Genomic DNA, 72,089 nt, shown 5'->3' on the forward strand with positions numbered 1-72,089 from the left:
AGCTGGTTCCACAGAAGAGGGGCCTGAAAACTGAAGGCTCTGCCTCCCATTCTACTTTTAAATACTCTAGGAACAACAAGTAGGCCTGCAGAGCGCGAGGCGAAGTGCTCTAATAGGGTGATATGGTACTACAAGGTCATTAAGATAAGATGGGGCCTGATTATTTAAGACCTTGTATGTGAGGAACAGGATTTTGAATTCTGGATTTTACAGGAAGCCAATGAAGGGAAGCCAAATGCTCTCTCTTTCTAGTCCCTGTCAGTACTCTTGCTGCAGCATTTTGGATTAGCTGAAGGCTTTTCAGCGAGTTTTTAGGACATCCTGATAATAATGAATTACAGTAGTCCAGCCTGGAAGTAATGAATGCATGAACTAGTTTTTCAGCATCACTCTGAGACAGGATATTTCTAACTTTAGAGATGTTGCACAAATGGAAGAAACCAGTCTTACATATTTGTTTAATATGTGCGTTGAAGGACATGTCCTGGTCAAAAATAACTCCAAGGTTCCTCACAGCGTTACTGGAGGCCAAGGTAATGCCATCCAGAGTAAGAATCTGGTTAGATACCATATTTCTAAGATTTTCAGGGCCGAGTACAATAACCTTAGTTTGATCTGAATTAAGAAGCAGAAAGTTAGCGGCCATCCAGGTCTTTATGTCTTTAAGACATTCCTGTAGTTTAACTAATTGGTGTGTGTTACCTGGCTTCATGGACAGATAGAGCTGAGTGTCATCTGCATAGCAGTGAAAATTTATGCTATGTCTTCTAATGATGCTGCCTAAGGGAAGCATGTATAATGTAAACAGAATTGGTCCTAGCACTGAACCCTGTGGAACACCATAATTGACCTTAGTGTGTGAAGAGGACTCTCCATTTACATGTACAAATTGGAGTCTATTAGATCGATATGATACAAACCACTGCAGCGCAGTACCTGTAATACCTACAGCATGTTGTAATCGCTCTAATAGGATATTATGGTCAACAGTATCGAACGCTGCACTGAGGTCTAGCAGGACAAGCACAGAGATGAGTCCACTGTCAGAGGCCATAAGAAAATCATTTGTAACCTTCACTAAAGCTGTTTCTGTGCTGTGATGAGCTCTGAAACCTGACTGAAACTCTTCAAATAAGCCATTCCTCTGCAGATGATCTGTTAGCTGTTTGACAACTACTCTTTCAAGGATGTTTGATATGAAAGAAAGGTTGGAGATTGGACTATAATTAGCTAAGACAGCTGGGTCTAGGGATGGCTTTTTAAGTAAAGGTTTAACTACAGCCAGCTTGAAGGCCTGTGGTACATAGCCGATTATTAGAGATAGGTTGATCATATTTAAGATTGAAGAATTAATTAATGGCAGGACTTCTTTGAGCCGTTTTGTAGGAATGGGGTCTAAAAGACACGTTGATGGTTTGGAGGAATTAATTATTGAAGTTAACTCAGAAAGATCAATTGGAGAAAAAGAGTCTAACTTAACATTGATGGTACTAAAAGTAGCTGTAGATAATATTACATCTGTGGGATGATTATTGGTAATTTTTCTCTAATGATAAAAATTTTATTTGTGAAGAAGTTCATGAAGTCATTACTAGTTAACGTTAAAGGGATGGTTGGCTCAACAGAGCTCTGACTTTTTGTCAGCCTGGCTACAGTGCTGAAGAGAAACCTGGGGTTGTTCTTATTTTCTTCAATCAGTGATGAATAGTAAGATGTTCTGGCTTTGCGCAGGGCTTTCTTATAAAGCAGCAAACTATTTCTCCAGGCTAAATGATGATCCTCTAAATTTGTGACACGCCATTTCCTCTCCAGCTTACGAGTTATCTGCTTTAGGCTACGTGTTTGAGAATTATACCACGGAGTCAGGTACTTCTGATTTGAGGCCTTAGTTTTCACAGGAGCTACAGTATCCAGAGTCGTACGTAGTGAGGAGGCAAAATATTAACAAGATGATCGACCTCTGTTGGAGTAGCGTTCAGGTAGCTGCTCTATGTTGGTACAGGGCATTGAAGATGATAACAGTGGGTGGATTATATTCTTAAACTTAGTTACAGCACTTTCAGAAAGACATCTACTTTGATAAAGTCTACTCTCCACTGCTGTGTAATCAATTATTGTAAATGTAAATGTTATCAGGAAATGATCAGACAGCAGAAGGTTTTCAGGAAACACTGTTAAATGTTCAGTTTCTATGCCATATGTTAAAACAAGATCTAGAGTGTGATTAAAGTGGTGGGTGGGTTCTTTTACATTTTGAGAGAAGCCAATTGAGTCTAACAACAGATTAAATGCCATGTTGAGGCTGTCATTTTTAGCATCTACATGGATGTTAAAATCACCCACAATAATTATTTTATCTGAGCTGAGCACTAAATCAGATAAAAAGTCTGAGAAATCAGAGAGAAACTCTGTGTAAGGCCCAGGTGGACGATAGATGATAACAAGTAAGACTGGTTTCTGAGTTTCACAGCTGGGGTGGACGAGGCTAAGCATCAGGCTTTCAAATGAATTAAAAGTCTGTCTGGGTCTTTCATTAATTAATAGGCTGGTGTGAAAAATTGCTGCCACACCGCCCCCTCGGCCTGTGCTTCGAGGTTTCTGACATCATCTTGGGATATTAATGCCGTTTTCAAATCGTTTTATGAGGATTTCTATACTTCTGAGATCACGGCTAGTATAGAAGAATTGGAATCCTTTTTTGATAGATTAACAATGCTAAAAGTTCTTCCAGAAGAAAAGGGCCGATTGGAGGCACCTATAAGAGAGGCAGAAGTTAAAAAAGCCATCAATGCAATGAAAACTGGGAGGTCACCGGGTGTAGATGGCTTAACAGCCGAATATTATCAAAATTTTACAGATATACTTGCCTCATTTTTAACTAAAGTATTTCAGGAAGCTTTCCAATATGGCACGCTTCCTGAAAGTTTCAATCAAGCTATTATTACTCTCTTGTCAAAAGATGATAAAGTGACTGACTCTAACTGACCCAACCAATTTTAGACCTATTAGTTTAATAAATGTGGATTGTAAAATACTGTCAAAGATCTTGGCAGCAAGACTGGAGACGGTGTTGCCACAGATTGTTCACAAAGACCAAGTGGGGTTTATTAAGCATCGATCATCAGCTGATAACATGAGGAGATTATTACATCTTATGTGGGCCAATAAAATAACCCAAAACCGGTAGTAATAATTTCGCTTGACGCACAGAAAGCTTTCGACAGGGTTGAATGGAGTTTTTTATTCACCGCACTGTCAAAATTTGGAATTGGTGATAATTTTTGTAGATGGGTTAAGACACTCTATTCAGGGCCGAAAGCCTCTGTTCTCACCAATGGACTGATGTCCCCTTTTTTTAATATTTCCAGATCTACCCGTCAGGGTTGTAGTCTTAGCCCACTCTTGTTCACTATCTTTTTGGAACCCCTGGCTATTAAAATTAGGTAAGATTCAAGTATTGTGGGTGTGAATGGAGGGGGGACAGAACATAAATTATTTCTATATGCAGACGATATTTTGGTGGTGTGTCAGGACCCTACTCATTCTATAACAAAATTGCTAAATGTTATTGGTGAATTCTCTAAGATATCAGTCTACAAAATTAACTGGCATAAGTCGGAGGCAATGCCAATATCTCAAACATGTATTGCTAATTCATTATCAGCTTTCAATTTCAATGAGTTAGAAAAAGGGATAAAATACTTAGGAATAACACTTAATCCGAATGTCGATGAGATTATGAATGATAATGTAGGAAAACGACTTACTAGGATTAAAACTAATTTGGAGAAATGGGGTAAGCTGCACTTGACATTATGGGGCAAAGTAAATACGATAAAGATGGCAGCAGCTCCTCTGATCAATTATTTCATTGGAATGATACCAATCTGTATTTCACCTCAAATTTTCTCAAAATATGATAATATGATAAAACACTTTCTTCGGGATGGTGGTAGACCGTGGATTAATCTTGGTAGACTGTACCAACTGAGAAAAGAACGGGTTTATCCTTACCCAACATAAAACAGTACAGCATCTCATTTGAGATGTTCAAGCTGTGTAAACACTGGGCAGCAATAAATTCGGACCTAGACTGGGTTCTAATGGAACGTGGACTGGTCTTTCCATTCACTCCCATTGAGGTGTTGGCTCAAAAACCGGATAATAAAGGGAATAGAGTAGATAACCCTATTTTAAAGTTTTCAAAAATGGTGTGGCAAGAGGTTCACAAGAGCTGTAATCTCTCCCCATACTTTCAAAAAATATGCACCCCTGTGGCACAACCCAAAAATAAAAATAGGTAAACAAACAATTTATTGGCCACAGTGGCACAAAAAAGGCATAAGATTAATAAGTGATTTATATGAAGATAACATGTTTATGTCCTTCAATGATTTGACAGTAAAGTTTAATTTGGAAGGACCCGGCCATTTTTGGCGATATTTACAAATGAGAGACTGTCTGAAAGATAAAATAAAATTGTCTCAGGAGAGAAATGTCATAGAGAATTTCTTTGTACTTCCACCCTTAACTGCAAAGGCATCAAAATGGTATCATTTATGTCATTGGGTTTAAAACAACATATGTAAAAGTCTTAAAAGGGCTTGGGAAAAAGATCTGGATTGTTCCTTCGATGAGGAACATGGGATTCAATTATTTCTGAAAATGGGTTCTACATTAGAGAAGCTAGAGGCAAATGTATTCAATATAAAATTCTCAATAGGTACTATTATACACCAACGAGACTTCAGTAAAATGGGAATCCGTAAAGATAGCCTGTGCTGGAAGTGCCAAGAAGGAAAAGGTACGTTAGTACATGCTTTATGGGAATGTCCACTGGTCTCCCAATATGGGAAAATGTTTTAAAATATATGGAGGGTTGGGTGAAACTTAAATTACCTAGATCACCAAGACCTATTGGGGACAGAGGCGAGGTGCCAAAATTAGACAAAGCAGGCTTTAGAGTGTTAAACACTGGGATTGTGACGTGTGTTGGTCTCATTTTAGCACTTTGGAAAGACCCTCGGACTCCAACCCTAAAAAGTGGAAGGAGAAAATGACTGAAAATGCCGCATGTGAGAAAATGCTGGGAAGATTGAGCAGTAAGACAGAGACTCTAACAGAACAATGGGACAGTTTTTTTGTTTATATGGGCCAACAACATGAAGACAATGTGAGATACAGTATGAATTAAGAATTAACTGTGTGTGCAACAGTTTATCTATTTATTTATTCATTTATTTATTTATTTTATTTTATTTATATATTTATTTTTCTTCACTGAGTGTGTTTTTTTTTTGTTTTGGGATGTTATGTTATGGTTTTCTTAATTGTTCAAAATAATAAAAACTTTAATTATAAAAACAAATAATGTTTCAGATGATTAACATACAGGATAATTCTGCTTCTATAAATGTTATGAAGTTTGATTTCTCTGAGGTTTCATAAATACTTATCTCTGACTGTAATTTCTGGTAACTGAGGCACTTACTAGTCGTTATTGTTAGTTAGTGCTTTTGTCTGATCTCAACGAAGGTGACGATTATTCAGACTTTCAGGAGGTTTTAGATGAAACTGAAAGGCCCACAGAACCAAACACGTCTCAGCTGTGATCACACCAGAAACAGACAAACACAAAGTGATCAAACACACACCAAAGCCTACACTGCCATCTAGTGACACAAACTAGTACTGCTAGACAACCAGGCTGCTTTAAAGCAGCTGATATTTAGGTTGGAAAATAAAAAATAAGTTGATAATAAACATTTGACAAAATCTTTTGGCAGCTAACATATGGAAGTGAGCTGTTCTTTGGTGGTAATTAACAGTTTATTCTTGTTGGTAATTATGTAATAAAAGGTAGCAGTAAAAGTCTCACACACACACACACACACACACACACACACTGACAACAACAACTACAGACACGTTTGTGACTGCGATGAACACCTGAGTGTAAGACGAGGACTGAATATGATACAGTAACAGTCAAATATGAATGTGTGTAACAGCATGATTATGTATTATACACAGTGTTGGGTAAGTTACTTTAAATTAGTAACTTAGTTACATTACTAGTTACTTCTCTAAAAAAGTAACTCAGTTACTTCAAGTTACTCGTTACTTTCAAAGTAACTAGTTACTAGGGAAAGTAACTTTGGTTTTACTCAGAATTCTCTTGTTAATGTGTTGCTTCTGTAACTGGATACCCAGCAAGATTGCCAGTCTTCTAGCTTGCTTACTTGCCACAGTGCACTGTGCCACCTACCAACAGAAAGGAAAAAATAATGTGCCCATTTCCACGAGAGAAATCCCACGCCTGGACCGTCGCTGACCGCCGCCATGATTCTAGCCTGCTTTTTACATCCAACACAAAAACTGCAGTCGTGGTGCTTTTGATTGTACTCAGAACTCGGAAATTCTGCCTTCTGAATAGGAAGATGTAGGTAACACCAGACTGCAGATGAGCTGCATACAGAGCTGGACTGGGACAAGAAAATCGTCCCGGGCATTTTGACTAGAGACCGGCCCACCATTATAGGAAAAATCATAAAGCCTTTGAATGAAAACAAACACTGTTGTGACAGTGATGTACACTGTTCTGATGGTATATATGCATCAATTGTTTGTTGTAAGACTCAGATAATTATTTTTTTTAAAAGCGAGACATTTTAAATGAGAATAAGAAAGAAAAGTATTTCCTTGTCCCCCCCTTTCCCTGTTAATGCCCTACCTGGCCCCCTGGCAAAACTTTGCTAGACCCGCCCCTGCACAGTTACCAGCTGTCAGCTATGTAGAAAAGGATCCTGGTGTTATTTGTCTCTCAGAAACAGTTCATAACTTCCCTTCAACTCATTCATGTCACCTAAAAGGTAAACCTGTTTCTCCATCACCTGTTCAGCTCTGATGATTCAGTAAGGACATCTCCTGGTTTCATCTGCATGTTTCCCTCTCACCAGATAACCAAACCGATATCATGACCAGCAGCTTTACAGCTGTGGCTCCAGCAAATATCAGCTGATACTAGAAATTAATATTAAATAAATTCTAACAACAGCTGATCAAGCTTAAACGTGCTGCTGTTGTTTAGCGCGACATCCGCTGGATTCCTCTTTCTGGCGCAAAGTGGGCGATAAATAAACAAGAGAGAAAAGCAGATCAGCTGATCATTGATCAGTTTCGTGATTGAAGTAGAAACAGGAGAGGGAGGGGGAGAGAATGAGAGAAGAAGAGGCAGCTGTGCAGCGTAAACACAGAATAACTCCAGCTTTGTCTTTTTCATTTATAGCTGAAGTCCGGGACAAACTGTGTTCCTTTTCACCTCAGTACGAAACGCGTAATATTTTCTCTGAATACCAGACGATTCTGTTTTTTAGGGGACGGTTGGCAACTCTAATAATTAACCGTATGAACAAAATAAAGTTCAACATCAGTAACATAGCACCCACCCAGCTGTATAGAAACTCCGTCATGCTAGCTAGCACGCAGTACGAAAATGTCAGCATACCGAAAATAAACTCCACCTAAACTTGGTTTATATCTGACTCCGATAGACTGCAGGTCATAACTTCTTACCTGAAGTTCAGTTCACCTGACACGCGGACCGGCGGCCGCCGGTCTCTCCTCTTGCCTCCCTTTGCTTCATCCACCTGCTGGCTTCCACCACTTGCTAATGTTATTGAATCTGTGGAAGCTCCGCGATATCCACCACACGAAGTAACGAGTAACGAGCCTATCTAAATCCCAGTAACGAGTAACGCGTTCCTGGTTTTGGCATAATAACTAGTTACCGTGCTCGTTACCACAATAATAACGTAGTTACTGTAACGCGTTACTTAATAACGCGTTAGTCCTAACACTGATTATACATATATCAGAAATATGTGACATTTAACAGCAGGTCAAATCTATCTGAACATGGAAACCAGTGTTAAACCATTTCAGTCTCAGTCAGTGTTACTGAAACATCTCCAACAGCATCACTGACACAGACAGTTGGAGCAGTTACAGTCAAATCATTGATCAGTGTTTTTATAACATGAGCTGCTGTTGCTGCACTAGTGCTGCTGCTCTCTTTCTCTTATTGTAGGTCTTTAGCTAACAACATCAAGTGTCTTCATGTGACTGTTGTCTAATGTTCAAATGTAGATAACACCACCTGCACCACCCTGTTCCACAGCACAGCCCTCTCATGTAGGCTTGGCTGCAGCACATATTAGCAGCTGCAGTGACATCAGCTTTCTGTGCAGAACTAGACAGGAGATCCGCTCCATAGTGTCATCACATCTACAGACTGTTACATATTCTCACCTGGTAATAAGAAGCTGCTCACAGCTCCAAGATTAACAGAATGAAGGAAATACAAATGAAAGTTACAGTAAACTGAAATCTTGGAAACACAACATGAAACAGCTGGAAATATGTTCATGTTGCATAAAACATATGTTGCATTACAGATATTTATATGATCCATATTTAAGGTGGATGGGCTCATCCAGCCACTCTCACACCATCATATCACCATCCTGGGTTAGTGTCTTGGTCTCAGGTCACAACATCAGCACAGTCTTGGCTTGGCTGAGGTAGCTGAGTGGTTCTTGTTGTCCCTGACAGCTGCAGGGACAGTGCCATCAGCCATGCAGCAGCACAATGACTGCTCACAGTCAGTGTGGCTCAGTCTACTGTAAACATTGTCCTAAAGTGGTGGCAAAGTGGCTGCAAGCTGGCTGTACATGCACTGTGTCCAGTACTCCCAGTACGTGCACCTGCAGATGATATCCACAAAGCTCTGAGTGTCACAGAGTGGGCCTGTGCTCAGGTCACTCTGCCCCATTGAATTCTACTTACAGAGTTTTACAAGTGTGAGTAAAGTTATATATACAAGTTGGTGGCTGATAAGTTCTTGTAGTGACCCCTGACCCCGTGGTTCTTATTGGTTAATAGTAGCTTAGAACATCTGCACCAATCATAAAGCAGCAAGTTTGGAGCTCGTGGGTCTCTGCAAGTAAGTCCCTGTAATGTTGGCCCAGCCTGATATACTAGAAACATCTGTCATTACCAGCAGATGAAGCTGCCCTTAAAGCAGGATCTCACTTTAAACCTGACAAAAGAATTTGCTATTAGCATACTATGGTTATATGTCTCTCTCTCCTGTCTCTCACCTGTCTGCCTGGGCGGAGCTCAGCTGGGCTCCACCCTTGGCCCACGCACCTGCCGTGAATCTACCTGATGACCTGGACTCCTGGGCTATTTAAGCTGAGGCTCAGAAGGCTTCTTCGCTGGGTGGTGGACTTACTCTCATCAGTACAGCCCCGATAAACCCCGTTTGTCGTGTGATGACTCTGTTTATGCTCACCGCAGTTCTCTTGTGCTCAGGTTCTCGGACTCGTCCGTGACCCCGATCTGTTTCCCTGGTGGCGTGGAGTGGAGTGAGAGTGAGTGTGCTGGAAACAAATACGAGAGGAGCGAGTGAGCGGAGCGAGTGTTGGACTTTGTCCCTTTTCCCCTGGACCATTGCACATCCTGCACTGTACACGTGGGGTTTGTAAATAAATGTACGACTGCTGTTCTAGTTCAGCTGCTCTGCTGACAGCTGCAGTTATTATATGACATTTTATTATTGTATTATCCATCCATTCACCTCTACTGTTCTTGCATTACATCACATAGTCAGCATAAATATGTTTTTAATGAATGATGAAAGTGGGATGAAAAATCCACTCTGGGCAGAGGTCACAGAAAGAAAACTAAAAAAGTCCGTACATGGAACAGTAGCTTAGCAACATAACAGAGTCATGACTGTGATCACAGGAATGAGCTGTGCTGATGAAACTCCTTCCTGTACAGCAGGAAGATCAGTAAGAACAGATTTCCTATCTGCACACAGTGAAATAACAGGACAGAAAAAGGAAGGAAAGAAGGAAAAAGAAAAAGGTCCATCTCTGTCCTTTCAAACAAACAAGCATCAACTGTGTGCTCCAGCCAATCACAGGACAGACTGTGCTCTGAATAAAGCTGTCTCAGTTTGTACATATGTACACATTATGAATCCAGCACACAAACAATCCTGGATCTTCAAACAGAAAAAAGGCATTAGCACTTAGAAAAAGCCAAACAAATGGAAGCTGAGAGCTTTCAAATCTTCTGGGATCCTCAGGCTGGGAATTCCAGTCATGATGTGGAGCGCAAAGGCCGGATCAGCTTTAGTGACTAAACGAGTCTTTGGGAGCACTAACAAGGCCACGCCAGAAGGTCTGAGGCAGCGAGTGGCTCATGGAGTCAGCGTCTCTGATACAGGCAGGAGCCTGACCATGGAGGGCTTTAAAGATGCGTCTTTATTTGGATATCAATGAAAAGTCCTCATCAATACAGAGCAGCAGACATCAGCAGCATCAAATGAATGCTGCAGTGTTTGATGTCAAAGATAAGATAAGATGACCTTTATTAGTCCCACAGATAGGAAATTTGTTTCGTTACAGCAAAAGTGCAAAGTTATGTACCAGAAATTAGAAAACACTGCAATGGAATAAAATAAAATACAAATGCTATATACAACTGAGTAAGAAAATACAAAAGTACAATGTTAAGTCTAATTGTTCAATGTTGCCATTGTGTTTCTTAAATTTGTAAAGTCTTGGTTCAAACTATAGGATCAAGCAAGCAAGCAATTTATTTATATAGCACTTTCAGATCAGCCCCCAGCTGAACACAAAGTGCTGTACACTTGACATGCCAGAAATGATACATTGAACATGTTAAAAAAAATATATATAAGAAATAAAAAAAATTATATAAAATAAATTAAAAAAAATATAAAAAATAAAAAAATAAGATAATTATTAAAATAACATTTAAAATAATAAAATTAGCACAAATAGCAAAAACAATAATAAAATAGTATAAAAATGATGATGAGAATTACATTTAAAACAATAAAATCAGCACATTAGATTAAAACAATAAAATCAGGGTCAGACCGTGTCATAAGCCAAGGAGTAAAAATCAAGACATTCCTTTGTCTCTGACCATCTCTCCAGCCACTCTGTGCTGGGGGAGGTTTTATTGTAGATACATCCTATCTGACAGATCTGTTTCTTGTGTTGTAAGCTTCCTGCTTTTATGACCCTTTTGGTGAGCAGAAGGTACCACACATGACACACACACACACACACACACACATGTTCTTGCACATGCATACAGGTGCTTACACATACACACACATAGTGCCTTGTCTTTGTAACCAAGGGGGGTTTTACGGAGGGAGGTACTTGTGTTGCAACAAAGCTTCCCTCATTAGCGAGTTAAGAAACCGGTTGAAGATGTTCTGTTATGTCTTGCGTTCTTCATGAGGAATAAGTCTCTAAACTAGTGGGGCATGTGGAAACACAGACACAACATACAACTTTGTCAGAAAAAGAATTACACTTATAGCAGTCTTATTGCACATGTGTGGGTTTGTGTGGGTTTGATCAGCTGCAAAAGTCTTTGTTGTGTAGAGTCTGACAGGAGTGGGGAGGAAAGACCTGCGAAATCTCTCCGTCCCAAAACTTGCGAGATAAATAAAGCATTTCTTATGTTTATGGTTATCATGTTAAGTAATGTTTAATTATGATGTCGTTTGTTTGTTTGTGATGAAGGCTAAAGAACAGAGATATGAACTATTGCCAATATGAATCCTGATGCATGACGTGGGCACAGACCCACCAAAGCAACACTCAGCTCACCTCATTCCAGGCGCTTGTCTGCTGGAGACCATGAGCCTTGTTAGTCACACATTAGCACCGTGGTAGGAAACAGCCTCCATCATTTCATTAGATCTGAATTTGGACTGTTTCCCTCTGGATGAGAACCAAGTCTGTCAAATCTATTGATCCAACACAAACTATCAAACACATTGGCTCACAGTCAGATTGGCTTTGTATGGATGGTGTAACAGGGGCTGGGAAAGGATGCTGAAAGCTGAATATAATACAGAACAATAACAGGACATATAATCATGTAGAAACATGATCTTCAACAGGCACACTTCTATTATTCATGATCACAAAGAACTTGTGCAGCCCTGATATCAGCCCTAATATATGAGTGTGTTTGCCCAAAGAGTGAAACAGCATCAACATGACAGCTGTAAGAAATCTTCTCTCAGCCTTGTTTGGCAGAAGATCCCTGCAACAAAGATTGTAGCTGAAAGATGACGTGTGTAAAGTTTGTCTTTGGGAGGGTTGAGGCTGTTTTTAGACCTTTGATAGTTTCAATCCAGTTCTGAAAGACAGAAATAAAACAACATCATTAAGATCAGATCATGGAGCTGTTTCCTGCCTTGTTTCTAGCTTCACATTACAAGACTTTACTACAATAAAGATGCTAACATGTATCTGTAGCAACAACATCATTGAATCTATAACAACTGGAGCCAAACCAGTGGCTCTGCTGGGATCACTGGTGAGCCAACACTTCCTTGTTGATGCAGATTTCAGGGCTTCCTGTTGCTCCTCCGTTATAACTGTTTCTCTTCTCAACACATGATGACACAAAGGAATCAGCAGTGATGAAGATGATGCTGAAGCACACATTTCACACATATAACAGAGCAGTGCAGTTACACACACCTCTGCTTGACATTAGGCCTCAAACAAAGACACAAAACACTAACTTGACTCTAAATAGAAGAAACTGGCAGCTTTTTCTGTTCTGTGCTTATTTATATTTGACACACATGCTTCTCTTTGTGCAAACACACATTGCACTATAAGGGTAACCTAGCACACAATGATTGGACAGCACAGTGATGATGCTGGGAGATCCTATACGCAGCAACACAGAAACACTGAGAACTTTAAACATTGATTATATTGAGATAAGCAGCCGACCCAGTCTAGATAAAGGCCAGCAGCTGGGACCGCTGCTGCACCAAAAACAGGTTTCAGTGTTTCCATGTGTGTGTGTGTGATGTCTTTACTTATACTGGTCAATAGACTTTAGTCAACACATGATTGAAAGGTGTTACACATGAAATAAAAACAGTGTTTCATCTTTATTCCTCTGAAGCAGCTGCATTATAACCAATCTGCTCCTTTGTGGCCTTTAAAACAGCTTAAATAACTGTTGTTATATTTGTTTCTGCTCCTCTTGGACAGACGACTCTTGAAAAGACAGTTTTGAATTTCAATGTGACTTTAACTGGATAAATATGGGATATATAAACGTCTGCAACAAACTGATTCCAGCTTCTACCTCATGATAGGAATGTTTTTGTGGCTCAAGATGACCTGATATCTTTCATGATGGAGACATTTGACACATGTTTCACATATTATAGACCAACAAGTTATTCATAGCAGTTTAAATACGGGAGTCACTTTTGGGCCCAGCAGATAAAACAGAGCCAATATTTCCTTCTTTATTTAAGTGACGTGTGTCACAGATGTGACCTAGTAAAGTGTAGCTGAACATTAGTAACGTTATTAACACTCTCAGCTCGTCCTTGTTCCAGACCTGAAGATCCTCTTCTTTCATTCAGCAGCAGCTTCAGGTCTCTGATGGTCCAGGCTTGTTGTTGGGAAACAGCCCTGCTGGGATGATGGTGTCCTCACAGAAACAGTCAGTGATGCTGTTGATCTCCATCACAGAGCACGTCCCAGTCTGCAGGCTCAGTCCTGCAGGGCCTCGCTGGCTTCCTGACTCCACCCAGTCAACAACAGGAAGTGTTTGCAGGAACAAAGTGAGGCTGTGGTCAAACAGGAGTTTTTATCTCCTGGCTCTGACTCTCACTGCGGCCCCGCTGCTGTGTCAACATGTGTTTGTGCTAAACAATGATGGAAAGTGTTATAAATGACTTGTTGGCCTCTGATCTGTCACAAACAGCTGAAACGTGTCTCTCATGAGTCACATGAAGGTTTCTGACAGAAAGGACAAAAAGTAGCTGCAGTCAGTTTGTGTCATTTTTATATTTATTCATCTGGGAGAAAAATCTGAGGGACATTAAAATGTGTTTTTCAACAGAGACAAGAACATAAATATAACGTCACAGGTAAATGAACATATTTCAAGTAAACAGCTGGACTGATCAGGTCCAAACACAGAGTGATCAACAAACAGCTGTCATATCTTTATATATAAGCTCTTTATAAATCCTGTTCACTGCAGTCTGTTTACTAATAATGTCAAACTGTTAGAAACACAGAAACATCAGAATCGTCTTTGTTGACATAAACCTGTCTGGGATCCTTTGTTGTTCTTTTGATGCAGAGTTACATTATAAATATAAAGAGTTATTTCAGAGTCTCATCAGTTTTCCTGCATGTCTTTATTGAACACATCAGCAGGGCTGAAGCTCTCATGTTAAACACACACTGATCTATGGACACGTTCATGTGTTTCTAACAGCATCATAACCAGGCTGTTATCAGCTGCACTAACATGATGTCACACACACTGAATGTAACAGTGACATCATCACACAATCAGCTGTGATTGTTTCACTGTCATCAAACTAGTCAACAGGAAGTAGAATCAATAGAAACCAATCATTTACTGACAGCATGTCTGATGGAAATAAGTGCAGATTATGTATGAAGTATAACTGCACACAGTAACTGTGTTACAATAAGGACTTAACAGCGCCCTCTGCTGGAGTGTTTCAGTACTGCGTTAACTAGAATACACCACCTCCTCCTCCTCCTCACACCACCTGCTACAGCTCTACTCTTCTATGACTACAGTCATCCACAGCACTGATGTGAGGTCACATGGTTCATATGTAAGGAGCACAGAGACGTCCTAGCAGCTGACCTCAGGTCAGTTTAATGACTGTGAGCAGCAGCTGTGTTCTTGTCACTGTGACAGGGAGACACTCTCAGACACAGCGCTCATGTCAGCTTGTTCTCATGCAGGAGGATCAGGAGCTCCATGTTTGTCTTTCTGTTTGAATCATGATGTGTTTGTGCCATCAGAGTCTGTCATGAGTACTCAGGGTTTCACAGCAGCTCTTCTGAATGCTGACGAGGACTCCAACCTCATGTTTCACCTCTCTGAGCTTCTGATGTCTGTGAACACTCGTGTTTCTTCTCTGGGCTCATCTGGACAAAAACACCTTTCTGTGTTTGGCTCCAGCCTCATTCTGACTGACAGGAAGTGTGTTATCCATGAGCTTCTTTGTTTCCTGCTGTGTTTCCTGTCTGTGGACAAACACGAGTGTTTCAGCTGAGGACTTGGTTCCTTCCACCTGTCCATACAGGACATCACGCTGTCTTTTCTCTTTAAATGCAGCTCCAGGTCCTTCCACGTGCTGCTCTGTATTTGTGCAGTTTGTAGTGTGTCCTGGGAAACGTAGCACACATGGTGTTCTTCTGCTGTTTCCTCCTTTCACTGAGTGTGAAACACTGACGCTGTGCTGTTGTTCACAGAGCTGATTCTAGCTGCAGCTGGACTCTGTCATCTAACTGAATGTGTGTGGTGCTGATCACGGGGCTCTGAGGGGAGCAGCAGGAGGACTCTGGATGCTGACGTCAGTGTATCTGTGGAAGCTCACACAGCGTGTCTCTGTCATTCAATATTGTGCTATATATTGTATCTATGCAAAGATGAACAGACTGTGTGTTCACTGGTCTCTGTGCTGCTGACTGCTTTGCTGCAGCTCTGATGTCATCATCACTCCCTCCTCCACCCTCAGCAGTCCCAGCATGCTGCTGTGGTGCACCCCACCCTCACTCTACACCTGAGCCATAGACCACACCCTCCACCTCAATATACACCACAGTTTTCTCTGCTATGGAAATGAGATCAGGAGGAAATCATTATTATTATTATTTAATAAATGCTCACATTAATGTGGGCTTATTTGTTTCATATTAGAAACATTAGTTGAGTGTTTTAGTATAAAATGGTGAAAGTCCTCTTTTGCTCCTCCCTCACCTGTGGATGGGCGGTGCTGTTACCGTGGTGACAGCTTGGATGTGTTTCACTCCTGCCTCGTTATCACTGCAGGAATCTTTCACATTTATTACAGGTAATAACTCTGATTTTTCTGTGTATTATGAACTAAATGTATCCTGATACACACAGAGATGGATGAGCAGAGGTCACATGATGAAAGAACAAACATGGAGTCTTTGATTTATTTAGATATTTATTGATGAATGCAAACAAACCCTGACACTGAACCATCGTCCAGCTTTCACAGAACAAACCTGATCACATGACCTGCTGACCCAAACAGTGAAAAGCTCCATGGCAACAACAACAAACAGCCTCACATATGTTAACAGAGGCTGTTAGAAGCACAGAGTCTTTACAGTCTTTCTCCTGTTTGTACACAGATCTCTGCACATCTTCATCACAGTTACTCACAGACGTGCAGAGTGTGTGGATATCAAAGCTAAGTTTCCACCATGTTTGTAGTCTGTACTGGGACTCATGGAGCATCTCTCTATGAGCACTCAGTGCTTTAAACAGTGAGTCCCAGTTTAACCAGCAGCCTTCACACCACACATCACACAGACATGGAAACTTCAAACCCTCAGACTGAAGTCACTGGCAGTCTCTGGCACCAGCGACTGCGCTAACAAACATACAGCAAACAGTGAAGGTTTGGTAGAGAAAGCTGGTTGGGTAATACCAAGTATGCGGCGGAGGAGGCGGAGTTACATTACTAGATGATTAAACATGAAACTATTTTGCTGATAACAATAGAAACGATTAAAGAAAATCAAGATAATTCATAATTTTATAAACTGGAATGATGAAATTATATTGGCTGGATCTGATTATTGGGGGGTCATGACCCCCGTAACCCCCCTGGAAATTACGCGCCTGGTCCTGAGGTCAAATCCACCATCTTTGTTTGGATGCGTTCAGCATGGAGCCCCTGAGCTGTGTTACAGACAAACATGAAACTGACAGGTCTGTGTCATTCACAGTCTGTAACACTTCTAAACAACAGAGGCTGACCCAAGTGCCTCAGAGCCAGGCACGCTCACATCACAGCTCTCTAAAGAAGTTTCAAAATAAGAGCTGAAAGCTGTGTTTGCTTGTGTTAGCTTATTATTGTGGAGACTAACATTCAGTGATCATGTGTTCAGACTCATAATGATCACTCTCAGAAATCCTGATCTTTGTATTTACTGTGTGTTGGATCAATAACTGAGATTCATCGTATCACACAGCTGTGCTGCTGCTGCTGCTGGTGATGTCAGCACATCTGGAACAATACGAGGTATCTGCTACCAGACTGAGCAGGACGTGAGACCTGTGGACTGTTTAAAGCTGTCCCTCCACAGGTCACTCAGACCTGATCCACACCTCAGTGAGATTCTCTGACTTCCTCAGTAGAGACAGAAACCATTCAGATCTGGGACGATCAGCTGACTGATGATGTCACACAGACTGTGTTTTTCAGGAACAGTGATTCTGATGTGAGCCTGCTAGCTGACAGCAGACCTGATGAAACCACATGTTGACATCTGTGAGGACAGACTGGACTCTTTGACTGCACCTTGGTTCTCCTCAGAGGTCTGTACAGGAGCATGTCCACCCCACTGAAGATCTCAGTCACTGTGAAACATAGAAAGCTGCTTGTGTGGCCTCTGCCTCACATGTAGATGCAGCTACAGGTTTCTCTGTCAGTCAGACTGAAACAGTGTCCTGATGCTGCATCATTCAGCTCTGTGCCCCAGTCAGCATCACTGTGTCTACCAGTGTCAGTGTTTCTTTTCCTGTAACACTCAGCACAGGCTCAGCTGGTATCCAGTGTTGGACTTTCAGCTGCTGTGATAGATCCTCTAACATAGATCAGCTCTGCTACATGTTGTTAGATCAGTGCAGCTGCCTGTCATGTCCTGATGTTTCTCTGGGTCAGCAGCTTCTCCATCAGAGGTTCACATGGAGCTGATCCAGTATCTCCAGTAACTGTGTTCTGTGCCTCACTGGTTCATCCTTCTGTCTGTGTGACGTCAGTCAGATGTTAAACTCTGTAATCTTCACTGTGTCACAGAGTTCAGTGAGTCCCGTTATTCACAGGATCAATCAGATCATCAGAGAACAGCTGATCAGCAATCAGTGGTGCCAACAGCGCCTCCTGTGGTGAGAGGATGCAATAATGCAATGTAGCATTTTACACTGAACACTTCCAGTCATGGAAACTGTCTGTTGGATCTGTGTGACGTTGCTTTCTTGTGTTGCTTTCTTGGTTAGAGTTCCTCACAAATGTCCAGATGATTCTTCTAATGAGGCGTCGACCATGTTTTCAGTTCCCTGGAAGAAAACATCGCCTTTGCCATCCTTACTTTTCTTTGACTTCTTCAAATGCAGCTGAACTCCAGCTGGTATTTTATTGGACTCTGCAGCTGTTTCTGGTCATCAGTTCATTCCTGCAAACCTCTGAACCTGAACAACAATGATGCTGCATTGCTGGCTGATCCCAAAAGGTTGATTCTGTTCATCTGGACGTTTTCACGTTTGCTCACTGATCAGGTGACTTCTTCAGTCTCAGCTGACTGCAGCTTTACAACCTTACAAACAGCACATTTGCACAATGACTGAAACCAGCAGCACCTGATATATATGATACTAATATAATACATATACATATATAATCCATACTAATGTATGGATTGTACAGACTGAACTATCTGTTCAACAGTCAGAGTGTTTCTCTAACAGGAGACACTCTTTACACTCAGCACAGGGACACTGAGGAACCAGGAGACCAGAGTCTAAACCCAGGATAAAGAGTTTGAGTGAATGTGGTGTTGAAGGTGTGGAGGTGGATCAGAGTGTCAGAGGAGACTCTGTAGAAGGACAGAGTGCCAGCAGGACAGTCCACATACACTGCTGCTCTGTTAGAGACAGAGGAGGAGGAGGAGGAGGAGGAGGAGATGGGTGTTCCTCTGTTATTGTGACTGACATAGTAACCAATCCCACAGCAGTACAGACTCCAGGACTGATCATTGCATCCAAACACACAGTCTTCACTGCGTCCTTTCCTTCTGATTCTTCTGTAACTCACTGATATACGAACCTCTCCTCTCCACTCGACCTCCCAGTAACAGCGACCAGTCAGACCATTTCTACACAGCAGCTGATAAACATCAAATCTGTCTGGATGATCAGGATATGACTGAACCTCCTCCACACGTGTCACCTTCCTGTTGTTGTCAGACAGTTGGAGCTTTGTGTTCACTGTGTTTGTGTCGATTGTGAGTTGACAGGAATCTGATGGAGAGAACAAACACAATCCAGCTGCAGTTATTGATCCATCATCTGTTCATTGATTGACACTTTGATGATGACTCCTGACATGATGAAGATGGTTGAATGTGTGCTGCTTTGTTTTCATGAATCCCATTAAAACACACTTACACTTCCTCAGACCTGGTCTCAACCATCGGACTCCAGCAGGCTCCACCCTGAAAGGAGGAGGGGTCAGAGCAGCACAGTCAGCATGCACACATGGACATTACATGGCTCTCATACACACACTGTTACACACTGAGCTCAAAGCTCGGCTCCACTGTTTTATTCAAAGAAATCTACATTTATTTATCAGCACATTTAAAAACAGGTTGAGCCAAAGTGCTGCACAGAGTAGAGATAAAATAGGAAACATACACAGTAATTACTATAAAGACTCGTCAGGATTGAAAGCTACAGAGTACAAATGTGTTTCCAACCGGGTTTTAAAAATGTCGAGTGTTGGTGACGACCTGATGTGAAGGGCGACTGTTCCAGAGTTTGGCTGCAGCCATCAATAAAGCTCACCTCTGTTTTTACGACTAGTTCTGGTCAGAAGCTGCTTATCTGCAGACCTGAGGGCTCGACTTGAGAACAAATTTATTGTGAATTCAGCTGTGAATGTAAGGTTTGTCATTATTTAAGCTTCCATTTCCAAATGTTAGCTGACACTTTATTAGGTACACAGTGGCATCTATCTCAGGTACACCTGTGACCTAGATGTTCCTGCAAACAGACTCCTTGGAGACCCCTACATAAATATCCATGTACTATCCAGCTAGACTAGTGTGTCTGTCCCTGAAAATATTCCTGCATGTGTGATTGTTCATATCTCATCTGCAGGAAACAAACAGGAAGTGAGTGTAAGACACAGGAAATGTTTCCAGCTCTTCCTCCTCTATCAGACATTCTCTCCATACCTGAGAGTGTTCAGTCTCCAGCCTGGATCCTTCAGTCCAGCCGACAGCAGCTTCATTCCTGAGTCTCCTGGATGATTGTAGCTCAGGTCCAGCTCTCTCAGATGGGAGGGGTTGGAGCTCAGAGCTGAGGCCAGAGAAGTACAGCCTTCCTCTGTGATCAGACAGCCTGACAGACTGCAGACACACAAAACAACACAAGTTGTTTAACAGTGTATGGTAACAGCCTCCAATATTAGAGAGAAAGCCCCAACCATCAGACAATCGACTGTGAGCAGCACTTGGTGATGGTGGGAAGGACACAAAGATCCTCCCAGTGAAAACAGGCTCCAGGAGGAGCATCTACCATGACTGGTTGCAGGGTGAGGGGAAAGAGAAGAGATGAGCTCAGAGAGACAAGAACAAAACACAAACTAAGGAGAGAGAAGACAAAAGTTAAGGACATGCAGTAGTGACATATAAAAGCATCAGGAGTGAAAAGAGGGGAGTGGAGAAGAAAGCAGAGCATCATGGGAAGTCCACCAACAGCCTGAGCCTATAGCAGCATAACTAAGGGATGGTTCAGGGTCACCTGATCCAGCTCGAACTATAAGCTTTATCAAAAAAGAAAGTTTGAAGCTGATCCTCAAAGTAGAGAGGGTGTCTGTCTCCTGAACTCAAACTGGGAGCTGCTTCCACACCCAGTCCAACATAGCCAGGCTTTCTTTGCTGCTTTGACAAAACCTCAAATCCCAGTCAGAGATGATGAGCATCATCACAGTGATGATCATTTCTCTGTTAACCCAGGCTTTCTGCTTCAGGATCTGTGCACGCTCACAGAACAAGGAGACCTTTAAACATCATTTCACTAAATGGATGGACTGAGCACGGCCTACAGATTAACTGGTGCCAGAGATCATATAGAACATCAAACAGTCAAATTCAACACGTTAGATGGAAATATGAGATTAATGCTGCAGACAATCATGAACCTGCTGAATTCATGAACATCAAGAATGCAGCGAGTGGTAAAATAAAGATTTGACCTCAGTGTTGCTGTCTATTCCTAACATATTCCTAACATGATAGCTGCACTTTAGAGCTCTAAAACTGGAACTGACACATATTTAAACTCTACATGTTACTCAGTACATTCAGTACTGACTAGTGATGTGATTTCCGGCTCTTTTTAGAGAACCAGCTCTTTCGGTTCGGCTCACTGAAAAGAGCCGGCTCTTTCGGCTCCGAACCGGCTCCTCAGGTTTTTTTGTTGCTTTAATTAATTTATTATTAACAATAATATAAAATTTTGCACAAAAGGAATTACTAACATAAAAAAAGTGGTTTTATTTATATATAAATATATGCGGTGGCCCCTAGAGAGAAAACACGTACAAACTCTAAAACACATTTCTAGCATTAACTGAACTTCCAAAACAGAGCTACCTAGATCACTTAAATTACACAATTGAAAGCATATGTGTATTGTTTGTGTATTTATACACAAGCTCTCATATATATTCAAATAATTAAAAAAAAAAAAAAGTTCATTTACCTGTTACTACCACACACCAAATCCAGTTGTTGGTACTTGCTGGCTTGTGTAGCCTCTAGGTAACAAAAGCTCAACACTGCCCCCTAGCATCCTGGAGCACTTCTGTTGTGTTTTGTATGTGTTTTGTAGTTTTTACGTGTTTTGGAGTTTGTACGTGCTTTGTCTCTAGGGGCCACCATAAATATACTTTTATTTATTCACTCCACATAAAATGTAATAAATAAATCATATAATACAAAAACCAACTATTCACAGTTCAACTTTTAACTATTTAAATTTTCAGCTTTTTCCTTTTAAACAAATTTAAAGTGAAACAGCACAAAACACTGCAAACCACAACACAATTAAATATAAATTAAAACATGAAAAAGAAGATGCACATTCTCTGTCATATGAGCCTGCATGAATAAACTTTCTGAATCCTTTATCATCTGCAACTGAAAATAGTTGTGGATGATTACTATACCTTTCTAATGTGACGTTGTTGTCCCTGGCTCTCTTTCTCTCTCTCTCCCTCCCGCTCTGTTCCTGTGCTACTGAGTGGAACTACCGCCCCTCCCCCCTCTGCCCAGTGCAAAGCACAAGGCTCGCGTGCGGATTGAAGCGGAAAAAAAGTGCGAGAGAGAGAGAGGGTGAGAGAAAGAAAAAAAACCCCACGGCTCCCAATAAGGAGCCGGCTCGCGTCGTTCACGTCAAAGATACGGTATGGGCTCAAAATGTGGTCATAAATATTTTGTACTTGTAAATCAGGATTTGTATGTGTAAAAAGAATTTGTGCGTGCGTAAAAAGATTTGTATGTGTAAAAAGATTTGTGTGTGGACTTAGCCAAAACCCCCTGCAAGTTACAAGTACGAATTTTGACCCTATTTTTCTTCCTGTCATCTGATTGGTCAATGTCATGTCAATCACAAATGTAACAATCCAATCAGAGAACAGATGGGTTTGGCTGTCGGAGGGGCACTTTTTTGAATTGCCGAGAACGCACGGGAGTACGTACCCGCCGAGAATGCGAGCACGGACTCGTGATTTGTACAATTGGAACACCTGCGTACGTGATGATGTCACAGGTCCGGAGTTTTTACTGCTGTCCCCTCTTAATTTAACTGTGAGTAACATGTTATGAAGCTTAACTTTAATCACAGCCAAACCGATTTACTCAGGAACAAATAAAACACTGAAATAAACCAAACATTAACATTTAGAAGTGATCCAAGTGACTTATATATCATGTTTAACCTCAGTAGTGAAACCTCTATTAATAAAAATAGTGTACATGTACATACGTGTACATACCTTAATAAAAACAAGCAGGTGAGATGTTAGAACGCTTTTATTGCTATTCTAGTGGACACTCAATACTATAGACAGCTGCTGGAGTTTCTGTAACCTGAGTAGTAAAAAGACCACGGGCGGGGGTGAAACGATGTGCCGGGAGTCCGCTGTTGAGTTTTGGACGAAATGCATTCTGGGATGTTTAGCTGTCCCAAGTCACCACCGATGCATGCTCGATAAAACGGGCGGAGCGAGAACACATCCGGGACTTTTTCGCGTTCTCGGCTTGATGTGTACTTCGAATTGGAACAGTACTTGGTCTCCGACTGATGACGTATCACGAGTACACGAGAACGCAAGTACGCACAAGTACGCATATTGAGAAACGCCCAGGTACAGATCTTTGACACGGACAGGTTCATTTTAAACTGTTCCAGAGGGCAGTGTTGATCCAACTAAAGTAATTTGGAAGCAAAGTTGAGTTTTCTTATCGTCGGAGTTGGTCTGTTGGTCTCTCTGGAGACTACTGGACGTAGCTGGGTAACCATGGTTACCTGGGAGTTACAGAAACGTGCAGAACATGTGATTCATGTTGCACAGCAGTGGGACACTCAGTACAGATAGTTCATCAAATATGATGCTGCTGCCAGACGTCTGCCTTTGAACACTTCCCTGCATGTTTGTGTATATAAGTACATGAATGCTCTACGTCATTTGAATCTTTGATTCTTGTTTCTGTTGCAGGTCTGTGACTGAACTTCTGGGAGGAGAAAAGTTGGTTTCATGCTCTGTGATTCTGTGTTTTGTCATCTCTCTCAGGTGATGGAGAGCTCAGACGATGACCCCGCCTACGTGGTCAAATTCAAGTCTACATTCAGAACAGACCTGGAGACACGCAAGCAAAATGCCAACATTGTATATGTGAAAGCTGCTGCTGCACTGGAGCCAGATTCAAGGAGCTCAAGTGTTTACCCAGATCTCTCTGAACTTACTGAAGGAACAGAGGGTTGTTGGAGGGAAACCTGTGGAAGCAACAACATCCGAGCCACCAGAGAAAAAGTTGCCCTATTGGTGCTTCATCAGAGTGTGAACAGGAGGAAGACTCAGCTGAGAACAGTGTGGTGGATACAGAGCAGAGCCCACCATCAGTACAGAGGCCTGTCCATTAGAGTGCTGCTCCAAACATGCAGCACATGTACTTGGCCACAGCTGCAACATCTGTACCTGTGAGAGCTTGTTCTCTGCTGCTGCTCATATTGTACAGAAGAAGAGAGTTTCTTTATCATCAGAAAATGTCAGAGAGCTTGTGTCTTAGCAGCTGGCTCGGTGCAGAGGAGGAAGAACATGTCAGTCAGAGGAAGATAAATGCAGTTCATGTTGTCAACTCAACCTGGACTATTGAAAGAGTTTTTCTTTGTCTTGTTTCTGACTGAGATTCTCCAAAGGAAATCCAGCACAAACACACACTTCACACACTCAAAGTCCTGCACAGTAAATGAGCTGATGAGCGTTTGTGCTGCTAACTGATAACAGAACAATAGTTCTGCTGGTTCCTGTTCTGAAAACACACATTTATAAATGTTCACTTGCTGTTGATCAAAGGTGCCTGTTATAATGTTATGATGGTGGCTCTGGACTCTGAGGGGAACTTTGTTTGGAACAAACTAGATCAAATGTTAACGTTCTGGCAGAGACAAAGAACTTTGATTTGATATTTGATTAGATTCATGTTTCAGCTCAGACTGACAGAAATATTTGAACTGCTACTGTGTAAAAGGGAACACTGCTGTTAGAAAGCACCTGATTTGTTTCTGCACACTGAATGTTGCACTTCTCATACTGCAGTACTATTAACATAAGGACACAATACACTACTTTTGAATTAATTATTGAATGTTGCTGTAACAAAGCCATTAATGCTGATTCAAAGTGTTCATGGTTGCCTAGCACTACAAATGATTGTACAAGTGTGACTGATACACTTTCTAATGTGTGTGTAGCCACACTGTGTGTCCCTGTGTCACAGGTGAGTCTGTGTATCCAGGTTCTATGAGGAGAACAGGATATAGTGACTGAGTCCAGCAGCTTAAAGTCTGACTCCATCGTCCATTTAAATAACTCACAGCAACAACTGAACACCTTTGCCTTTGTGTAGCTGACACTTCATTTTAATGTCCTTCTATTCTGCTTCATCTGGTTTCAGTTTCTATAAGCACACAGGTTTCATCAGTGACTCTGTGACCTCAGTAATCTTTGCTGGGCCTTAATGCTCTGAACAAAGCTGCACATCACAAGACTAAATAGAAACAGTCTTTCATTTCTCACTGCTGTTTGACTTCAGCTCTCAATGTCCCACCATAACCCATGGAAAGAATTACTGTCCATCCAGGCTCCTGAACATGAAGCTGATGAAGGTGGAGTATTGTGAGGGCTGATGGAGATGATGATGAGGAATCCAGGAGCAGTGGGTGGATGGCAGCATCAGCATGAAGGATCAGTGTGAGAACACATCATCATCCACAAAGAAAACCAGTCTGAGTGTCTGACGCTCTGGTTAGGAAGACGCAGTCCCAGCAGTTAGCTTGTCTGCTAGTTAGCTGGTTTGATAGTTAGCTGAGAGCTAACTCACTAGAACATTCGATGCTAAACTGTGTAAACCAGAGGTGTCAAACATATGGCCCGTGGGCCAAATCCAGCCCTTGATATAATTTTATATGTCAAATATTGATGAATTTTCAGGCTTGCTGATAATCAATGTGAGCACGGCTGAGGTGTTATTCTGATGAGCAAACCATGTGGCCAAACACTTTAAGAGACAGACTGGGATCGTACCATTATGTGAAAGAAAACGGAAATGTCCCACAGACAGCAAGGGTAGTGGTATAGATCAGGTACACAGAGAAACAGGGAGCTGTGCTTAAATGCAAACAAAGGGTTTCAAACTGGTCCAGGTCTTAAACCTCACGTGTTCTTCCTAATAGCAGTAAATGGATAAAAATAAGGCTTTTATGAAAACAATGAATAAAAATGGCTGCCTTTAAAAAGACTAAATGTACAGTTCAGTATTGAATACTACATAAAATAAAGCATATATAAAGTGTGTCTGAATGGCAGAGGTGCAGAAATATGTGCATATAGCACAGAGCCACGGCTCAGTGTCTGAATGAGTCTCACAGACCTGAATGTGCTGTTGAAGCCATTTATAATTATAACCTAATTCTTTACTCGCTTGATCTGCTCCTTACCACAAGCCACCAGGCAAAGAACGTTTTGGACTTTTAACTATATTTTCTTAAGTTTTACAACTTTTCTTACATACCCAAAATATTAACTCTAGAAACAAAAACAGAAAGAAAAAAAACCCCAATCACAGGACATTTTGCAGAGTTCAAACCTGCAGCTGGAGCGCAAACAGCAACAACACTATTTGTAAACGTGTCCTGGAGTTTATGCAGGTGCAGACAGAGCTACTGCTGTAAGTAAGCCTAACAGCTTCCAGATCATTTATTCTGGCAATATGGCAAGAAGGTCATCACTGCTTCAAGCACTGCCTATATGATCTGGTCAGAGAGCAAGGACAGCAAGCAGTCCTCTGCCCTTGAAGAAAATACATCTGCCCAAGATGAAGAAACTTTCTCTCCAGAAGATGAGGGGACAATCTTCAAAGAAGCTGACTGCATCGCCACTGATGTTGAGTACTAGCCAGTGCCCGAATCCTTTTCTTTGGGGGGGTTGGGGGGCCTGGAGGTGGAGGCCGAGCAGCTGATGGAAAAGAACATAGGAGCATTTTCTGAGAGTGAGGAGCCGGCGACTGAGTGGATCCCTCATGAAAGGAAAACCATGTGGGTCCCACCACTGAAGAGAGACTGCTCTACAATCCAGTACCCACTGGTATCAAACCAGGGGTCAACCTGTATGCAGTTCCCTGCATTAGCAGCCTGAGATCTACTTTTGACTTTTTTATAACAAAGGAGATCTTTTAGCTGCTGTGCACCCTTACAAACCTGCACGGGAGGCCGAGGTGTGAGGATTGGAGGATTATAGAAGAAGTGGAGATAAAACCTACACCAGAATAAAGCAATACATAGCATGTTGGATGACAACACTGGAAGTTCTCAGGAAGTAAAAAAAAGGCATGGGGTTCAGACTCCACCTGACGGAGGAGCTCAGAGGACAACGTCTTTCCTTCGGTCACATTGGCTGAGGAACTCCTCAGATGAAAACTGGCACAGGGGAAACAACCCAGAGCTTCCTCCTCAGCTCCTCCAGTTGCAACAGAGGAAGATTTTGTTGTCTGTCTTTGGCTTCACCAAAACTACCACGGCGATATCCCACATGCCAAAGCAACGGAGGAATATGCTTCTTTTCACAGCAACACACAGGGAACCAGCAGTCAGTGATGGGGAATAAAGGATGCGTGAAAGCAAGAAGCAATCCTGGACTACAATAGGCACAAATACAGATTGGATAACTTAGAGAGGATGTTGGCACCTCGAGTTGTTGAAGGAAAACTAACTGATGGCTGCTGGCTCTTTTCTCCAATCTCCTGGATGTCTTGGGATACGATGTCTTTGTCCCGCCGGAAACAACTTCACTGAAGTGGGGGAGTCCTCTACAACCTACAAATGAAGAGTGATCCTGATCCTGGGAGAGCTGGGGCACATGCTGGTGACCTCAACAACTGCAAGACACCCTTGTCCCTGATTCTCAGCCAATTCTGCTATTGATCTCAAGATACAGCAGTCTGAACCAGAGTATGACCCACACCCCACCAACAAAATGAGAAGAAGGTGAAAAGGCGCACCTCCAGGATTGGAACAGCAGCCCTGTGCACCAGGTGTAGAAAGTGTGCCTACAAAAACCACTCTACTGTGGTTAGTACATCTTGCTGCTAATGAGGATGCACACAGAAGCACACAGATGCTGGAATATAAATTTTGATCATTTTATTGGTCATTTCGGTGGTTATTTGGTCATTAAATGGCCTTTCTGGCCACTAACACACCATTTGTGATTTTTTTTTTGGCCATTCATTCAAACCCCCCAAAAAAAAAAGTAAAAGTAAATAATTGTTGCTGTTACTGTTACTGACCTGCAATGAAGATAAAAAGAAATATTAGGTTTCATCATTCATATGCTAAAAAAAGTGAACTTTATTACTATTTTCCCCCAAAAGCTTAGTAAGAATACATAATCTGACTGGTATTCAAAGGGTATAATATCTGAATTTGAATTATATTTTGGTTTTTATGACTAGGACCGGTGCTAATTTAAAAAATCAAGTCAATGAAAGTAGAAAAATGTTTTAATATATATGAATTTTGTAGCATTTTGTAAACATAAACAGGGGGTGGCCATTTTTGGCCACGAACAAGTTTAGAGGGAGTTTTTTTTTGTTTTTCTGTCACTGCACAAAAAAACAAAGATGCATAAAACTCATTGATACTTTTAATTATTGCTACGCATCTAACCTCCATCATGGTTAGAAAATAAATCAGTTTGCATGTATTATTTAGAAAAAAAATGGGGATTTTATGCTCTTATCCCTATGTAAATCATTAAAATTATGTGATTTAACTGGTATTTAAAGGGTTAACATTCTGAATTTGAATCAAATTTTGATTTTCATGAACAGCACTAATGCTAATCTAAAAAATCAAGTCAAAAAAAGTGGAATTTGTTCTTAATATATATGAATTTTATAGCAATTTGTAAATGTAAACGGGGGTGGCCATTGTTGGCCACGAACAGTCTGAGAGGGAGTTTTTATGTTTTTGCTCTCCCTGCACAAAAATAACAATACATTATAATCAGTGTTGATGTGAATCAATTATATGCCCCAGACTCTACTATTAATAATACAAGAAATTTCAGTAGCAATGCAATTATACAAAATTGCGAGATTTGAGGTTGTCTTCCCTCTAGTGCAGTGGATAAACAAACTGGTGTTTAAAGGGTTAAAAATTTAAAAAGTAATAACTATTTTATATTTATGAAAAGAACTGAAGTTAGTTAAAAGCTTTATGCAGAAAAAATGGCAAAAAAAATATAAAATTTATAAAAATTACAGACCTAATCTGTTGGTGGCCACTTTTGGCCACGAACAAGCTGAAAGGGTAGTGATTTTGAACAAGCCGTTCATTTACTGCTGGTTCAGTGAATTTTGGTTGGACAGTGATGAAACCTACAGTCTCAGAATCTGTAAGAAGTCTGCTCTCATCACTGTTTTACCATCATGTTTCTACTTACACCATAACAAAACAGGAAGCAGTTCCCAGGAACTGCTTCCTGTTTTAGAACTTTTCAACATAAGAGTATGTTGCACTTCAGAAGACCTCCACATCTCCTCTTATTAGAGGGCTGCCTTATTATTAATTTGCTAAATCTGTCAGTTGAAGAAAAAAAACAATGCTTGATCTCACCTGAGAGTTTCCAGTGTACAGTGTGGACTCTTCAGTCCTTCAGACAGAAGCTTCACGCCTGAATCCTTCAGGTCGTTGTTACTCAGGTCCAGCTCTCTCAGATTAGAGGTCTGAGAGCTGAGAGCTGAGGCCAGAGCTTCACAGCTTCTCTCTGACAGGTCACAGTGACTCAGTCTGAAAAATAACAGATAAACAATTACAGAAATAAAACACTTATGTTGAAGTGTAACAAGATATTATTATATTTTTGCAATATTTAATCTTAGTTTTTTGTCAGGAAACTGAGCACTGATGCAGAGCAACATGTGGAGAGAATCAGAGGAGAAGAAGTGAAGAGAGAACAGCAGTAAAAAACACAAAAAACCTTGAATTGTTCAGTGTGCTTTTGGTATCAACAAAATGTGTCGAATTTCTTTATTTTGTATTCATTTTGTTAGAATTGATAATTATCACTTAGATAACAACCACAGGCCAGGTCTACATGGCACTTTGGTAACAGTTACACTCAGAAATATTTCAGAAACGTGGACAATTTCTGCTGCAATGTATTTAGTATAGAACAAAGTGAGTGCTGATGATTACTTAGACTTTTCAGATGTTAGCAGTCATTACTTCTTTGGTTTAGTTTTTTTTTTTCTATATTTTATTTGAGTTGTTCCCACCTGATCTGTGTAAACTAGAATAAACATTTAAAAACTAAAGCTATGGTCACATATTTACTTACAGAGCTTTGTTGGAGGCTTTGACCACTGGCAGCAGCCTCAGATGAACCCTTTTTAAAGGCTCATGTTCTCACTTAGATCATTTATTTCTACTTACATTTCTTCCTGGGAAAAATGGGGATTACTTTGAAAACAGGAAATATTTTCCCCAATAAGCAGCCCTGGATTAGTAAATCACTCAAACATGTTCTTAGTTAGAAGAAGCTGTGTTGTTATGAGGGAGAGAAGAAAAAAAAGGACACTCAAGGCTGGCTTGGAAATGAATGAAGTCCATGGTGGGGATGCAGAACAAGGAGCAAAGATGAATGTGATGATGAATCAGCAGAAGACTTGGACTCATTGGATTCCAGCTTTGATATCATTGATTTCAATAAAAAGCTTTGTGATTTTAGCAAAGGGCTGGTAGCTCTGAGAGTCCCACTGATGAGGTGTCTGTGAAGGTTCGCAGTCATCTAAAGAGCTTAGAAAAAAAGGCATCTGGACTTCTTTACGTTTCTTGAAGACGCTTCACCTCTCATCCAAGAAGCTTCTTTATTTCTGGGGTCAAATGGTGGAGAATCCCAGATTTGAGCCCTGTGGGAGAGTCCGCCAAGGGGTCATGAACCCCCTGTTGATCTCTTCTACACTAATCACACGAGCCAAGGTGTGATTAGTGTAGAGATGAGAATATTTTTTTGCTGTTACTATTCATGTTGCATTAGTAGCCTCTGTACAAACAGACTTCAGCCATATGAGAGTGAGTGTGAGTGAATGAGAGCACACACAGGACACGGTGATCTCCGAATGTGTGTGACTCAGTGAAAAAGAGGATTGTACTGGATATACTGTGACTGACAAACAGAGTTTAAAGAGAAAGGTGTTTGGTTTAAAATGGATTATGCTGCCATGGCAACTACAGCTGAAATGGACAACTATATATGTGAAAACTGATGCTGCACTGGAGCCAGATTCAAGGAGGTCAAGTGTTTACCCGGATCTAGTAAGTGGCCCAGCCCCTCCTATATTTTTATGTATGTGGCCCTCAGTGAAAAAAGTTTGGACACCCCTGTGCTAATGAAACCTGAACTGACTGAAATGTGAAGTGAAGATTATTCAGATGTGAAAAGAAAAAGAGAGAGAGACTGATAATAAAGTGGGGCTGAAGATCAGTGAATATGATGTAAACACCTGATTGGTTGACCAGATATCAGACTGACAGTTTCCCCTGTGGATTATAACTTTAAGAAGATGTGGCATTAATCAATCCTGCTCTCCGGATTATTTCAATCAACACTGAGCTGGAACACATCTACAGTGCTGGAAGTGCTCGTCTCACCACCAACCTCTCTGTGTTCAGAATGTAGAAGTTTAGAAAATGGAAACTCCAAACAGCTGAAGCCAACAGGAAGCAGCTTCAAACAAACACAACAAGAGAAAAAACTCTGAATGTTTCACATTAAAGTCGTACATTTCTCATAAAAACAGGACAAAGACTTGAAAAAGTCGTGTTTTTCCTTCCAGGGACCACATGGCTTCACTTTTAAAGGTAAAGTGTGAAAGAAACGGACATATTTGAAGTCCAACACCTTTTTCCAGTCACATGATTAAAGCAGACAAACTACAAGCTCATTTTCATTCCAACAAGTCATCTTCTGACCTGGACTAACAACACTGGTCTCTATGTGCAGCTGGCTGTGAGACCAGTGCTCAGGGAGCGTCTACAAAGTGCAACACTGAAAGAACATCACACACAAATTTGCTTCCAGCACTTTCACACAAACATCTACTGTCATTATTGTGACCAAACTCTGTGGATCCTTTATTGCAAATTCAAATGGGATCAAATAGTCAGACAAAAGAGGGTTATGAGGAAATATGATGAAATGTTGTGTATTAGCAGCAAGTTATTGAATCATTTTCCTCAGAAACCAAATAAAATGATTCACAAACATGTTTTTACAAACTCAGTGTTGGACTTCGATCAGCAGGATAACCTGATGTTTGTGGTACCGATACATATCTGATGTTTTAGAAAGCGTCTGCTGTGTGAATGGTCATGTCGCATTAAATTCGTCTTTTAGGGGGTGATCGTGGCTCAAGAGTTGGCAGTTCGTCTTGTAATCTGAAGGTTGCCGGTGTCCAGCAGCCTCGCCTCTGTCAGTGCGCCCCAGGGTGGCTGTGGCTACAATGTAGCTGCCATCACCAGTGTGTGAATGGGTGGATGACTGGATGTAGTGTGAAGCGCTTTGGGGTCCTTAGGGACTAAGTGCTACACAAGTACAGGCCATTTACCATTTACGTCACTGACACAAGACAGATGCCAATTATCAGCGCCGGAAAAGACAAACAAGAAAGCATGGAGGCGGAAACCACAGACGGAGTGAGTTAATGGACAGAAACTGAGGTATTGGGCTTGATTAGCATATGGGGAGACAATTCTGAAGAAATTGATAGACTGCTGCAACAACACCTACCAACTCTGTAGTCCCATTTTTACTTCATTAAACAAATTGCGTTGTGTGTGACGTCTTCTTTTGCACATGCGGGCCACGAACCGTTCACACTAGAGCGTGTTCGCTGTCACATTTTATTTGTAGTGTGAAAAACCAGACAAGAAAAAATGGATTTGATGAAAAAATCAGAATTGAGCATTAATACCTGCAGTGTGAACGTAGCCTTTGTCTCGCTGTATGAGAGTCAAGTTATTACTCAATATTTATGGAGGATGTTTTTAAATTAGGCTCAAATATGTGACAGACATTTAATCCCATTTCAGTTTGGCCTCATCCTGGGCCGGATTATCCAACACACTCTTTCTTACGTTTAAGCTCTTCAAGCCAAACATAGTAAAACAAGCATATATCTGTTTCCTGATAAAATGATGTGACAGGTAGAATAAAGTGGTGGTGTTACAGCCTTTCTCCCCTCTGCTGCTGAGGCTGTTAGTCTCTCCCAAACTCAGCTACAGGACTTCCACATGAATGAAAGCAGCAGAAGTGGCTTTACAAATGAAAGAGGAAGAGGAGAAGAAGAGGAGAGGGAGGCCACCCTGACCATCACTCCAGCTGAAAACATCACACTTCCATTAAAGTTGGTGAGAAAATGTTGAGCAGGATGAGCTGCTGGCTAATCTGGAGGCTGTAGCAGCAGCTCACAGTCACAGTGGATTTCCACTCATGAAAAAGCTCTGGCTGCTTCATTTCTCATCTCATATCAGAGACTCTAAGGCTACGTTCACACTGCAGGTCTTAATGCTCAATTCGATTTTTGATCAAATCCGATTTTTTTGTCTGCTTGTTCACACTACACATAAATGCGACATCAAACGCGCCCCAGTGTGAACGCTCAAAGCGGCCCGCATGCGCAAAAGAAGATGTCACACACAACTCGCTCTGTTTAGACCCAGAGCAAACAATATTGTTTGACTGATGGCCCTTAATATAAAGACTTCGGACTTTATGTTTCCAGATTTTTGCTTTAAGTTATTTTGTTATTTACATAATAATGTAGATGACCTAATAATGATCCTTTTTGCTGTTTTAGAGGAGCGGTGCTTCAAAGGATAGTTGCAGATTTCTGTCAAAATCTGCAGAAAATACAGTAAAAATAAAATGTTCACATTTCTCCAACGTTGTCTTCCCAACAGTTTCACCGGATGGTAGGAAATCGTTCGCGATGTCCTATCGGGCGCTTCTCCGGCGCTGATAATTGGCGTCTGTCTTGTGTCAGTGACGTAAAAGACGGATTTAATGCGACTTGACCGTTCACACAGCAGTCGCTTTCTAAAACATCGGATACGTATCGGATTCAGTACCACATACGAAAGTGACCCAGATCGGATTTGAAAATATCGGATTTGTGCCGTTCACACTGTCATACCAAGATCGGATATGGATCGCATAGGGGCGAAAAAATCGGATTTGATGCGCTTTCGCCTGCAGTGTGAACGTAGCCTAAGGCTTCAGTGAAGCTGGACTGTGATGATTTCTTTCAGCCTGATGTGCTCTGTATTGTTTTATGCAGGTCATGTAAACAGGCATGAGCAGCTCATTGCAATATAAAAGTTTGGAACTGTAAAGAAAACAAACAGAGCTCATAAACTGAAACAGAACTGATTTCATTTTTTTAGCTGGATCATTTTAGTTGTTCCTTTTTATACTTATAATTATAATTACCATAAGTCTTAACATTCCTCTTTTCCCTGCCAGGCACCACCACAGTTCACTTTAATAAAACTTTACTTCAGATTTGTTTTCATGTTTTGACCCAGAGCCGTTTCCCCCGTTGGTTAAGTCCAGTGTTTCATGACAATCCTGTTATTGAGGACCAGTGGGTGGGCTCACCTCTGAACACTTAGTCTGAGGACACAGTGAAGAGTTTTAGGATAGAGACAAAGTTTTGGCACTGCGATAACAACTTTGATGTTCCAGCTACACTCGTTCTGATAAAATCCTGAAAATAAACTCTCCTAGTGGCAGCTATCACAGCCACAACAAGCCAATGATACCATTTTTATTTCAGTGTTACACTTCAGTAGAGATCATTCAAATAGCTGAAGCTGTTGTAGCACCGACCAATGTAGCTAGTATTCAAACAAGGTCATATTAGAAATCCCGCCCACAGTACTGTGGGCGGGATTTCTAATTTAGTGACTTGCCATGGAAAAACAGTTCAGACATCACAAAATGTTAGTTATTTAAATTAATACCAGTCTCTGCACTTAGTAGAATGGCACCTTTCAGCATCTAATGATACTAAGAATATGTTTCCTGGATCAGCATTAGTGATGAAACAATGAGGGGAAACTGCAACAGCAGCAACAGAAACCAGGAGACAAAGCTGAGGTCTGGGTTCCTCTATGCTACACACAGCCTCCTGCTCCTGGACTTTAGTAAACACACAAATATCTCCAAGTACACTTACTTCAGAAACTCTATTAAACTCATTGCAGCAAAGGCAGGGTTCGTACGCTTTTTTCAGGGTCAAATTCAAGCACTTTTTAAGCACTTTCAAGATCCGTTTTAAGCTTTTCCAGCACCCCCCCTCCCCGCCCCCAAAAAGAATGCATGTTTCAATTCGCATCACCTCAGTAAGACCATGTGAAAAGACACCTTAGCTCCCCTTTTGTTCAGACATAGAAAAACGCACCACACAAAAATACTCCAAAAGGATTTCACTTAAAAATTAAGATGTGCAAATGTTAACAAATCAACTTGTTAGAGATATTCTTCTCCTGTTGAAAAAAAAAACGAAAAATAAAGAAGTTAGATAAGATATTGATGCTTCTTTCCTGTGTGCCAAAAAATAGGAGACAGATGTTTGTTTGTTTTTAAGTTATTTCCCAATAAAACTGTTTTATTGCTAACTACATTGCTGTGTGTATTATTGCTGAAGTCCTAAATGATCACCTTTAAAGTGTTTGTGCTAATAACATCAAGTCAGACAGGCATGGAGAACAGCACTGACTGTTTAAGTAGTTTAATGTGTCGGTGGCGATAAACACATTTTGAATGAAAGCCGGGGAACTTCTTCTATTCTTTGTGACCATATGGATCACTCATATTACCATTATTTTCGTTTAAACGTCATTGATTGCGTTTACACTGCAATCTGCCTTTGGTGGCTTTTTTGCAGCAACTGTAACGTTCACTAGTAGAACTGACACACAAAACACAAAACCACTACACTACACACACTAACTACACAAGACAACACACTAACTTGAGACTCCAAACACGATAAACGTCACAAATCTCTCACGTATCAAAACTCTCTCTCTCTTTATCGCTCTCTCTTCCTCTCTTCCCAACAACCAAATGCCACATGTTGCCGTATCATTTTTTGACTGGTCTACATGGTACATTTTCCCACCAATAGGGAAGGAGTGTTTTTTTTTCACTCACAAGCAAAGCGTGTTTGCTAGCGCTCTCCTTAGAAAACGCCGTTTTTACCGTTTCTTCCCGGAGTAAACGCCACTGTTTTATTCAGACCCCCCAAAAACAAAAACATCGGTTTTACGTGGCCTATCAACACAATTTAAAAACTGGTATACAGTTTGAAGTCCGCACGTTCAACCCAAGTTGAAATGGAGACTCTGGGTCCGTCGACCCCAGAGGGTTAATCAGAAAGCCTTAAGTTAGCTAGTTATGTATCGGGCTAATGTTTAAAGCTTTCACTTGAGTAAATTACTCATATTACTGCTAAGTAATGTTGGCTAAGTTCACAGCATATTCCGTAATAGCGCTGCCATACTGCATCACACTCAGTGCATTTCAATCATTTCTCCAGCGAGTTTGATAGCTAGCAAAATAATAATCTTTTTTTTTTTTTAAAAAATAGCATGTGTAACGTACACGTACTGGAAAATTATTTACTAGGACTCACCTATCATGCGACCAGAGAGCGCAAACTCCACCATTGTTGTTTTCCATCATTAAAAACATTAAAAGCATTAAAACAGCAACCTACAGGTATGTTAGCGCACTCATCCCCAACGTCCGAGGGAGGGGCGGGGTCACATATTGAAACAGACGCAAGGCAGCCCAGGCGGGGAAATTTTGCTTTTGCTTTTTGTGACTCATTTTATTTCTCTATCTGATAAGAAAACAATTCAATCAGATAGCTATTTATTGTGAATGAAATACAGTTACATTTTCAAGCACTTTTAAGCACCACATCTGAAATTCAAGCACTTTCCCAACCTTGAAAAGAGGACATTAGAATTCAAGCACTTTCCAGGATTTCAAGCACCCGTACGAACCCTGCAAAGGGTTCTTGCTGATCTGAGCTGGCTTGGCCCTGGCTTACTGAAGACTAAAGAAAGCAGAATCAGCTGTTCAAAACCCCACAAGGCTGCCCGCTGTGACTGAAACAATGGGATGGGTCGTGACTTCTCAAAATGGGCTCATTGAGCACAGCACGGATAAGATGTTGGAGAAGCTCATGGCGGTCGTGAGTTCTCAGACTTGATAACCTCTCGGGGAAGCTCGCGGCTCTCCAACGGGAGATTGAGAGACGAGTGACAGACTGTTAGATCAGCTGTGAAACTGACATGCAGTTGTTCGCACCAAAGAAAACCACCATCATTTCATGCGGCTAACATACCGGCGCCAGCTGTGGTCTCAAGGCTGGAGCTGAACATAACAAATCTCACCCTGATAACAGACGGTGTTTAGACTGTTCCTTCCCATCCTAACCAAGGACACCTGGGTCAGCTGGAAGACTGTTTACTTCACCTGGCAGAGCGAGGGACACCATCTCAGCTGCTGACCGACCAGCTACCTAGCCTGACCTGTCCCCCCAATGTGATGTTTGTGTATTGTATGTACGGTTGGCAAGGTCAGTATCCTAATTGCCCCTTGAAAATAAATACAGTGTTCTGAATCTGAAAAGATTACAGAAGACGACTCTGTTCAGTAAATATTACGCTCATGCTGTCAAGAAAAACCAAAGGTAGGTAAAACTCTGGTTGTTGCAGCCATCCAGTATGACATGCTTTGTACTGCTCTGCTGCAGTTTGTGACACCTGGTTCATGAGTTGTGAAGGATGATGAAACAAACACTTCACTCAATGTTTTTCTTCTGAACTGGATGTAATTTTGAGAGTTTTTCACACTCTGTCCCAGCAACAAATTGGGGGGAACACAGCAAATACATAAACTTTACCCACTTGGATCATTATCATTCAAGATTATGAAAAGATTCTCTACTCAGAGAATACTGGTGACTTTAGACGAGAGATGATTTGGAAGATGATGAAGGGGAAGAGTTTTCACAACTTGAGGCCTTTTGTCTTCACTGTATAGGACAGAGAAGACAGGAAGGGAGGGAGAAGTGGGGATATAGACACACAGGAAATGGTTTTGGGGAGACTCAAACCAGGCCCTGGAGTCACGACTCTAACCTTCAGTACATGCTGCTCAGGATAATTTTGTTACTTTGAAAGACGAAATCAGAATGCCTTGAAATTGATATGGTATCACTGTAGGGTTGGATACTATTGATCTAACATCCTGTGGAAACATGAAATTTCAATTTAAGAGCATTTTGAAATTGTTAAATGAGTAAGTCATTGTGGAAAGCAAAATCAGCCTGACTTGATATTGATATAGTATCACCGTGGGGTTGTATACTGTTGATCTAAAGTGGAATTACCCTGTGGAACCACAAATTTTTCTTTTTAGAGCATTTCGAAATCGTTCCAAAAGAAAGTCAAATGTGGTAAATTTGAAAGTGCTATTAATTTGAAAGGCAAAATCAGAGTGACTCGAAATTGATATGGTATCACTGTGGGGTTGTATACTCTTGATCTACAGGGTGGGCCATTTATATGGATACACCGTAATAACATGGGAATGGTTGGTGATATTAAAGTCCTGTTTGTGGCACATTAGTATATGTGAGGGGGCAAACTCCTCAAGATGGGTGGTGACCATGGTGGACATTTAGAAGTCGGCCATCTTGGATACAACTTTTGTTTTTCCAATAGGAAGAGGGCCATGTGACACATCAAACTTATTGGTAATGTCTGCAGAAGACACATGGTTCTTTTTATTACAGTTCCCAAACATTTTTAGAAGATAAACAAGGAATTGTTTGCATTGTGCGTGTTGCTAAATTTATTTTTTCTTGGCATCTTCTTGTGACCTTTGTCATTTTGTGTGATTGCTCTTGCTGAGCCTACATACTAGGAGAGAGAGTGGGACTAGTTTTCTTTCTCTAGAGCAGGGGTCTCAAACTCAAATGAGCCGCAGGCCACTTCTGGCACCGTCATCTCATTGGAGGGCACTTTAGTGTTCAAGTAGTACAAACACGAAAACCCCCACTAATATTTCCTAAAATGTGGTGTTTTGTTTGTTTACTTTAATTCCAAATATTGTGTAAGAAGACTGCTTCTCTCTCTGCTCAACCAATTGCTGTTGCTGTGCAACTATTCACTCCACCATCAGGCACCTGCAGCTCAGTTAGCCGCTCAGGCACCTGCTCAACTTCCTCAACAAATATCACTACAGTCAGTAGCTCTGTCTCTAGCACCGTCACCTGATCTATCGCTAACATGGCCAGCTGCCCAGCCTTTAGCCGTGGTTTAGCCAGCTGCCCTGCTAGTTACTCAGCCTACAGCCCAGCCCCCTCGATCCTCTGCTGGATGTTCAGAGGAGCTCAGTCTGTTAAGTGAGGACTGTTTACCTGGGCTGGAACAGACTGACTGCCCCCCACAGCCCCAGGCGCAGCATCACAAGCCGGCTATGAGCCCTGTGCTGTCTCAACCAGCTTCACCTTTGCCAGAGGTCTCGATACCTGCTGGTCAGCTTCTGATACCATCAACAGCTTTGACATTCATGTCTTTCTTTTCTCTCTCTCTGTTTCCACAGAAGCTCAAAGTCTCTGCAGCCTGTTTTTATCTGCTATCATCAGATCTTCAACAGCCTCATTCACATCCCTCTAGGGATGGGTACCGGTGTCCGGTGCCATGATGGCACCGGTTCTGACATAAACGGTAGTAACCAGATCGAAAAGCAGCGCACATTTCGGTGCTTTATTTCGGTTTTTTTTTTTTTTTTTTTCCTGATCCAATTCTAGCCAATCATTTTACCTTTCCGAGGATAGTAGGCGGGCCCAGGTACGCATACATTCTTTTTAGAGCAGAGCTACAGATTAAAAATGCCCAAGGCGAAGCGGTCAAAAGTCTGGCTGTCCTTCACAGCAAAAGATGCAAACTCAGCAGCCTGCAACAAGTGCTTTAAGCTGATACTGTGATACTGTCAAAGGAGGTAACACCTCAAATCTGAAACACCTGGCGACGCATAGCGTTTTTTTAGAAGCCGAGAAATGCGCCGTGTTTGATAGCTTGCTGCGAGACCTCACACCGAGCACATCTACTGCGGGTGTGGTGCCTGTTATCGGACCCGGAGTTAGCAACATCCCCCAAAAACCCGAAGAGGAGAGTCCTGGCCCCTAGCCCTGACTGTGTAGCAGAAATGATGACGATGATGATGGCAGCAGCAGCCGTTCTTCTCTGCGTGAGTAGCTTAATGTTGTTCGTGTGTAATTCACGTTGAGTAGGCTAACCACGTTATTACATTAATGCACGTAAGGTGAACTAGCAAACATCATCATAGCTACATGCGGCTTCTGTCTTCTTGTTTGACGGCAGATACTCCCTTCACTCTGGCCAAAAAGGCTAAAATGACCAAAGAAAAAGTGGAAAACAGCTAAACATGAGAGGTTTTTGGACAAAGTTTGTGTTTTTTTCCATTGTTTAAGAACTGCTTCCAGCCAAGAGTGATACCATATATGCCCTATAGCTGAAGAAAAGGCTAACATTGTTATCTTTTTACAAAAAAACAGCTGAACATGAGAGGTTTTTGGACCAATTTTGTGTTCTCCATTCTTTAAGCACCGGTTTGAGCACTGTTTAAGCACCGGCACCGTTTCAAAAGTACCGGTTTGGCACCGGTATCGGATAAAACCTAAAAGATACCCATCCCTACATCCCTCACACACTCTACAGCCTCATCAGTACTGACTTCATCTTCACTGACTGATGGAGCACAACATGAACCTGTGGAGGCTGAAACACTGTCCTGTCAAACATCTCCCCGTCACCACTCCACTTCTGTCAGCCTTTAAATGAACCCTGCTCAAGTCTGTCACTTCTGTTTGGAGCCAAAAGGAAAAACTGTTGTTCAGTCGTTTGGAAAGACACAACATTTCTGAAAGCACTCAAACTTCTTCACATTTGTCTTCAGACACATCCTGAACATTTAGGAACTAAAGAAAGTACAGTGTCTGTTTACTCTCTCAGTGTGTTACTCTTGATGGGTGTACTACAAAGCAAGATAGCACCGCCTTTTTGAAGAGACCAGGGACATTATTCTTGTGGAATACTGGTCCAGTTTCTGTTGCAACATTTTCAGGCTGTGGTCAGGCTGTGGTCAGAGGAAAGTTCTCACTTTCCTCTGTTGATCATTGGGGTTGTGGCACGAAGGCCTAATCAAACATGTGGAGCTCCACACTGGCTGCCCCTTGGAAATAAGTACACAGAGTACCTTTAGCAGCACAGAGTCCAGCTGGCAACTCCTGTGTGAGAGCAGGACCAGGACCTGTGTGAGAGCAGGACCACCAGCCAGAGAGGCTAGCTGCAAGGCCAGGCCGGGCTCCAACACCAGCCAGAGAGATTAGCTGCCAGGCCAGGCCGGACTCCACCACCAGCCAGTGAGGCTAGCTCCCAGGCCAGGCCGGGCTCCACCACCAGCCAGAGAGGCTAGCTGCAAGGCCAGGCCGGGCTCCAACACCAGCCAGAGAGACTAGCTGCCAGGCCAGGCCGGGCTCCACCACCAGCCGGAGAGGCTAGCTCCCAGGCCAGGCCGGGCTCCATCACCAGCCGGAGAGGCTAGCTCCCAGGCCAGGCCGGGCTCCACCACCAGCCGGAGAGGCTAGGCCAGGCCGGGCTCCACCACCAGCCGGAGAGGCTAGCTCCCAGGCCAGGCCGGGCTCCATCACCAGCCAGAGAGGCTAGCTGTCAGGCCAAGCCCGGCTTCACCACCAGCAGGAGAGGCTAGCTGCCAGGACACGTCAGCCACCAGCACCAGCCAGTGAGGATAATCGCCTAACCCTACCAAGCTCAACCACCAAACAAAGCTCAGAGGCAGGCTGAGCCACGCACCACCAACAGCCAGAGAGGCAAACTACCAGGACAGGCCGGGCTTAGGCAAGCCACAAGGGTGCTTCTCAACTAATAGGCCTTAACACCGACAAGATGCCACCTAAGAGGAGCAACGTCAACGAGGAGGAACTGGAGGACATAAAGAAATCCCTAAACTTTATGTCAGAAGAAATAACAACTATTTCAAAACAACAAAAACTGATACTCAATTTAATGGAGGACATTAAAGAACTAAGAAGGCAGAGCGAGGAAAAAGACAAGAAGATTGCTATGCTGGAAGGAAAGGTGTCAGATCTGGAACAATATTCAAGAATAAATGATGTGATACTGACTGGACTGGAAACTAAGCATCAGACATATGCACGGGTAGCAGCATCAGAGAGAGGGGAGCCACCCGAGCAAGAGCTACGCTCCTTGGAAGAGCAGGTAATGGCCTTTTTCAAAAGCAAGGGTATAGAAATGGACAGTAAAGATATTGAGGGATGCCATCCTCTTCCAAGGAAAAACAAAAATCAAATACCTGCCGTTATCATACGTTTTGTTAACAGAAAACAGAAAAAAGAACTGCTCAAGCAAGGATGAAAGCTGAAAGGAACAAATGTTTATTTAAACGAACATCTAATCAAGAAAAATGCAGACATTGCAAGACAAGCAAGAATACTAAGAAAACAGAAGAAAATACAGTCAACTTGGACATCAGATTGTAAAATATTCATTAAGTTAAATGGAACACCAGAACAGGCAAAAGTTCTAGTCATAAGAGAGATGACGGAACTAGAAAAATATAACGGATAAATCAGAATGCAAAGTAGTGCTAGATATGATGGTACTTGTCTAAGTTGCACAACCAACTAGGATGCCTGACAGTTTTCAAGTAACAACTTGTATAGATATTGACAATAGGACATTGGTGTATGACAGCAATATAGATCCTGATTGTAATTTCTTTAAAAATAAGATAAATGAATGCAATTATTATACAAATGGCCAATTTAAAAGAAAATAAAGGTAGAAAATGCTATAACAATTGTTCACTTTAATAGTCGAAGCTTATATGCAAACTTTCAATCCATCAAAGAATACATAACACACTTTAAACAGCCATTCAATGTGATAGCCATATCGGAGACCTGGATAACTCCTGGAAAAGAAGAAGACTTTAAAATAAATGGATATGAATTCCTTCATGTAGACAGAATCAACAAGAAAGGAGGTGGGGTGGCACTTTACATTGATAAAAACCTAAAGTACGAAGAATGGGAAGAATGACGACTGTTATTGATGGCGTGATGGAATGTTTAACAGTGGAAATAAGTATGGAAAAAAGGAAAAACCTAATTGTCAGTTGTATATATAGAACACCAGGATCTAAGATTGAGATATTTAAGGATAATATGGAGGACTTATTTACAAATATAAATCAGAAAAGAATGTTTATTTGTGGGGACTTTAATATTGACTTATTGAATCCAAATCATAATAAGAGCACAGAAGAATTTATTGATTCCATGTACAGCATGGGTTTATTTCCACTGATAACAAGGCCGACCAGAATAACATCTCATTGTGCAACTCTACTAGATAATATATTTACAAATATAATAGAAGGAAATATAAAAAGTGGGTTGTTAATCAATGATATAAGTGACCACTTACCAGTCTTTGCATCTTATAATTGCCATTATAAAGTGAACAACGATGGACACAAGATTATTTACAAAAGAATAAGAACAGAGAAAACATTAAACTGTCTTAGAAATGAACTTTTAAAGCAAGATTGGAATATTGTATATGGACAAACAGAAGTTAATAAAGCTTACGAAGGATTTTTAAGAACATTTAACACATTCCTTGATAAAAACTGCCCAGTAATTGAAATCAACAGGAAACATAACTATGCAGGAAGACCATGGATGACTAAAGGATTACAAAATGCCAGCAAAAAAAAGAATACCCTATATCGAGAATTCATAAAAAAGAGAACAATAGAAACTGAAAGGAAGTATAAAACTTACAAAAATAAATTAACTAATATAATGAGATCCTGTAAAAGAGAGTATTATATTAAGAGGTTAGAACACAACAAAGATAACACAAGAGATATATGGAATGTATTAAACAGTATAATCAAAAATGAATCAAGGAATAATGATTACCCTGGGTACTTTATAGAAGGGACAAGAAGTATTAATAACATGGAAGAGATAGTAAATGGCTTTAATGAATTCTTCGTAAACATAGGGCCAAAACTGGCAGAAGAAATAAAGGTTGATGGAATAGAAAGGGACACTGGGGAAAATATTGAAAGGAATAGTAGCTCAATGTTTTTAAGAGCAGTGGAAGAGAAAGAGATTTATGACATAGTTAGAGGACTTAAGAACAAAAACAGTACAGACTGGAATGATATTGATATGGTAACAGTAAAGACAGTTATTGATGGTATTGTAAAACCATTAAAATACATATTCAACTTGTCGTTTCAAAAAGGGGTTTTTCCACAAAAAATGAAAGTTGCTAAAGTTATTCCCATTTACAAAACCGGTGAAAGGCATCATTTTACAAACTATAGACCAGTGTCAATACTCTCCCAGTTCTCTAAGATACTGGAAAAACTTTTCATAAAAAGATTTGACAGTTTTGTGGAAAAATATGAATTACTGACAGATAGTCAGTATGGGTTCAGAAGCAACAGATCAACAGCTTTGGCATTGATAGATTTAATGGAAAAGATAACAGAATGTATGGATAATAAGAGGTATGCACTCGGCATTTTCTTAGATCTAAAGAAGGCGTTTGATACCGTTAATCATGAAATTCTATTAAAAAAACTGGAAAAGTACGGGTTTAGGGGAGTGGTTTTGGAATGGTTAAAAAGCTATGTAGGGAATAGGCAACAATATGTACAAATAAATGAATATAAATCTAATTTGATGGATGTAGCTTGTGGAGTACCTCAAGGTTCAGTATTGGGTCCAAAAATGTTTATTATGTACTTAAATGATATCTGCAGAGAATCGGAGATTTTAAAGTTTGTAATATTTGCAGATGACACAAATATACTGTGTTCAGGTGTGGAATTGCCACAGGTTTTGGAAATGATCACACAGGAATTAACGATATTAAAGAAGTGGTTTGATATAAATAAATTATCATTGAATCTAGATAAAACCAAATTTATGTTTTTTGGAAACCAAAAGAAAAACATCAAAATAGAAATATGTGTTGACAATGTATATTTAGAAAGAGTAAATGAAATAAAATTTCTTGGGGTGATCATTGACCACAAGCTCTGTTGGAAGCCACACATTACTTATGTTCGGGGGAAATTGGCACGGGGCATTGCAGTCCTGGGGAAAGCAAAGTATATGTTGGATCAGAAAGCACTGCACATTTTATACTGTGCTTTACTACTGCCGTATATGAGCTACTGTGTAAAGGTCTGGGGAAATGTGAAGACACACATTTGGACTGTTTCCTGTTTTGACTCCAGAACATTTTGAATGAGTTCAGCTCAGTGAAGAGTTCCAGCTGGAAAGATGATCTCTGTTTGCTACCTGCTGTCAGGTACGACTGTTCACATCCACACGCAGGAAAAACCTGCTGACTGTTACCAAACGGAGCAGAAATCTCATCACTGGACAATAATGATGAATGAACTCAGAGCTAGAGCAGGGCGATATGACCAAAAATATTTATCACGATATACATTTGAAAATTTGCGATAACGATATAACTGACGATATAATTGACACTAGACAAAATACTTTACAACTCCACAACTTTATTAGTGCAAAAAAACCCATCAATGTATTTTCACTTAAACAAGCAGCTGTTTTTTATGTGCATTAAAGTTATATAAAAATGTAACAGTGCAAATTCCTTGCTGCCAGTTTAACCAAAAGGCATTTCCAGTGTAAACTGGCCGACATATCCTCAGCATAACCATGTATAATATCCACAAAACTTAAAAAGAGCTTATACACACACAATACAGTAATATTATATTGAAGCACAGTACGTATCACTCCGCGAGGCGCCTGCGTACGATAGCCGTAATGCTCCGACAATCCATCAAGCGGTGCGGCTTCGTAGCTTAGCAAAGTCGTACTGAAACATCTGACAGATTTTCGGGCGCCGTGTACCACATAAAATCGTTTCGAGGTCAGTAAACACAACCGGAATTCATACATAAGGCACACGCGATTATAAGGGACACTGCCGATTTTCAGAAAAATAAAACGATTGATTTTAAGTGTGCCGTATTTTCCAAACAACACGGTAATAACGACGCCCCGCTAACATGCGCTACCAAAAATAGTGCTTTGTTGTGTATCTGACGGACTAAAGCTAAACCAGTTCCACACCACTGAAGTTGCAGCATTTTACAAACCAGTTCTGGTTCATCCGTTTCATTTAACGATCCACTTTCGCTCTTCTCATTCTGCGTCGCTGCCATGTGCGTATGTAAACATAGGCACTGCGCATGCGCTGCTTTTACCCATATTCTATCGCAATATTTCATTTTCCTATCGTTGCCCAACATTATACCGGTATTACCGTGAACGGTATGATATAGCCCAGCCCTACTCAGAGCTCCTGATATCAGATCTGATTTCAGGGAACTAAACACAGAAATGATTGGCTCATTTTAGCTTTCTGAGCCATTATCTGCTGGTGCGTCGCTAGTTGGCAGAAAATGATTTGTATTCCTGTTCAGGGCTTCAGTGTTTATGAGTCCAGATCAGGGTGGGCAATCTCAGTCCACGAGGGCGGTGTCCCTGCAGGTTTTAGATGTGTCCTCGAACCAACACAGCTGATTTAAATGGCTAAATTAGCTCCTCAACATGTCCTGAAGTTCTCCAGAGGCCTGGTAACGAACTAATCATGTGATTCAGGTGTGTTGACCCAAGGTGAGATCTAAAACCTCCGGGGACACCGGCCCTCGTGGACTGAGATTGCCCACCCCTGGTCCAGATCCAGGTGACAGCAAGTCAAAATGATGTTACCTGTCTGTGTCCAGCAGCAGCCTGTATTCACTTTGAATATTGTTATAACCTGACATGGATCAGTTTGTCTTTGATTGGTTTGTAAATGTCACTGTTTCCATTGGACCTGAGTGACGGTACAAAAACAGAGAGGGAGAGAAAGGAGAGAGAGGATGGAGACAGCAAAGAGAGAGCAAACACAAACAGGTGAGAGTGGACAGGTGACCAAGGTCAGCAACCAATCAGAGAGCTTCTGTTTGACCCACAGTCACTGATGATGACTGCACATAACCAAGCAGTGTGTTACTCTGATATCAAATATGGATCCTGCTCTTATAATAATGATCATCAGATGATATTATTGTGTTATTTTGTAGCTGAATACGATGTTTGTGTGATTATCAGTGAAAGAAGCAGTGAGGAGGATGGAGAGAGAGAGAGGACAGAGGGTGAAGTTAGAAACACTAAAAGGATTTTTCATGGATTTCATGGATGATTTGAGTGATTTCCAGCAGGACACTTAAACATGTCAGTGGACGTCCTAAAGAACATATTCACTGATATGAAACGTGTCATTGAACAGGATTAATATCAGTGGAAACATGGTGGAAACAGCTGTGACTGCATGGATGTGACACACTTCAAATCTGTTCTCCACTCTTGGATTTGGGATCCATGGAGCTGCTGCTGAGTCTGTACAATAAAGGATGGTGTGGAAGGTTGCAGCGTACGGACACAAACACTTTGTGGTGACAACATGAACCTCCCACCGTCTATACGGCACTGATGACATCATGACGTTTGCCAGGAAGTGAGCTCGGGGATGTAAACAGCAGCCAGAAACACAGCAGTGAATTCCATCAGCAGAAAACAGGGACGACATTTCAGCAGCAACAACTAAACACTGAACAATCAGCTCTGTGATTAATGAGGACATGAAGTCAGACATTAGGAGCAGCAGCAGGAATGAGAGTGAATCCATGAGCTGCTGTGACATCAGATCACATATTGGACACATGTTCAGTCCAGATGTCAGCAGTGTGGGCAGTAAGAGAGCACAGCTGGTTCACCTCTGAGCTTCACTCTGACCCACAGCTCTGTCACTCATCAGGACATCACACTTTAATCACACTAAACCAGAGTCTTCCTCAGCACCTTCATCCTCACTCACCATGTTTATGCCACTAAACTCTGTGTCTGTAGTTCTGTCTGTAGTCAGAGGAGAAGCTCAGACGGTGACTGCTCTGGATATTTGTCTCTGTTTGTAACATCAGAGTTCACTTCACTACAAAGAAGCTCTTCACAGATTCTTATTTCTGTCTCTCTCTAACAGCAGCGTCTGAATGACCAACAACAGCAGCAGGTTTAAACTACTGACTACATGTAGATGTGAGTCTACGACAATGCAGCGTACCAATGCAGGATCATGCTAAGTGCACACACACGTTTCCTGATCAACACAAAATATCATTTTATCTGAGAAACTCAAACTAATGAGAGTCGTTTAGTTCTGTGTATATCTGAAGAACTAAACTACTAATCTACACTGATCAATGATATTAATGATCACATCTGGACTCACCGAGCCTTTCTGCAGTTCCTCACAGCTGGAATCAGTCTCTGTCGTCCCCGCTCTGATGTGTTGTACTTCTGCAGGTCCAACTCATCCAGAACCTCCTCTGACATCTGCAGCATGAAGGCCAGAGCTGAGCACTGGATCTCAGAGAGTTTCTTATCTGATCTGTTCTCTGACTTCAGGAACTCTTGGATCTCCTGATGTACTGAGAGGTCGTTCATCTCCATCAGACAGTGGAAGATGTTGATGCTTCTGTCAGGAGAGATTTTATCACTGTTCATCTTCTTCAGGTTGTTGATGACTCTCTGGATGGTTCCTGGACTGATCTCTGTCTGACCCAGCAGACCTACTAAGAGTCTCTGGTTGGACTCCAGACAGAGGCCATGAAGGAAGCGAACAAACAGGTCCAGGTGGCCATTTTTACTCTGGAGGGATTTTTCCATGACTCTCTTCAGGAAATCATACAGACTTGATTTCCAATAACTGTTTCCCAGGAACTCCTCCACCACATCAGTCTTCCTGTTGTTGAGACAGTGGAACATGTAGACAGCAGCCAGAAACTCCTGAATGCGCAGATGAACAAAGCAGTAGACTGGTTTCTGGAAGATCACACACTCTCTTTTGAAGATCTCTGTACAAACTCCTGAGTACACCGAGGCCTCTGTCACATCCAGACCACACTGCTCCAGGTCTTCTTGGTAGAACATGATGTTTCCTTTCTCCAGATGTTCAAACGCCAGCCTCCCCAGCTTCAGAAGAACTTCCCTGTCAGCCTCCGTCAGCTCCTGTGGACTCGTCTCATGTCCCTCATGGTACTTGTTCTTCTTCCTCTTTGTCTGAAGCAGCAGGAAGTGTGAGTACATGTCAGTCAGGGTCTTGGGCAGCTCTCCTCTCTGCTCTGTAGTCAACATGTGCTCCAGAACTGTAGCAGTGATCCAGCAGAAGACTGGGATGCTACACATGATGTGGAGGCTCCTGGATGTCTTCATGTGGGAGATGATTCTGCTGGACAGCTCTTCATCACTGAATCTCCTCCTGAAGTACTCCTCCTTCTGGGCGCCAGTGAAGCCTCGTACTTCTGTTAGCCTGTCAACACATGTAGGAGGGATCTGATTGGCTGCTGCGGGTCGGGAAGTTATCCAGACGAGAGCCGAGGGAAGCAGATTCCCTGGATGAGGTTTGTCAGCAGCTGGCTGACTGATGACTTCTGTGTGACATCAGACAGCAGCTTCCTGTTGGTGAAATCCAATGAAAGTCTGCTTTCATCCAGGCCGTCAAAGATGAACAAAAGCTGAGAGACAGCCAGCTTCTCTGCTGTGATCTTCTGTAATGTTGGATGGAAAACATGGAGCAGCTCCAGAAGACTGTACTGCTCATCTCTGATCAGGTTCAGCTCCCTGAATGAAAGCAGAACCACCACACTGACATGTTGGTTCTCCAAGCCCTCTGCCCAGTCCAGAGTGAACTTCTGCACTGAGAAGGTTTTTCCAACACCAGCCACGCCGTTGGTCAGAACCACTCTGATGGGTCTCTGTTGGTCAGGAAGGCTTTAAAGATGTCCTGGCACCTGATTGGAGCGTCATGGAGGGCGTCCATCTTGGAAGCTGTCTCCAGCTGCCTCACCTCATGTTGGGTATGAACCTCTTCACTCTGTCCCTCTGTGATGTAGAGCTCAGTGTAGATCCTGTTGAGGAGGGTTCTACTTCCTGTTTCATCACTTCCTTCAGTCACATGTTCACATCTCCTCCTCAGACTGATCTTATGTTCATCTAAAACCTCCTGCAGACCAACATCTGCTGAAAGAAAGAAAAACAGAAAGAAAACTCTTCAATGTCTGAACAACAACAAGAAGTCCAGTTTTCAGAAATGAGTCCATCAGCAGACAGATGTTCAGTCTTACTTTGTACACAGCTGCTCTGACTGGCTGTCTGCAGTCCAGCTCTGCTTCTGGATCTTTCTCCACACTGGGGACAGGAGGAGTCTCCTGATGAAGCAGACTGGTCCCAGTATGAGCAGATGCACTGTCTGCAGAACCAGTGTCCACAGCTGGTAGAGACTGGATCCTTCAGGACGTCCTGACACAAATCACAGCAGGACAGCTGCTCCTCCTCACAAACACCGCTCCTCTTCCTCTCTCTGTGAACACATTTCTTAATCACTAAAATCATTCACTGACTGTTGCTAAAAACTATTCAAATTTAAATGATGGTGCAGAAGTTGTGATTTTCACAGAGTAAAGTGGAGATACTTTTGTTTGTAGGCAGCGTTCAGTCTGGAAACAAAGTGATGCTTCATTGATTTCATCAACAATAATGAGCTGCTTTTCCTGTCTGCCTGTCTTATTAAACTCTCAGTGATCTGCCTGCAGTTTGCTTTGAATACACTCTTCCTGCAAAGACTTCACAATAAAAGTCTTCCATCAGAGGACGCTGCTTATATTCTTTATGTTTTCCAGTCAGTGTGCAGATTAGCTTGGTTTAGTTCATTTTCATTACTTTACAGAAGTAACTGATTAGTTACAGAAACATATCCAACGTGAGCAGTTTCCCCTCCAGCATAAACTCTAAGCAGCTAAAACAAAAGTGTCCCAGCTTTCAGTCAGACTGTACTCGGTGCCACATTACAGATGTGGTTTCTGACAGCTGCTCCAGCTGCAGGATCAAACACGAGTCCAAACATCTTTGTCTTTGCTGATTCTTTGTTATTTAACACAACATGTAGTTCTTGTCCCAGTATTAGTTATGCAGCGTTTAACATTAGCATTGTTAGCATGTCTGCAACAGAAACCTGGTCAGAAACTGTTGAGAGGGGCCGACACAGGAGAAGTTATTACAATCAACCCACCGCTGACTCTGTCACAGTCAGGGGGTCATGCAGTGGGCCAACCCACTCCCACTCAGTCTGAGGGCAACCCACACTGCACACTGGTCCTAGTGTCAAATCAAACAACAATTACAAAGAAGGAGGAGAGGTAGGAAAGACTGAGGAAAGGAAGCAATCAAAGGGAACACTAACAGATCAGCTTCTGTAGTGTCTCTGGGTTCACCTGGTGACTCTGTGTCCACACTGACTCCAGTAGCTCCTCTTTATATATTTATTCATTTATTATTCATGTGATTCTCCTGTTCTTTTCCTCCCGACCTCATTTTGATCAGGACAAGTTTTCCTCTGAGTAAAACTAATGAGACTGTTCTCTGCTGTGAGATGAAGGCTCCAGGACGTCTGCATAGGGTTTAAATATTTCACAATACTTCCTAAGTTCAGTCTCAGGAGTGAAGCTTCACCACAGTCACGTTCACAGCTCTGCTCTCTGCTGATCAAACTACAACTCTTAGATTAGAACTACAGACTTTAAATGATATGTTAGCAAACTTATTGTCACAGGACAACATGACAGATTGTTTCCATGTTTGTCCAAATGCTGTTTTCATGACTTCCAGCAGTTAACATAGTTTTTAAATGAGTCGTATCCAGGAAGTAAAAGAAAACCTGTTTCAGGTTGATCATTCACTGCAGTACGATCCATCTATAAGATCAAAGAAATATGTGAAACATTGCTGACAGAATCTGCTGTGACGTCTTTGTACAGCAACTCTAAACATTTCTGTACCTGCTCATCGTTCCCGTCAGTTTGATGCTTCTAAAACATTTTCTTACTTTTCTTTGACGTTCTTTGGAACAACGACTTGTTTGATTTGTGTCTGTCTTACTTTCTCCTGACACTTACTTCATATACACAATATCCTCATGAGAAGCAGCCTATTTATGTCCTCTGTAAAGGACATTTGTTTTTGGTCTATATATTTTGAGTTATTCAAGCTACCCTACTAACTCCTGCTGTGCTAGATAGAGGACATCCTGGGCTTTCCATTGATATCTAATGTTTGCTGGCCTCTTTTAGCTCCAAATAGGCAGGAAACCACAAGAAATGCTCAATTTTTGCCTCGGTTTGAAGGAGGATACTGCCAACAGAATTCACTCACCATCCAAAACACTGAACTCAGGTGTTCCTGTCTCTTCCATGACCTTGTATGTACCAAATCAGCACCCAGGCATGCAGACTGCTTCTACAAATATCTGTGAAAGAATGGCTCTCAGGAGCTCAGTGAAGTCCAGCGTGGTGGAAATCACAGAGTGGGGTCAGTGGATGGTGAAGTGCAGAGTTTAATTTGGCCTTCAGATGAGCTCAAGAACAGAGTGTCATTAAAGAGGTTTCCATGGTGACCAGCTACATCCAAGCCTTACATCACAAAGCACACGGCAAGTGGAGACGTGTTCTCCAGAGTGACCAATCACACTTCTCCATCTGACAATCTGACTGAGGACTATAGGTTTGGTGGTTGCCAGGGCAACAGTACTTGTATGGCTGCACTGTGCCAAGTTGTCATCAACACTTGTAGAACAGTTTAAGCTGTTATATGTTGAACTCATAAACTGACATCATATCAAATGCTGTGGATTCAGAATATGATGTCACTCAGGTTTACATGTGTGTGAAGGCAGACGAGTCAGTACTTTTGGTAATATTATAATAATAATTATTATTATTATTATAATATTCTCCATTGAAATCTGCATCGTCCACTCCAAAGGTCACAATCTGAAGGTAACATCTGGTTTTGTTCCCTGTGATTAAATCTGAGCATCAGTATGGTGGGATTTATCCACTACATCCACACCACTGTGGTTCAGTGTTGTCCTGATGGAGTAACAGCAGCCAGTATGATCCAGGCTTTAGCTGCTGGGTCTCTGTGTGACCTCTCAGACTGTTTAACAGATCAGACACAAAGAGAATCAGAGCAGCTCTTTAAAGACAAACATGAACCCACTCAGGTCACACTTTCCCCACAGATATGAGCATCACTGTCCTCAAACAGCAAATGACCAAGTCTAACATTTGGATCTTTTCTCTTTCATTGTTTTCTTTTTAATGAATCTTTGTAACAATCTGAGGATGTTTCAGGTCAGATTTATCCAGGAAACACAAACATGTAAAGGAGTCATCACAGCTCTCTGACCTCGCTGGTCCAGGTTCACCACTGAAGAGTGGAGGTAGATCTTTGGACCGGTCACTCCTCACAGACAGACAGCTGGACCCTGCAGACTCTGCTCTGTCCTCTTCTTCCTCCATCATCATCTTCTTGTGGACTTCAGTCAGTCTGAGAGGTAAACCACAAACACTCAGTGAGTTCACATTAACAAGAGTCACTGAGTTACAGTCGCTGACCTCTGACCTGTCATGTAACCTAGAAACCAGGTCACATGATCCAGATCAGGGATCACAGAAACCTGATCTTACCTGCTGACTCTGACATTTGAGACCTTCCAATAACAAAACACAAAAAGCAGAAACTGACAGAACATTAGGAACAGCTCTGAGTCTGATACAGTCAGCTCACTGCAAACTCCGACCTCAGTATGAATTAAAGCTCTTTTATGGTCACTCAGACACTTTAGGATCACATGATGTTCACACATGATATCTGTGACTGTCCTAGTGAACTTCATGTTGATGCAGATCTGAGCTCCACATCAGCTCTGCTGAATAATCTAAAGTTTCTCTGACATCAGGAATCAGACGCTGTCATGAACACACCTCCATGTTTCTGTTTCTCTGACACACTGAATTCAAACAGTCTGAGGAAACAAGGATGAACTTGGAGCTCCTGCAGGCTCTGACTTTATTCCTGGAGACACATGAATCACATGGTTAATCCACATTTGGACTGTTTCATCTCCTCAGTTTGAATTGAAGATGTTTAATCATGAGTGAAACTAATAAATCAGCTGACAGCTGTAATCACCAATCAGCTGTCAGAGAGACTCATTCACATGCAGCTCAAACTCTTCTTTGCTGAATTGGAGAACTTTGTTTCTGTGACTGTGTGAAACTCTGATCCACAGCAGAAGAGTTCACCTGATGTCCACATGAAGAAGATCCACAGTGAAACTTCTCAGTGTAGAAACACTTTGGAGACCTGATGATTAGGGCTGTTCGATATAACGATATATATCGGATGACGATATAAAAACGTCTATCGTTTCATTTTACGCTATCGTTTGTTTCGTGGTGTCGCAAAATAAACTGTTTACGGCAATATTTTTTCATCATTTTGATGGTCACTGTAGTGGCTATATTAATTTCTCAAGTTCTCTCTCTCTCTTATATTTAATATAACCACACTACAGACGGACAAGCGCTTGTTTTTATGCGTTGTCGTTAGCAACAACAACGGTAACACCATCGCGTGTCTGCTTGTTTATTTTCCACATAAACCTTTCACAATAAAGCTCAAGATCCTGTTGAGACTTTTCAAAATAAACTGAATCACGTGAAAGATGCAGAGTATTTACGGATGAAAAGCAAAAAAGAGCCGTCAGGTGCTAAAAAATAAACCTTAGACTCAAACGTTAGAACAGGCTTTTCCCCGCAGCACGCTGTGTAATAAATACTCACAAAGAAAACGGCGGCCGTTACAACCTATGTCTAAAAATGTAGTTTCATGCATCAGCTAAAACACTCGACTCCAGGTACGCGACGCCCAGCTGGAAACACTTCACGCAAGACGAGCCGAGATTCACAGAATTTACAGGAAATGTAAATTTTTTGTGATTTATATCGTTATCGACGATAGAGGTCTTATATCGGGATATGAGATTTTGGTCATATCGCACAGCCCTACTGATCATTGTTCCCATACTGTCCTGACTCAGATCATTTTCTTGTTGCTTAGTTTTATACATTTATGCACACAGGAAGGGTCTTGAAAGAGAAAATTATCAGAATCTTGAACAGATTTGTGCTGTTTGTGCTCAAAGTAAGAAAGTAAAAGTAACTCGTTTCTACCACCTGTTTTGGTTCAAAGCTCACTGAACTTTGTGCTACAAAGAAAATTTTGTAATGATTGTGAACGACCCCGATGAAGGCCACAACCTGAAACGCGTTGGTCAATTATTAAAGCTGTTTGATAGGTTCGTAGCTTGAACCCATTCGCTGGAACGTTGAAGGCAATGTAATTACACAGCAAGCAAGACACAAGTAGGCAACGTTCTTTGTGTTACTCATGCATGAGGAGGCCTGCCTGAAGCCAAGTGTCGTTCCACCCACTTGACCTCCGTCAGACTCTCAGCCAGGTTCCCCATAGCACTCCTTTTATTGTGGTTACATGAACATATGACGTTTCATATAGGTATACATGTGAACAAAGAATACCCTGTGTGTGTGTGTGTGTGTGTGTGTGTGTGTGTGTGTGTGTCAGGAGTCAGACCATGTTTCTTTTTAGCTGAAAAACCTTACACCCAGGTAACCTGCAGTGTTGAAAACGTGTTTCCCGACTATGTTTGCTGCCCTACAATCTGTCCTGCTCTGTAGTAAAATCAGTGATATTTGACCGTCCTCTTGCTCCCATTGACATTTATACAGCCTATTTAAAATCTAAAACTTAACATTGTCCGTAGCTGCTGTTGTTACCACTGTCCTGTTTGAAATGTGTGGGGTCAAGATGTGACCCCAGGAAGACTCCCCAAAGCTGGTGCCAGGAGTCTAGCGGTCTAACAAAAGACTCTTATGCTTAACCAGATACAGAGTAGGTGTCCTCCTATACCATAAAACAATAAGACAGGGCACGGCCTCTCCCTATGGAGGACCACAAGAGCCACGCGCATCGAAATAAAAAATTCTGTGCTTAATTTTAATAAACTGCATTTCAAAATCCTTTTTCGAATTCCACTTTAATAAAAACATTTTCGAATTGCACTTTAATAAACTGCATTTCAAAAAACATTTTCGAATTGCACTTTAATAAACTGCATTTCAAAAACATTTTAATTCCACTTTAATAAACTGCATTTCAAAAACCTTTTTGAATTCCACTTTAATAAACTGCATTTCAAAAACCTTTTCGAATTCCACTTTAATAAAAACATTTTCGAATTGCACTTTAATAAACTGCATTTCAAAAACCTTTTCGAATTCCACTTTAATAAACTGCATTTCAAAACCTTTTTCGAATTGCACTTTAATAAACTGCATTTCAAAATCCATTTCCCTTTCCTGTTCGCTCAGGGATTAACATGTGGATTAGCAGTTGGATTAGCAGTTGGATTAACAACTTCATTTTAAAAATCCTGCTGCTATTCAAATTAGCCACACCGTGGGATGTAAGGAGCTCTCTGATTGGCTGGTCAGACAGGCTGTCTGCCAGCCTGGATTTTTTCTAGCTCATAGCTTCGCCCTGCTACGGCGTGTGTGCTTGTGCAAAGGCCGTTCAGCCTCGGGATTTACACTCGGCTCGACACGGATATGTGAAGAATGAAGGAGCCTGCAGCGAAACGGAGAGCTAACCTCTGACTGAGTGCCCGTTTACTCAGTCTGACCACCTGTTGAAGGTAACGTGCTAACATGGCTAACGCTAGCATCACCCCACGTAGCCCGTTATTTTAAGGTCATTTTAGCTTATGAAAATTTTACGTCGCAGCTGTACGAGCTCGCTACGTGTTTTGTAAGCTGCTGTGCTCTTCACAAATAAAGCTGGAAGCAGCTCAGACTGTTAGAACCAGCACTGAGGCCTGTTACATTTATACAGTGTTAGAGCAATGGCTGCAACCTACAGCCTTTAAACTAGCGATTAAAATGCTGACAGTAAACTCGTCAGTCCAGATGTTACCACATTACTTTGTGATACTTAGAGTTAAAACAACTGAGACAGGCTGATTAAAATAACAGCTGTCAGTTCTCTCATTCCTTATGTCAAGACTGGAGATCACACTACTGATTTCAGTTCATTTAATATGTGAGTGCACAGATTCATTCTCAGCTAGACATAAATGATGATCAAAGGTTGTATATATGATGAATTCATCAAATCCCAGCCTCTAACACAGTGCGCTGAATCTTAGCTTTGGATGTCCAGTATATTCTAATCAGTGCAATTTAAGCATTCACTGAACCTACAATATCTACACCTGTGTGGCAAATATGTGGTAAAGATACAGATAATGAAGTTTAATTATTAATACAATATACATCATGAGAAACGAAAGCTGAAATTGATTCAGTTTAGTACTTTTCTCTGTATGTTCTGTGATTATAAAGGCCTTAAATTCTGTGATATATACTGTAAATGATTTTCACAGAGGTCTTAAAGTACTTAAATCACTGCTGATAGTCTGGTTGTTTATATTTTCACGTTTTTGTGTCTGTAGGGCTGTTTGATGACGATTTGGACTCCTCTGGGTGATGAGGACACACCCACATCTGTTCCATACTGCAGCCATGGATGGTGTTACAGCTCTGAGTCCGCTTTGGGCCATCAGATGCACACACTGGAAAACCAGCGCCTGTACTTCATGCAGGAGAGATGACCTCAGTGATGTAGGTTCATAAGCAAGTTCAAACATTTCTGGCCTCTTATCACTTAGATTTCTTAATCTTAAAAGTGAATGCATTTAAAGCAGGAACTGCACACCTAGCCATCAGAAGTTTGGCAGCATGAGTACTGTAAAGTTTTGTAGGGCCCTTGTTAAAATTCCACAAGCACCACACCACATTTGTCATGTACAGTTCCATTTTGTACAGTACATTGTTGAAATTATAAACTATATATTCTAGTTATCCACTTGTCAGTAATTTTTGAGTAAATGGATGTCACTGATAAATCAGTGGTGATTCACCTGCAAATGTTTTTAACAAACTTTGTTTTTTGTAGAATTCATCAGCAGCTGTGAAGAGATGTATTTGAATATCTTCTGGTTCCACTTTTCTTAACCTGGAAGCTGAGGATGGCTAATTCCTGACAAGGACACACACCTCAGCGCTTATCATGGGTGTTACATCCTCTGCGCAGCAATTCCAGAGAAAACGAGAGAGCAACGACCACACATTAAGACCAGACAGAAATCTGTCCCTTTCTGGCAGCTGTGGAAACTTCCAATAAGAAAGTTTGCATTCTTAGAACAATGCTGGGTCATGTGTGATGTGTCATTATATGAGGATATTACATTTTAACTTAATTCTGCTCAATTAAGTGTTTTGTTCGTTGATCCAATATGGCAGCTTTTATTGTGCTCCAAGTTAAAACTCATTGTCCTCATGAGCACAGCATCTAACAACTCTCCTTAAAAAGTCGATTGACTTTAACTGGACACAATGGTTTCCAGTGGAGATACATTCATCACTCATCCGTGACACTGGAGAAGTCACCTGAGTGAGTGATAAAGCAATTTTCCATGGAAAATCCAGAGGAACTAAACTTTGTTGTTGTTTCTTTGGGCTCAATTCAGCTCTAGCAGCATCTCTCAGAAGAAAACCGTTTTGCAAATAATCAGATAAAAGATTGTTGAACTAGGTGGTATTCTCTGGAGTTTAAGACCAAAACTGAACTCAAACAGTGAATTGACATTAGACTGGAATTCATAAGATGAATAGAAATACTGCTGAAGCTGAATGATTCATTCATGTATATATATGACTTTTTTCCCCAATTCACCAGGTCTGTAAAGTTCAGTATGACTGTGGTACATGATACAAAAGAATAAATACAGAAGAATAAAAACTTTATGTGAATAACTTTACTCTTCTTAAAAATAACTCATAAAACAAGTAAAAGTACAAATGTGTACAAGTTAGAGACTTCCTCAGTAAGTTTACACTCTTTTGGAGTGATTTTAATTGTGTGTTAAAGAGAAAGAGATTAGGAGGTAAAGTAGAGGATGCAGAGTCCATCATCACTGAGGTCATCTCTCCTGCATGAAGTACAGGCGCTGGTTTTCCAGTGTGTGCATCTGATGGCCCAAAGCTGACTCAGAGCTGTAACACCATCCATGGCTGCAGTATGGAACAGATGTGGGTGTGTCCTCATCTCCCAGAGGAGTCCAAATCGTCATCAAACAGCCCTACAGACACAAAAACGTGAAAATATAAACAACCAGACTATCAGCAGTGATTTAAGTACTTTAAGACCATCCATCCATCCTCATCCGCTTTATCCGAAGTCGGGTCGCGGGGGCAGCAGCCTAAGCAGAGAAGCCCAGACCTCCCTCTCCCCAGCCACCTCCTCCAGCTCATCCGGGGGAACACCAAGGCGTTCCCAGGCCAGCCGAGAGATATAATCTCTCCAGCGCGTCCTGGGTCTGCCCTGGGCCTCCTCCCGGTGGGACATGCCCGAACACCTCACCCAGGAGGCGCCCAGGGGCATCCTTGTCAGATGCCCGAACCACCTCAACTGGCTCCTTTCGATGTGGAGGAGCAGCGGCTCTACTCTGAGCCCCTCCCGGATGGCCGAACTTCTCACCCTATCTCTAAGGGAGAGGCCAGCCACCCTTCGGAGGAAGCTCATTTCTGCCGCTTGTATCCGCGATCTCGTTCTTTCTTTACTTTAAGACCTCTGTGAAAATCATTTACAGTATATATCACAGAATTTAAGGCCTTTATAATCACAGAACATACAGAGAAAAGTACTAAACTGAATCAATTTCAGCTTTCGTTTCTCATGATGTATATTGTATTAATAATTAAACTTCATTATCTGTATCTTTACCACATACTTGCCACACAGGTGTAGATATTGTAGGTTCAGTGAATGCTTAAATTGCACTGATTAGAATATACTGGACATCCAAAGCTAAGATTCAGCGCACTGTGTTAGAGGCTGGGATTTGATGAATTCATCATATATACAACCTTTGATCATCATTTATGTCTAGCTGAGAATGAATCTGTGCACTCACATATTAAATGAACTGAAATCAGTAGTGTGATCTCCAGTCTTGACATAAGGAATGAGAGAACTGACAGCTGTTATTTTAATCAGCCTGTCTCAGTTGTTTTAACTCTAAGTATCACAAAGTAATGTGGTAACATCTGGACTGACGAGTTTACTGTCAGCATTTTAATCGCTAGTTTAAAGGCTGTAGGTTGCAGCCATTGCTCTAACACTGTATAAATGTAACAGGCCTCAGTGCTGGTTCTAACAGTCTGAGCTGCTTCCAGCTTTATTTGTGAAGAGCACAGCAGCTTACAAAACACGTAGCTAGCTCGTACAGCTGCGACGTAAAATTTTCATAAGCTAAAATGACCTTAAAATAACGGGGCTACGTGGGGTGATGCTAGCGTTAGCCATGTTAGCACGTTACCTTCAACAGGTGGTCAGACTGAGTAAACGGGCACTCAGTCAGAGGTTAGCTCTCCGTTTCGCTGCAGGCTCCCTTCATTCTTCACATATCCGTGTCGAGCCGAGTGTAAATACCGAGGCTGAACGGTTTTGTACAAGCACACACACGGCCGTGGCAGCAGGGCTAAGCTATGAGCTAGAAAAATCCAGGCTGGCAGACAGCCTGTGTCTGACCAACCAATCAGAGAGCTCCTTACATCCCACGGTGTGGCTAATTTGAATAGCAGCAGGATTTTTAAAATGAAGTTGTTAATCCAACTGCTAATCCAACTGCTAATCCACATGTTAATCCCTGAGCGAACAGGAAAGGGAAATGGATTTTGAAATGCAGTTTATTAAAGTGCAATTCGAAAAAGGTTTTGAAATGCAGTTTATTAAAGTGCAATTCAAAAAAGGTTTTGAAATGCAGTTTATTAAAGTGGAATTCGAAAAAAGGTTTTGAAATGCAGTTTATTAAAGTGGAATTGAAAATGTTTTTGAAATGCAGTTTATTAAAGTGGAATTCGAAAATGTTTTTGAAATGCAGTTTATTAAAGTGGAATTGAAAATGTTTTTGAAATGCAGTTTACTAAAGTGCAATTCGAAAATGATTTTATTAAAGTGGAATTCAAAAAAGTTTTTGAAATGCAGTTTATTAAAGTGGAATTCGAAAATGTTTTTGAAATGCAGTTTATTAAAGTGCAATTCGAAAATGTTTTTGAAATGCAGTTTATTAAAGTGCAATTCGAAAATGTTTTTATTAAAGTGGAATTCGAAAAAGGATTTTGAAATGCAGTTTATTAAAATTAAGCACAGAATTTTTTATTTCGATGCGCGTGGCTCTTGTGGTCCTCCATATCTCCCATGCTCCCAAGATGTGGGTGTGAAAGCCAGAGTGCTCTGGAATGCACACAACGTGTGTCTGCAGACTACTAAGGATCAAACCTCTATTAATCTACAACTAATTATAAAACTCTAAGCATATATGAGTAGATATTTCTAAGCATATATGACAATCAACAATACAACACCTAACATTGTTCTTCTTTCTTCAAGTGTTGCTGGTGTTCCTGCTTTTTGTAATGATTGTGAATGCACATGTTTGAAATAAAAATGAACTGAACATTAATATAATAAATATCAGTAGATGGGAACCCAAACTTTTAATTCTGATTGTTTTCAGCTTGAATCAAACACAGTTAGTCTGACTCAGTTTTTTGCAGCACGTTTCACAATATGAAGAAACATAATGTCACATGTACAGACCTGATATCTGATTTAAAAACATGTGTGAGATTTACATTTCCAGTTTAACCAACACTAATGAGCAGTCTTTACCTTTAAATGTAAGCTCTCTTATTCCTGTCCTTTCTTATCTTTCTTCAGCTCTCTTTCTTTTTTGTCTGTTAGTTTGTCAGTTGATGTTTTGAGCTGATAAAAATGCTGCATTTGAAATTACCTGGCAAAATAAATCACTGTCCCACTTTTAACCCACGGCTTTGGCATACGTCGTCTGTATTTATCTGACATCTCCTGGTGATAAATGAAGGAACAGAAGCCTTTCATGTGTTTCTATTGAGGCTGAGATGTTTGACGGCTCGTAGTGATGTGAAGTAAGAACGCCCCAAAAATGTGTTACACAGACAGTAAGTGTTACGGTCCTGGTCCTCTGACCCAGGGTTTATGTGTTTCCTGGGTTCATTAATATTCTTTGATTTAGTGTTGATACTGGTTCTGTTTCCTCTCCTGTGTACAGTGGTGGGTTTTGATACAGGCGACATCAGGGCGGCATCGTGGTGGGGGCGGAGTCAATGTTGGCATTGGCAAAAAAAAGGTTGCTCACACCTGTGCTCCCCCAACATCATGCCAGCACATTTTTGTGATTACATGGGCACCGATCGGATTTCTATCGCTCATTTGCGGGATCCTTTACATGTTTAATTTCCTGGTTGCTAAAGTGGATTTTCAGTTGTTCAGAAACCAAAGGCACGTTTTTAAGAAACAGTTTAAATGGGATTAGAGGGAATTACTTTTTTGCACTCCAGTTTATATCCAACAACATCAAAGAGTTCATCTTACTAACATCTCACCTCTCTGCAGCAGACACAGGCTGGACTTTAAAATTAATCCAGCGATCATTAGACCGGTCACTCCTTAAGGACACAGAGCTGGGTGGAGGTCCAGGCTGGTTCCTGTGAATAATGATGGAGCAGTGATGTGAGTGCTGAGCTGTGACATGGAGAAGAGTCATGGACAGTTAGAGATGGTCATCTCACCTCTGAGCTTTGGTCTGGCTCTCATGTTCCCCACACAGAGTGGTTTTAGAGGGAGGGACTCCCTCCTCTCTGTCCTCACACTGATCCATGCTGCTCAATTCAGCTCACACACACTTTCTACCTGCAGAGGAAACACAAATCATTCATGTGCACATCAACTGAGAGCTGCAGAGGTCGTGTCTGATGTGTTGGACTAACATCCATCTGAGACACAGCTTTCATCAGTTCACTACAAAAAGTGTCACTGAGCCGAGTTCAGCCTCCAAATCCTCCATTACTGTAGTCCTACAAAGGTCAAACATGGCTGCAGCTTTATGTCAGTAACAATGTCCAGGACCAAACTGACTGCTTACAGAGTTCATACTCTAACTGCTAGCTGCTCTGCTAGCTAAGTTAACTCATGTTAATGCTGCTCAGAAAATGTAAATAAAACATTAAAGAGTGAAAAGTAAAGCTTGGAGTCACAGGATGATGCTGATGTAAGCAAACAGAGCACTGAGTTCTTCATCATTGTTACAGTTCATTTGTTTTTCAGCAACAAAAAAAATCTGAAGGAAAAAAATTAAAATGTTGATCAATCTGTTTATTTGTAAAACAAAACGTAGCTCAGTTTGTGGAAAGCTGCATGAAGCTGACAGCGTGACATTTATCTCAAAACTGCACGTGTGATGGAGCCAGATGTTTTAGATATTTGTGCACAGGAAGGTTTTTGATTGGTGAAGCTGAACTTAATAAAGTGAGTGTAAATGATGACGATCTATTCAGGCTGGGATGTGTGGATTGAAGCACACACTTGTGAGTCCTCAGATGAAACACACAAATCATTGCACACGTGTGTAAATCTGTGGATCATATGGTACCCAGTCGAGTTACTCTAGAGACCAGTTTGTCTGTTAATGAGCTGAGATCTTTTAATGGGACTCTTCATCCAAGAGAAACCCTCCCTGTCACCTGTAACCATGGTTACTGACTGTCACCTGTATCCATGGTTACTGACTGTCACCTGTGTGCACTGAGAGCAGAGAGGCTGTGCAGCTCTGACGTCAGTGTGCGCAGCTGCAGGAGGGAGTTTCTCGCTGTTCTCAGTGACGTAATGACTCTGGTGTGTTTCTGTTCCTAATTATTCACAGAGATAACAAACCCTCTGTTTCTGATGTGACTTCATCCCAGACACACGATGACAAACAGCTTTACTTTAACTTTACATCTAAGTCCAGATTCCTACACAAACACTCAGAGCCTGAAACACAGAGACTAACTGAAAACGTTTTTTTCTCTTAAAATCAAAGTGACAGCAGAGCGAGCAGAGAAACAAACGACAGAGCAAATATTCACAGTATATTTCTTTTTTTTAAGGCAGAAACATGTTTCCACGTCACGTACAGCGGCCTCACTCGGAGCTCAGGGCGCGGTCAGCCTCTCGGTCCAGCTGTGAGTCCGTTACCGTGAATCAGAATAACTATCAGAACTATGGAGCGGCAGATTTGTGCTGAACTAAGCTGCACACAGCTGATGTTAGCCAGGAAACATTACACACTGCTAACGTTACCTTAACACGGAGCTTCACACGGAGACGATCAGCGTCAAAGTTCAGGAGAGAAAAACTTCGGGAAGGAAAAACCAGGGAGGGGCTTGTGGGACAGAGGGTCCACAATCCCACAGCCACAAACATTCTGACCAATCACAGCGCTCCGTTTCACTCTGCTTTTGTTACGTCCCCTCCGCTTTTCCTCAGCAGTAAACTGCGTCAGTAACAGTCAGAGAGGATGGAGTCAGTGAACGCAGCACATAAGATTTTCTGTTGAACGTAGAAAAACACAGAATAGATTAGTTTGAGTGAATGAACAGCACATGTTAGTCTGCACAGACCATAATAATACTGACAGGCGGCGGTTTGTTCAGAGCTGATTTATTTCTGCTCATTTTCCTGTTTGAAACACAAACATCTGTCAACACTTTGTTTCAGCTCCACATTCATCCAAACATCCTCAGAGTTCTCTGCTGACAGTCAAACATTTAACCTGAGAGCAGGGGCGAGTTTAGCCCATGAATCAAAGCACCCCCAAAGATTTCGTACTTTTTTTGACAATATTTGCTGTTTGTGGGATACACTACTAAAAATATAGAAATCATACAGTACGTAATTGAGATGGAACATTTTTACAGCAAAAGTATAGATAACCCCCCCCCCCCCCTCCCAAAATGGTTTGTTCCATCTCCGGCTCTCCGGCTCTAGCGCCGCTGCTGCCAGAGCGATAGTGGCTGAGACGCAGCGGAGCGGAGGTGGAAGTGCCTGGCTTAACCTTCAGTTACTCTTTCTATAGTTAGGTATGTATATATAGTTATATAGTTAGGTAGGAGTCAGGCCATGTTTCTTTTTAGCTGAAAAACCTTACACCCAGGTAACCTGCAGTGTTGGAAACCTATGTTTGCTACCCTACAATCCGTCCTGCTCTGTAGTAAAATCAGCAATATTTGACCGTCCTGTTGCTCCCATTGACATTTATACAGCCTATTTAAAATCTAAAACTTAACATTGTCCGTAGCTGCTGTTGTTACCACTGTCCTGTTTGAAATGTAATGAGAGAAGCTGCTTATTTTGTCATATGTGCCGATATTGAACCCAAGGTACTAACTAGCTAACTGACTGGATGCCCATTAACTTTATAACTCCTGTTTGTGTGTGTGTGTGTGTGTGTGTGTGTGTGTGTGTACAGAGAGACAGCCAGGTTCATAATGCAAGACTTTTAACTAAGACACGAAAAAGAGAGCACATTACACCAGTGTTATGTTCATTGCACTGGTTTCCAGTACATTTTAGAATTCATTTTAAAATCTTGGTACTGACTTTTAAAGCTTTGAATTGTGACTGCCTACATTTCTGATATTTTATAACCCCACACTCACTTCGCAGCCTGAGATCATCTAATCCAAGGCTGGTGTCCCACGAACTCGTTTTAAGACCAGAGGTGATAGATCTTTTAGAGTGGTGCCCCCAGGTTGTGGAATTCACTTCCACCATCATTGCGTTGCCTTGATTGTATTTATTTTTCTTAAAGGCAGCTTAAGACTCATTAATTTAGGTTGGCTTTTAATTAGATTTGTGCTGTATGTTTGATTATTAATGTATTTTATGTATTTCTGTTTTATATTGCTGTGAAGCACTTTGTGGTTTTTATCCTGTGAAAAGTGCTGTATAAATAAATTGATTTGAATTGATTTGTTAATGATATGAGGACGTTTTTTCAAAAAAACATTCAGGTAAAAGTGTAGGATCAAATGATCCATCAATAAAGGATAATGTTGGATCAGTGTTTCAATATTTATATCCTTTATTAGATGTACATGTGGTTTGGTTATTTGCCTTTTGGTTGAAAGTACACTGAGAGAGGAGTTTTTATTATTAGTGATCTTAATAGTTTTCTTTAAAAATCTAATTGAATACAATCTATTTGTGTGTGATTGTCAGTCCAAAGAGGGAGAGAGGAAAGAGGAGAACATGAGGAGAAAGTACAAGATCAGGAAGAACCAGGTAAGAAAACAGACAGGGAGTACTAACAGACAAAACACAAACTGTTAAACTGACAAAGAAAAAAAAAACGAATTTTACTCGTACAGTCTGGAAGTTGTGTTCTTCCTGTATTAAAGCTGCTTTACAGGATCTGCAAAACAAACTGGGTTGTCAGCCCTGGCACTGCATTACCATATTGAGCTTCAGTCAGAGGAAGGCACGGTTGCCAAAAACGTTTTGAAGCTCAAGAGTGAGGCTGGTGCCATCCCAGATATGTTAACATTGTACAATCTTCTGGATAATCAGATCTTCCCCACACTGAAAACTGTTGTTCAGGTTGCCCTAACAAACCCAGTTAGCAGCTGTAGCTTTGAAAGGTCTTTTAGTGTCTTGAGTCAGCTCCATACCTGGCTGAGAAGGACCATGGGTCAAAGCAGACTTCAGCACATGGCTGTGATGTCAGTCGAGAAAGAGATGCTGGAGAGACTTGATCACCAAAATGTGATGGACAGATTTACCAACTCAAGGTGAGGCGACATAGGTTAAAAGAAAAGAAAAAATCTGCAGAGCCACAGGAGTATCTGCACTAAAGATCTTTTCATACATTGTACCAGAGGCCAAGGTGTCTCAATTTTTCTAATCTTTTAATAATATTTTATACATTTCAAGGACTCTTCTATTTTTGGAGTGTATTTTTATGTATCTGTATTATATTATACATACTCATTAAAAGTGAATCTCTGTCCAAAAAATGCACTCAGTTTACTTTTTACTGACTATGAGCATCATTCATTATTCTCTCCCAGTAATTAAGGTTAGGATATGTTTTTTTTTTAAATTCCAATCCATTCTTCTCTACCAGCATTTAAATAACCTTTATCAGATTTGATGGTTTTGTTACAGACTTTTCAAAAGTGTTTTGCTTTTCTTTCACAAATGTGGGGATTAAATTGTGTTAAAATGTACAAAACAGTGATGTCATGTTTTGTGACGAGGACCCAGGCACAGAGAGACTTGATGAATTTAAGACTCTTATGATTTGATAAAGAAATTTGCAGATTTGCACAGAGAGGGTACAAATATGATGATTGATAATGGAGATGAAGACAACAGACGATGAGGACAGGGAGGAACAGGGGTTTAAATGCACCAAGGAGACAGTCAGAGGGAACTCGGGACAACTGGAGACATTTAATCAATCAATCAATCAATCAATCAATATACTTTATTAATCCCGAGGGAAATTAGGGTTACAGCAGGCAGCACGCTAATGGCGCATGCGCACTTACAAAGGAACCTTCTGACCAACATTACACAAACATCACATTGGGGAGACATGTCAGAAGGTAGGCTGATAGGAAGAAAAAACAACGAAAGTATGTGACATGAGGAGAGAGGAGGAGAAAAAAAACTCCACTCAGACTGAGCTCCTAGTGGGAGAACAGTTTGATAACAGAAGAAACACCTCAGCACAAAAAGCACATGACTATCAATACACCATAGAAACACAAGACAAGCAACAGGGCGGGGAAAGGGTGAGAGAGCCGGTGTAGACAGCGCTTCCGGTCCTGCAGCATGCCTGTGTTGGTCCAGTCGACTACCATCTTCTCCGGTAGGGCACAAGCATAAGGATGCAGGGACTGACAGAGACGGGAAAGAAGTCTCATCGTTGTGTTGATATGTAGGTGTTCATGTAATAATATGGTTTACCAGCAGGGGGCGCTGTGTCTAAGAAAGCTCATGAATGCCTCCAGGGGAGCACATACAAGAAGACTGGTCTGTGGTGTGACAGCAATGGTGTCAATAAATGTTTGGAGCAGTAGCTCGCAAGAGATAAGTGAATGCTGTGTTATTTTTAACAAGCGCTACGAAGACAACACATGGTACCAGGAGTAAAAGTGGGAGAGTGGAAGCGATAGTAGTACACGGTTCTGTTTGGGATGGAGAGTGTGAAGCCACCGGAAGGACTGAAACTGGTGGGGAATGTGGACAGCAACTGGCGGTGTTTTAAGCAGCAGTTTGAGCTGTATATGGCTGCCATGGGACTGGACTTAGAGTACCTCTAAAAGACTACAATGGAAAGAATATTGAGAGCAGTGGTCAATGCAGACTTAAAGTGACAATAAAACATAAAGATTATGATGTATTGTTTAATGTTGTTCCAGAAGGTCGTGAATCACTGCTGGGTGGCGTGACATCCAAAAGATTAAACCTAGTAGAAAGAGTGTATCACATCAGCTGTGCAGGCGAGGAGCAGTTGACTCCATTGTACAGCATTATGAGGATGTCTTCAAAGGTTTGGGATGTCTACCATGCACTTACAGTATCCAGCTGAAAGAGGATGCAAATCCAGTGATCCACTCACCACGTAGAGTCCCAGCTCCACTGAAGGGCCGTTTAAAGAAAGAACTTGACAGGATGTCACAGTTGCAGGTCATTACAAAGGTGGAAGAACCAACTGAGTGGGTAAACCCAATGGTGTGTGTGGATAAGAAGAATAAAAACAATGATTTGAGAATATGCATGGACCCTGGCGATTTAAATCAAGCCATAAAACGTGAGCACTACCAGATACCAAAGCGTGAAGAGATTGCAAGTGAAATGGCAGGCGCCAAATACTTCTCAAAGCTAGATGCAGCACAGGGTTTTTGGCAAATAAAACTGGATGAGAAAAGTTCAAAATACTGTACTTTCAATACACCTTTTGGCAGGTACAGATTCCTCAGAATGCCATTTGTCATAATCTCAGCATCTGAGATTTTTCATCGTGCCATGGACAACATGTCAGAGGGATTACAAGGTGTTCGCTGTTATGTTGATGATGTGGTTGTTTGGGGCTCCACCCTACAAGAACATAATGACAGACAGGTGAAGGTGCTGCAACGTGTGAGGGAGAATGGATTAAAGCTAAATCGTGACAAGTGTCATTTTGGTGTAAAGGAAATAACATTTTTAGGAGATAAATTCTCTGCTGGAGGTATTGAGCCAGATGAAAGAAAAATAAAAGCCATCGCAACAATGCCACGCCCAGCTGATAAGATATCTGCCTGCACTGACTGCAGGGCCCAGCTACAGGATCATGTTAAATAGACTGCATGTTTTACAGGAACTGTCAGCACTAAAGGAGACAAGGACAAACTAAACAGGACACAAACAAACACACACAGTTTGTTTGTGAAGAAATTCAGCCAGTGAGTTTGATTCAAGCTGATCAATAATCTATAATCATGTGGCTTTGTCTTCAAACAGACGAGTGATCCAGAGTTTGTCCTGAAATAAGAGCTGAACATTTAGGTCCAAACATCACAGGAACAGTCAAACTGTTAAAGGAGGAAACTACGGTGGCCTTGAGAGGCCAAATGGAGTGCAACTTAAGAAAACACCAACAATAAGAAAAACGCTGCTAAAGCACACAAAACACAACAGAAATAGGAAAAAACAGATTTCCAAAAGCACACGGGAAGTGTTTCTGGGGAGACAATAACCTGATGGACGAGTTGCAGGAACTGAAAATATGCTAAGACACTTAAAAGAAGAAGTGGAGGATCTATCGGTTTGGTGAGGAAAGAAAAGATGAGAGGTAAGTGTGTTAGCCTGACTATTAGCCTACAAATCCGTCTGTAGTTTCCTGTAACTCCCTGCTTTTTCTGTTTTCCTGGATGATGTTCTAGGATGCCCCCTGGACCCAGTGGAGGTGGTGAGTGACAGGAGAATGGCTAAGCTGTCGTCCCTGTTGGACAACATCTCCCACCCCATGCAGGAGACTCTGACAGGACTGAGCAGCTCCTTCAGTGGGAGACTGCGGCACCCACGGTGTGGGACGGAGAGATTTCACAGGTCTTTCCTCCCCACTGCTGTCAGACTCCACAACAAACACTCCAACTGATCAAACACACACATCCACATATGTGCACCTCCACCAGCAACACACTGACCTGCATTCATCCATAGATGACACTCAGGACCCTGGTTCCACAGCTGTTCTTGTTCACAGCAGCATCCAGAGAGAGGAAACTGTATAATGCAATGATGATGTTCCAGCGTCATGTTGTTGCTCCTCCTCCACATGCTTACCTGCCACAGTTTAACTCCGCCTCTCAGACAGTCATGTCACCTGATCTGCATGTTTTGCTGTACGATGATGTCATCTTGACATTGACGAGGAGAAAAACTAGTTTTGTCCTGCAGATGGCGATCTTGCACCGTGTTCAGAGAGCCGACACTTTGATGATGCTGCTCTGCTCAACTTACTTTAGCCCGGGTTGGACTCTATATGAGCAGCTTCCACTCTGGTTTCACTGTTAAACACACTTGTTTGTTTTCACTTGGAAAAGTTGGAAAATATTTTATTGCAAAATTATTTGTTGGTACATTTTTTTGAGGGTCAAATATCTTGTTTGATTTGAGGAATGAACTGTTAAGGTGGAAACAATGAACCAGGTTAAAATACTTTAAATCAGTGCAGATGTATAATGTAATTTAACATGCTGATAATGGTTGTAGTGGGCTTGTAATGTAAATGTGTCTGATTAAATGTGACATTAATGGTGACGCTGCATAAACCTGATCAAACAGTTCTATTAGTGGGTCTGTGTGATCAGCATCAGTGGGTTAAGGTGAGGCCTTGACTAGTAGAACGTCATGTTGGTGTCTGACAACACATGAGCCAACATCAGACTCCGAGCGCTACGATGCTAAAGATCAGAAGATCCAGTGTGACATCATCGTTACCTGGCAACAGCAGCCCTCATCTGACTTTATTGGAGGATATTTACAGCAGCAACACTGTTTAGTTTGATATGACGGATTAACAACATGCTGTGATATCCAGTTCATCTGTAATAGATACTGGATCTAATCAGTCAGCAGATATTTGATCAGCTTATTTATAACTATACTAGAAACAAACACAACTGTGTTGGTGATTCATGCAAACTTGCATATCAGCCTTTGAAGGTTTTGTAGTATTGAGAACAAAGAGGTTGTGTTAGGGCTGAAAAGCCCGACTTGTTCTCCTCTGCAGGTCATCAAATGCACCACAGAAGTTTGTATTTGCACAGCCTGTATATGTTTGATGGCTTTATTATTCTCTGTTCAAAGACAATAAATGTGCAAAATGTCTCCTGTAGTATCAGCTTCATTTAAAATGACTGCAAACATTTAGAGAACATGTGCTGCTGTTTGTCCTACATTTCAACACTGAATGAACCCTGAAAACGTGATGGCAGGTGGCAGATTGGAGTCCACATGAAATATCGGCTGTATGAAGACTGGAAAATATAGATGATACAAACATGCAGCCAAACATTTGTGGACATGGATAAACTATCTGATCCCAAAAGCAGGAAGTGACACAGCTAGAAAATGAAAGTGTGTAACAGCTGAAGTCAAATGTAATGCAGAGTTGAATCTGCACTTGGATCCATGTGTGAAAGGTCCACATGTAGGGATCACATGAGTCCTGATGTTTGTCAGTGCAGCTTGATAACTCCATCTACTGTGGGCTACATATACTGGGCTGGTAGCTCCATAGTGTTGCAAAGAAACTATTCAATGTGCAAATTTAAAATCAGAGGCTCTTCTAACACAGGAGCCATGTTGAGTTTAGATCACAGCGACCACCGGCAGTCTGAAATGGAATGAAGCCCATTGACAGCCAGCAGGTCTAAACAGGAACGCAGCCATTTGTATGTGTGGCAATGATGTGGCTGCAGCTGACACAGGATTGGTTCAAACTAAACATCATTTCACAGAGTTCACAAATAAACTCACGTTTTTATCTTTGAAGATCATCATAAAGTAGAATTGATGGTCCAGCAGACAACAGCAGGAGGTTTGAGCCCTTCTGATGCA

General features: G+C 41.5%; 1 protein-coding gene and 2 long non-coding RNA genes across 3 annotated transcripts; all 3 read right to left on the minus strand.

Moving 5' to 3' along the window:
• Positions 1-9,262: 9,262 nt before the first annotated feature.
• Positions 9,263-48,953, minus strand: LOC120435257. The gene is made up of 5 exons (XM_039604464.1): positions 48,307-48,953; positions 29,374-29,547; positions 20,162-20,321; positions 18,681-19,192; positions 9,263-9,443 (listed from the first exon to the last, which is right to left on the minus strand). The coding sequence occupies exons 1-5, from the start codon at positions 48,840-48,842 to the stop codon at positions 9,263-9,265; spliced, it is 1,563 nt and encodes a 520-aa protein (XP_039460398.1). The 5' UTR covers positions 48,843-48,953.
• Positions 48,954-50,061: 1,108 nt separating this feature from the next.
• LOC120438037 lies at positions 50,062-53,380 on the minus strand. The gene is made up of 3 exons (XR_005611612.1): positions 53,319-53,380; positions 50,201-50,436; positions 50,062-50,096 (listed from the first exon to the last, which is right to left on the minus strand). It is a non-coding gene; the product is annotated as an uncharacterized LOC120438037 (long non-coding RNA).
• Positions 53,381-59,132: 5,752 nt separating this feature from the next.
• LOC120438038 lies at positions 59,133-62,790 on the minus strand. The gene is made up of 3 exons (XR_005611613.1): positions 62,726-62,790; positions 62,540-62,641; positions 59,133-59,193 (listed from the first exon to the last, which is right to left on the minus strand). It is a non-coding gene; the product is annotated as an uncharacterized LOC120438038 (long non-coding RNA).
• Between the last annotated feature and the right edge of the window lie 9,299 nt (positions 62,791-72,089).

The sequence above is a fragment of the Oreochromis aureus genome, linkage group 3, assembly GCF_013358895.1.
Source record: "Oreochromis aureus strain Israel breed Guangdong linkage group 3, ZZ_aureus, whole genome shotgun sequence".
Taxonomy (NCBI): Eukaryota; Metazoa; Chordata; class Actinopteri; order Cichliformes; family Cichlidae; genus Oreochromis; species Oreochromis aureus.

Coding starts and splice junctions, on each gene's coding strand:
- LOC120435257 (XM_039604464.1), bottom strand. CDS start 48,842: ATGTTCCACTGTCTCAACAACAGGAAGACTGATGTGGTGGAGGAGTTC. Junction 29,548..48,306: donor AGGAACTGCAGAAAGGCTCG/GTGAGTCCAGAT, acceptor GTTATTTTTCAG/ACTGAGTCACTGTGACCTGT. Junction 19,193..20,161: donor TGAAGGATCCAGGCTGGAGA/CTGAACACTCTC, acceptor TGTCAACTCACA/ATCGACACAAACACAGTGAA.